This window comes from Strigops habroptila, chromosome 13, assembly GCF_004027225.2.
Source record: "Strigops habroptila isolate Jane chromosome 13, bStrHab1.2.pri, whole genome shotgun sequence".
Lineage (NCBI taxonomy): Eukaryota > Metazoa > Chordata > Aves > Psittaciformes > Psittacidae > Strigops > Strigops habroptila.
Window position 1 is genome coordinate 4,199,443 of NC_044289.2, and position 51,764 is coordinate 4,251,206.

The following is a 51,764-nucleotide window of genomic DNA, read 5'->3' on the forward strand; positions in this document are numbered from 1 at the left end:
GTCTTCCAGGGGAGCACATTGTCACCTGGTTGCTTCCGGTGCTGGACAATGGGGCCGACGGTCACGAACTAGAAAGGTAGGGAAGCCAAGCAGCTGGGATCACTTGCTAAGGAAGGAGGAATTGACAAAGCGATTGCAAGAGAGAAGCGAGCCCTCAGTCTTTGGAGGCGGCTCCTGGCAGCTGTGAAGGAAAGGTTTCCCTACAAAGACGATATTACGAATCGCTCAGCCAACTGGACCACGATAGAGAAAGGCATCCAGTCCCTGAGGGAATCAGCCCATTATAGAGATGATCTATCGTAGGCCGGATTCCAGGAACACATCCGTAGACCCAGATGAAGTCGAATGTACACGACCCATGTGGCGGAAACTTACACGGAGTGCGCCCATCATCATATGCCCACACATTGGCATCAATGACCTGGAATGACGGAGTATCACCAACAAGTGGATTTCCTGATTCGTCAACTCCGAGAGTTCGAAGACAATCTCACCCCTTCCATCATTTCAGCTGTGGAAAAACTGTCCCAGGAGTTCAAACAATTGAGAGACCGATTTATCCGATCTATCCAGCTCTCCACGCGTACCAACCCATGTCTCAGCTATCAACAGAAGGCGCCCTACTGCTCGAGAAAGAAAATATACGAGGTACACGCCACGGGCCACCCTATGGTTTTACCTGCGAGATCATGGAGAAGACATGAGAAAGTGGGATGGAAAAACCTACTTCAGCTCTGGAGCAACGGGTGCGTGAACTGAAGAGGAGAACAATGGTCAAGGATGAATCCTCCCAGGAAAGCTGCTGCTCCAGTCTCTGGCGAGCAGTTTCCCAGATGGAGCGAAAGAGCTGATTTTACCCCAGCCCCTGTGATAAGGAATACTAATCCCTTTCTACAAGAACAGAAGTGGAGAATTTTGTGATCACTATTAGAGGGCCCTGCCTCCAGCCAGGTGGAGGAGAGGGATAATCGGGTTTACTGGACTGTGTGGATCAGATGGCCCTGGCACATCAGTCCCACAGAAGTATAAGGCTCTAGTAGATACCGGTGCAACAGTGTACTCTGATGCCATCAAGGTATCAAGGGGTGAACCCATTTCTATTTCTGGAGTGACAGGAGGATCCCAAGCGTTAACTATGCTGGAAGCTGAAATCAGCCTGACTGGGAGGAAGTGGCAAAAGCACCCCAATTGTAACTGGTTCCAGGGCTCCATGCATCCTTGGCATAGACTAATCTCAGGAGAGGGTATTTCAAAGACCCAAAAGGGTATAGATGGGCTTTTGGTATCGCTGCCTTGGAGACAGAGGAATTAAGCAGCTGTCCACCTTACCCGGTCTCTCAGAGGATCCTTCTGTTGTGGGGTTGCTGAAGGTCGAAGAACAACAAGTGCCAATTGCGACCACAACAGTGCACCGGCGGCAATATCGCACCAACCGAGACTCCTTGATTCCCATCCATAAGCTGATCCGCAGACTGGAGAGCCAAGGAGTGATCAGCAGGACCCGCTCACCCTTTAATAGCCCCATATGGCCAGTGCAAAGTCTAATGGAGAGTGGAGATTAACCAGTAGACTATCGTGGCCTGAACGAAGTCACACACCATTGAGTGCTGCCGTACCGGACATGTTAGAACTTCAGTATGAACTGGAGTCAAGGCAGCCAAGTGGTATGCCACAATTGACATTGCCAATGCATTTTTCTCAATCCCTTGGCAGCAGAATGCAGGCCACAGTTTGCTTTCACTTGGAGGGGCGTCCAGTACACTTGGAACCGACTGCCCCAGGGGTGGAAACACAGCCCTACCATCTGCCAGGGATTGATCCAGACTGCACTGGAACAGGGGCAAGCTCCAGAACACCTGCAATACATTGATGACATCATCGTGTGGGGTGATACAGCGGAAGAAGTTTTTGAGAAAGGGAGGAAATAATCCAAATCCTGCTGAAGGCCGGTTTGCCATAAAACGGAATAAGGTCAAGGGACCTGCACAGGAGATTCAATTTTTGGGAATAAAATGGCAAGAATGGACGCCGCCAGATCCCCACAGACGTGATCAACAAGATAACAGCAATGTCTCCACCAACTAACAAGAAAGAAACACAAGCTTTCTTAGGTGTTGTGGGGTTCTGGAGAATGCACATCCCAATTACAGTCTGATTGTAAGCCCTCTCTACCACGTGACCCGGAAGAAGAATGATTTCAAATGGGGCCCTGAGCAACAACAAGCCTTTGAACAAATTAAACGAGAAATAGTTCATGCAGTAGCCCTTGGACCAGTCCGGGCCTGGCCAGATGTGAAAAATGTGCTCTATACCGCAGCTGGGGAGAATGGTCCTACCTGGAGCCTCTGGCAGAAAGCTCCAGGGGAGACTCGAGGTCGACCCCTTGGCTTTTGGAGTCGGGGATATAAAGGATCCGAGGCCAGCTACACTCCCACTGAAAAAGAGATACTGGCAGCCTATGAAGGGGTTCGAGCTGCCTCAGAAGTGATTGGAACTGAAGCGCAGCTCCTCCTGGCACCCCGGTTGCCTGTGCTGGGCTGGATGTTCAAAGGCAGGGTCTCCTCTACACATCATGCAACTGATGCTACATGGAGTAAGTGGGCCGCACTAATTACACAACGAGCTCGAATAGGAAATCCCAGTCATCCAGGAATTCTAGAAGTCATCATGGACTGGCCAGAGGGCAAAGATTTTGGGATGTCACCAGAAGAGGAGGTGACGCGTGCTGAAGAGGCCCCACCATAGAATGAACTGTCAGAGAGTGAAAAGCAATATGCCTTGTTTACTGATGGGTCCTGCTGTATTGTGGGAAAGCATCAGAGATGGAAGGCAGCTGTGTGGAGTCCCCTCTGACAAGTTGCAGAAACTGCTGAAGGAGAGGGTGAATCAAGTCAGTTTGCAGAGGTGAAAGCCATCCAGCTGGCCTTGGACATTGCTGAACAAGAAAAATGGCCAGTACTTTATCTCTTTACTGACTCATGGATGGTGGCAAATGCCCTGTGGGAGAGGTCGCAGCAATGGAAACAGAGCAACTGGCAACGCAGAAGTAAACCCATCTGGGCTGCTGCATTGTGGCAAGATATCACTGCCCGGGTGCAGAACCTGGTGGTGAAGGTACGCCACGTAGATGCTCATGTACCCAAGAGTCGGGCCACTGAGGAACACCAGAATAACCAGCAAGTGGATAAAGCTGCTAAGATTGAAGTGGCTCAGATGGACTTAGATTGGCAACAGAAGGGTGAATTATTTTTAGCCCGGTGGGCCCATGACACCTCAGGCCATCAAGGCAGAGATGCAACATATAGATGGGCTCGTGATCGAGGGGTGGGCTTTACAATGGACACTATTGCCCAGGTTATTCATGAATGTGAAACGTCCTGCACATAAGCAAGCCAGATGGTTAAAGCCTCTCTGGTATGGAGGACGATGGCTGAAGTACAAATATGGGGAGGCCTGGCAGATTGACTATATCACACTCCCACCGACCCGCCAAGGCAAGCGCTATGTGCTTACCATGGTGGAAGCAACCACCGGCTGGCTGGAAACATACGCTGTGTCCCATGCCACTGCCCGGAACACTATCCTGGGCCTTGAGAAACAATTTTTGTGGTTACATGGCACCCCAGAGAGAATTGAGTCAGACAATGGGACTCATTTCCGGAACAACCTCATAGACACTTGGGCCAAAGAGCATGGCATTGAGTGGGTATATCACATCCCCTACCATGCACCAGCCTCTGGGAAAATCGAACGGTACAGTGGGCTGTTCAAAACTACACTGAGAGCAATGGGTGGTGGGACTTTCAAGCACTGGGATACACATTTACCAAAAGCCACCTGGTTGGTCAACACTAGGGGATCTGCCAACAGGGCTGGCCCAGCCCAATCAGAACTTTTACGTACTGTAGAGGGGGATAAAGTTCCCGTGGTGCACATAAAGAATTTGTTGGGGAAGACAGTCTGGGTTATTCCTGCTTCAGGTAAAGGCAAACCCACTCGTGGGGTTGCTTTTGCTCAGGGACCTGGATATACTTGGTGGGTAATGCGGGAAGATGGGGAAGTCCGATGTGTACCTCAAGGGGATTTAATTTTGGGGGAAAACAGCCAATGAACTCAATTGTACGCTGTTGCCTGCTCTATAACACTTTTATAGCCCACCAGCTAGATATCTTCAGGTCACCAGCAATTGACCCTGACTTCCCTCCGATCATCACTCCAACAAAGAATGAATTTTGAGGAAACCAGACGAGCTCAGCAGTGACCAGACGAGTTTGGCGGTGTCATCAGCAGGCAACAACCCAACACTATGTACCGTCCCTCCTGCCCTGAAAGACTATTACAAGAGATGGAACTTGACATCATGGACTGGATGAGTTCAGCAATTTTACAGGATTGGTCCATGGACTAGGGAACGATATCTTTCTCTGTGTGTGGGTGTGGGTGTATATATATGTGTATATATGGGACAGGGGTGATGGTGTGCTGAGAGATGTGGGATCTGAGCATGACGTGAATGGTATGGAATAAGGGGTGGATACTGTCCTGGGTTCAGCTATAGCAGTCATTTTTCTCCTGCTTAGTAGCTGGTGCAGTGCTGTGTTTTTTAACTTTCAGCCTGGGAACAACGCTGATAACACCGATGTTTTAGTTGTTGCTAAGTAATGTTTATTCCAACCAAGGACTTTTCTCAGTCTCATGCTTTGCCAGGGAGGAGGGGAAGCGGGAGGAAGCAGAGACAGGACACCTGACCCAAACTAGCCAAAGGGGTATTCCATACCACAGCACGTCATGCCCAGTATATAAACCGGGAGGAGTTACCCGGAAGGCCCAGATCACTGCTCGGGTCGGGCTGGGTATCGGTCGGCGGGTGGTGAGCAATTGTATCCTCTCCCCTTGTTATTTCACTAATCGTTATTATCGTTGGTGGTAGCAGTAGTGGTTTTGTGTTATACCTTAGTTGCGGGACTGCTCTTATCTCAACCCGTGGGAGTTGCATTCTTCCCATTCTCCTCCCCATCCCTCCGGGAGCGGGGGGAGGAAGAAGGGGGGGGGGGGAGTGAGCGAGCGGCTGTGTGGTTCTGAGTTACCGCTGGGCCTCAAACCACGACAAGGACAATATTTCTTAAAGGAGAAACAGTTGCCCCATGCATGCATTTCCAATGAAATCTGAGTCTTTCAATCTTGAGTTAACTTCAGGTTGTTTAGCTACAAGTTTATTAAAGCCTGTGCTGAGAGGCCTCTCAGGCCGCATCATTTCATGGTCCTTGTGACCCTAACAGCCTTCATTCTCACACTTCCAATAATTTTTTTATTCCAGTTAAATTCAGAGAGATAAAATACATTCCCTTCAGCTGATTTCTACCTTCTTGCAAAAATGTGCCTGTGCCTTAAACACTCATTCTTCTCCTACATGCATACAAATGGAATGAGCATTTGACACTGAAAACAGAAGAATAATTCAAAAGAATAGATCTTGACATAAGACTCACCTCTTACATAGCCTGCTTGTCTTGGCTCATTATTCCAAAACAGAAAACACAGATGCAAACCCCATTGTAACTCCGTTGGCCAGGACTGAACTCACTTTCTTGGGGCACAGGGCATTTCCAGAGGTATCCCAAGGCATTTCTGCATTGGGAAATGCAGAAATGCATTTCCAAGATGAGAGGCCAGTCTGATCCTCCACTACTCGCACCCAAAGAAAAGTGAAAAAACACAAAGTGAGAAAACTGAGACACATCATTCCTCTTCTTTCCTCATTCAAAGAAATCTGACCTAAGTTTTGGAACAATTTATTTTGGAGCTGAAATGGCACATGCTTAAACTTTTCTGTGTGTGTAATGTGTAGCCACACTACCTTTAACATTTATTAACTAAAATAATTGAATTATGACTTGATTAATTATAAATTGATCAAGAGCATGCATTAACACATGGCATATGAAAGGCATTTGAAAGCGGGTGGAGGAAGAAGGCGCAGGAGAAAGAACACGTGCTGACACTGTTTTGGGGTTCAGGTTCCCAGACCGAGGGACCTTCCAGTCCTGCTGAGAGCAGGAGGATGGCAGCAGATCTCATCATTTTCACTGAAGTGAGCTGGGAATAGTATCCCCTGACTCAATCCTTGTATAGAATCGTAGAATGGTTTGGGTTGGAAAGGACCTTAAGCTCATCTAGTTCCAACCCCCCTGACATGGGCAGGGATGCCATACACTATGCCGTGTCGCCCAAGGCTCTGTCCAACCTGGCCTTGAACAGTGCCAGGGATGGGGCATTTACCACTTCTTTGGGCAACCTGTACCAGTGTGGGCAACCTGTTCCAGCTTTGGCAGACATAACTGGAGGCAAATGAATGCACATTTGCCAGGCTCTGTGCATTACGCAGCAGCTGGATGAAGAAATGGAGCTATGCCCTTCACGGTGCTGGGAGCTGAAATGAATGAGAAGAGGGAGACTGCCTTGGGCACAATCCTGCAGAGGATGGAAACAAGTCGAAATGAGAGAAACTAGTGCAAACAGGGGAAAACAGCCGGGAAAAGCAGCCAGGCAGAAGTGGGAAGCGCAGGAGCAGAGGTGGCTCCTCCAGCGCTGCCACTGCTTCCTCTGCCTACAGCCCCAGCAAAACCCTGCAACATTCGGGAGGGAGGATGGAGCCACACGTGGTAATATTTATTGTAACAGCAGTGTCACAGCAAAAGGCTGACAAGCTGCTCTCACCATCACAGAAACAATTAATTTAAAGCAAATTAAGATTTAAAGCAATTAAGAGAGTACTCAAATCACCGCAGCATCCTCTCCCCTTCTCATACTGTCAATTTCTTTATGATTTATCTGTTAAAATATATTTTATGATATACATAACAGATTTCTGTATAAGTTAACAGAAAAAATTCTTGTCAGCTTGATTTAAACGTTTTGGATAGAGCTTCCTATCTCAGTGACATCTTATGCCAAGCACTGTTCCTTCCGGTTGGCCGCACAAAACAGAGACTCATGTTACATCTCAGGTTTAAATCTTGCTGTAGCCATTCTTGAGTAACAAAACTCATTTGCAATCAGCTGTTTACACACCTGTCAATCAATCACAGTGCTCATGGTATCAAAAGATCATGTGTCTGGCTCAAATGCAATAGAACACAAGGCTGGAGTTGAATCACAGCTTGAAAGGTAAGCATGGGTTTTGCTAGCATCAACTAGTCAAACATGCAATTGTCTAATTAATACACACTTACAGCACTTCAAATCACACTTCTATCAACAGGGGTCAGAGGTGTGTATTATCAATATTTTCACAAGCCTGTATTACGTCTTCCCCTGATGTCACAGAAGAGATCTGTAAGGAGCTGGCCAGTTGGGCAGCTGTTCAAAGCACAGCAGGTAAAGTGTAAGGAATATGAGATTAGAGACTAGTTGGGAAAAGCAAATTTTTACCCAACCCAGAGGAACCACAGAAAAGACAATCACAGCACTCACCTGTCAAAAAAAAGCATTTGCCCACTGAGCATCATTTTCTTCTTTAAAAAATTCCTTGGAGTAAGTAAGTGCATTTACATCACACCAATGTTTAAATCTCTGTTTAATGACATCACAAACCATTTATCTGAATATTGAATATTATCAAAGCAATTTGATAGGCAAAACAATCCAGAAAATCCTGTACAATTCTGTTATAGAAAGATAATGTAGAATTAAATGGCTCACAAGCATCTTGGTTACCACCACAAAGTTTTAAAGGGCAGCATAACAAAGCCAACAATCTGCCAGCTGGAACTGGATCTAAACCACTAATGCTAGTTAGTGTAATGCTTTTTTAAGATGTGCTCTTATTAAGTTATAATAACTTTACATGCTTGATGTATAGTTTTTCCTCCCTCTGTTAGAGATATATAACCCTAACTACAATGATGCAAGCATAATGAATGAAACCCCCCAAACCAGACCAAAATATGCATTCTTCATTCTGTAAATCTTGGCAATTATTAAATATTCAAAAATATATGGATAGCAAATACTGGAATAGACAAGGAGCCACTGTTCATCAGTGGGTGTATGTAAGTTTTTTATCCTAATCAGTCATTACATACTAGTAGTGCTTATTACAAACCTCACACACATAGAACAAAGGTATCAAACGTAGCATAACAGATTAGCGCGGAGGGAAGAGTCTCACAGTTTGACAGTCTTGCTGTGTTAGATCTCAAGACCAGTCTCAGTCATGGAGTTTATATACAGTGATAAACAGCATTGGTGCTGATGTGATAATAGTAACAACTGCAGTAAATGCTATTAGCCCTCAAGGGATAACATGAGGAAGTTCACAAATACTAGTGATTTGATCTGAAGAATAAAAAAAGTTACATCAGGCATAGTCTGAACACACAAACACACACAAACTCACTAAATTTACCAGATCGAAGATTCAACTCTACATTCACAAACCTTCAAAGTTACAGCCACATTAATGAAACACCTTTGCAAGTAACGTTTTGTAAAGCAACATGGAAGGTGAAAAAGGAGCAACGAACTGAAGAACAAAAAGTGGCATTATACAGATGAAGAGTTCATGCCAAATCAACAAAGAGGTTTTTTGCTTGTACAAACCAGCATACACTTGTTAATTCCTGCCAAAATTATGCAGGTAACACCACCTTTTCATAGAAAAAAAGTGTGTAATTCTGAAGGTTTTTCCTATTTTTCTTCATGTGACTAATGTGCAGAAGTACCCTCATCTTTTACACAGATACCTATACTTTGATTTTTCTGAAATTAGTTTCTTTGTTTGCATCTGACCAAGCAGTGTGTAAAAAAGCTCTCCTAAAACACAAACATCAGCAAGTGCCCTTCTGCTTCACATGAGCAACAGTGTGAGTTCAGACACATGATGTGTGAGTGAGGAAAGCTCCTAGAGAAGACTGTCTTCACTGCAAAACATGCAGTGATGAGGTGGAAATGCAGGTTACCCGCCTCCTCTCACACAAAAGTAGTATTAAGTGTCTCAAATAATAGGCTGTAAAATTGATTTAATGTTACGTTGTGCTGTTCTCTTTGAAGATTTAACTAAAAGATCCCAGAAAGTCAGCAGGAAAGAGGCAGAGATCAGGAAATCTTCCAAGGTAGGTGGCTGTTCAGAAATCATTGTTGAATTCGAATGGTTTATCACTTCTATACTTCTCCTCAATGCATTCATTTGCAAGGCTTTTATGGGCATTCCCCAATTTAAATAATTTGCGTACAGTTTAAAGCTATAAATACTGTCAAAAGAGATGCAAAACATTAATGGTAGAAAGAAAACTATGTGGTCTTAGATTAATCAGAGGTTATTGTTTGGGCTTGAGGGGTCTTGTTGGTTTTCATTTTGCTTTTGTTTTTTACAGTCCTTTCTTACACAAAAGGTACTTTAAACTTGAGCTGGTTTAAGTATTTATAAAATTATTCAGGCATCTGCTGCTCAGGGGCACAAACTCACTATCTGCTGATTTTTACTTGCAGGTGCCAAAAACTTAACATACAGGCATACAAAGAAGTTGGTACTTGGTTGAATGTTAACTAGTAATTTTATCAGATCAGTAGATTCAACTTGATAGATCTCCTTCATGTGATGCTACCCATAGGTCTTGAATGTGAAGTATTACATGGACTGGACTCCTTTATTTTAAAGATTGTATAGAAAAGCAGGAAACAGCATTTTTATGTTATTATTAATATGTTATGATAGCCATTTACAGCCAAACCAGTCACTGCTGCAACCAGAAGCTTTTAGAGCTTCTTCTTTTCCATTTTAGTTGATATCTCATGTGGTTAACTTTCCTTAAAACACTTCCTAAATTCACAGGATGACCCAGGTTGAAAGGGGCCTCAGGGCATCATTTAGATCCACCTTCAGCTCAAAGCAGGGAATTTTTGTCATCAAACTTTGTCAAAGTATTTTAGCTTAAAAGCTCCTAAGGCACTTGGAGACCACAGAACACTTTACCTTAAAAATGAAACTCCTGAGAAAGTACCAGGTTGAAAAAGTGCATCGGGTGCCTGCAGCTGGAGAGCTCCAGCGTTTCTCCCAGGTCCCAGGTGCATGGTGATCAACCCAAAGTTTCCCACCTTTCCAAATCACAGACAGAAAAGCAGCACTCCTTGGGTAGGCTGAGAGATCTTTTTCAGCTCACTTACCTGTGTCTGCAGTTAAGGATTCCCATGCACAAATCTGATGCATGAAAGATTACCGAGCTCCAAAGGCAGCTTGAGAAACAAACCATGAGAGGTAGAGCACTGCCAAGTCACCTCCCCTCTCCCCAGCCTCACAGGAAACAATGTGGGTACCAGCTCCACAGATCGGCAGGGAGGTTTCACTCTCTTATTTGAAATCTTTGGGGATCCAAGAGTAATTCCTTACTTTGTTCTACTGATAATGTCATTGTCTTTGCATATTCTTGTGTCCCTTTCTTCACTGCTGCCACGTTCTTCTCTACAGATCATTTTCCAATATTCTGTCCAGTCATGTTTGTAGTTGCTTAAAGTATAGGGCTGATGAGGTTGACCATCTTGCTCAGTGGGTTGCTCTCAAGCCACTGCTTCCCATGATCCAGTCCCACCACCTTTCTATATTGCTACTAATACAGGTCTCACTGCTATCAACTGCCTACTCATCTCAAGCCAGGAGCTCCCATGGTTCACTTTGCTCCTATGCTTTATTCTGACCCATACTCATTTTACATTTACATGAATTTTCGTGTCTTTTCATCTAGAAAAGAGCTGGACCAAAGACGTCTCTGAATCCAAGGCCCGCACCAGCTGCTGACTGCGTGCCAAACTTCAAAACCTGCAAACCACACTTGACTTCGTGTTGTAATTACTGTGCTTTTTGCAAATGCCGAATTTTTCAGACAATCTGCAAATGTCTAATGTTAAACCCAAAGTGCTAAAGCCAAACTGGGAACACAATAGGGCTTCTGTCTTTCATTAGCTTCTCAAGTGTAGATTTCAAATTGCCTCATATGTATAGCAATTAAAGTAGAGAGCTTTGAAGCTGGCAGCTTGGATTTGCCCTTCTTAAAATTGAATGGATAATGTTGGAGTTTCTTTCCATTGGGTTAAGGCTGCCACAAGGACAGCATAGCACCAGCTTCCAGCACAGACAAATACCATGCTGAAAGTTCAGGTTTCAGGGTTAATTCCTGTTTCACACATTCAGCAAAAATCAGGTTTTTCTACCTGAAAAGACAGATCCAAAACAATAAGGCAATTTTTTAATCATCTTCAGTTGAGCATCAGTACATCCACCTCCAGGGTTTTACTTGTTCTACCATTAACCAGTATCTCCAAGGTGTATAATATACTTGTATATTCGAACCCTGACTGTATCTGTGCCTCATGACTTCCCCAGTGGTATCCATAGGAATTTTCTAATGCTCTGTGCAGGTCTAATTGAAACGAAATTTCTTTACTAATTTACTTCTAAGCACAGCTGAGGGCTACAAAAATCTTCAAGGTGGTGCAAGCCATATGAACTCTTTTTTCTTCTAATGATCAATCCAAAGCCCAGAGCTCAAAACAAAAGCCAGATGTTGACAGAAATATTTGTTCACAGGATCATAGGATATTTCAAGTTGGAAGGGACCCATAAGGATCACTGAGTCCAAGACCCTGCTCCTCATGGGATTACCTAAAACTAAACTGTATGACGAAGAGCACTGCGCAGGCGCTTCTCGAACTCTGACAGGCTTGGTGCTGTGACCACTGCACTGAGGAGCCTGTTCCAGGGACTGACCACCCTCCCAGCAAAGAGCCTTTTCCTGATGTCCAACCAGAACTTCCCCTGATGCAGCTTCATGCCATTTCTTTATGTCCTATTGCTGGTCACCAGAGAGAGATCGGCATCTCCTGCCTGTGAGGAAGGTGTAGACAGTGGTGAGGGCACCCCTCAGCTTTCTTTCTCCAAGTCAAGTGACCTCAGCCACTCCTCTTAAGTCTTGCCCTCAAGACCTTTCACCACTTTGGTCACCCTCCTCTGGACACACACACTCTAATAGTCCAATGTCCTCCTTCTATTGAGGTGCCCAAAACCGCGCACAGGTCTCGAGGTGGGACCGACACCAAGTGCGGTGTAGAGTGGGACAATCACTGCCCTTGACCAGCTTGCTGTGCTGTGCTTAATGCATCTCAGGACACAATTGGCCCTTTGGGCTTGCCAGGGCATACTGTTGACTAGTACTCAATTTGTGATCAACCTGAATTCCCAGATCTCTTTCCATGGGGCTGCTTTCCAGCCTCTTATCCCCCAGTGCGCATGTATAACCAGGATTGCCCTGTCCCAGGTACAAAATCAGGCACTTGCTCTCATTAAATGTTACAGAGTTGGTGGTCGGCCCAGCTCTCTAGCCTACCCAGATCTGTCTATAAGGCCTCTTTATACACTCTAGGGAGTCCACAGCTCCTCCTAGTTTACTATCATGGGCAAACTTAACGTACAGTCAATTCCTGTGTCCAGATCATTTATAGAAATATTAAAGAGCACTGGCCCTAAAATTGAGCCCTGGGGAACCCCACTGGTGAGTGGCTGCCAGCCTGATGAGACTCCATTTACTATAACTCTCTGAGTCCGACCTATAAGGCAATTGGTCACCCAATGTATTATGGACTTGTCTAGCTGCATGCTGGACATTTTACCCAGAAGGATACTGTGACAGTATAAAAAGGTTTGCTAAAATCCAAACCCACCACATTTACTGGCTTTCTTTGATCAGCTAGAAAAATGACCTTGTCACAAAAGGAAAGATGACTTTGTCATCTTAGCGACATGTATAGATGACAGATTAAGAAAGAGCCCAAACGATGACAGGATGTCTTTGTGTTCTTTATATTTTATAAAATACATCAGCTGTCATATATGATGCAAGCTTGAATTCTTTTAAATGTACATAAGTCAGGAAGCTCTAAGCCATTCGGTTATGATAAAAAGAGGATGAGAAGGAAGAATGATACGTGACAATGGGCTTAGGAAAAGGAATTTGGCCCCTTCTTTTACTAGCTAAAGACTTAGGTTCCCATCAAGTTGTTTCAAAATTTTCATAACTATAAGAAATTGTCCTTGGTTGATACTAAAATCATATCAATAATCATATAACTTCTTATGTGGAAACAATATAATCTTCCTACCAGATGTCCAGCTAGCCAGAAAAAATAAATTTTGCCAGGTTGGAAGGTAGCAAGAGGAGAAGGAAAGGGAAGAAAGGAGAGCCAGAAAACAACCAAATAGCTGTTCTCACACAGCAGCTCTCACTCCAGCTTTGCAGAATCACAGAATGGTTGAGGTTGGTAGGGACCAGCTGGTCTGACCCCTGCTCAAGCAGGGCTACCTAGAGCTGGTTGCCCAGGACCATGTCCATATGGCTTTTGAATATCTCCAAGGAGGGAGCTCCACAACCTCCCTGGGCAACCTGGACACTGTGCTCCAGGTGTGGCCTTACCGGTGCTGAACAGAGGGGAAGGATCATGTTGACCTGCCCGCAACAGAGCCTAACACAGCCCAGGACACCATGTGCCTTCTTTGCTGCAAGGACGCATTGCTGGCTCATATTCATCTTGGTGTTCACCAGAACATCCAGGCCCTTTCCTGCAGAGCTGCTTTCCAGCTCAGTGGCCCAAACACATATTCTTTGCCTGGGGTTGTTCCTCCCCTGGTGCAGAACTTTGCCCTTCTCCTTGTTGAACTGCATGAGGTTCCTGTCAGACCATTTTTCCAGGCTGTCAAGGTCCATCTGAATGGCAGCATGATCGTTGAGCATATCAGCCACTCTAAGTTCTGCATCACATGCAGACTTGCTAAGGGTATGTTCCACCTCATCATCCAGATCATCAATGAAGATGTTAGCCACAGCTTGCGGCTATCGGCTAAAGAAATGGAAAGTGCCAAGACCCACAATGAGGAGCTGGAGACACAGAAGCTGAACCAACAAAGTACAGGGTGGTGCACGTATGCAACGAAGAAAAAGGAAAGATCCTTTCATATGAGAATAAGGAGATGTGGTTTTTAACACATGAACATACTATTCAATATAGCATTTATATATAGTGCATTTCCACAAATTTGACTTCTTAAGCCTTTTTTTTAACTTGAATTTATTAGAAAGAGGTTATGCTTTCTTTGCCATTCATCTATTGCACCAAAGAATATATATAACCAAGTATTCTGAAATTGTTCTTAGCCTTAGGGATTTTACTTTCCTAGGTAAAGATCATGTTGTATTGATAGGACACAGAAATCAGTAAAACATGTACACCTAATACTTTCTTCCTATATTTAGCTTGAACAGATATTTCTATGAGGAGTTGCTTGTGAGAGTTCCCTAAGGGACCTATTTGAAATGCCATCAGCACACATGTAATAAAACAGAAGCATAACAAAGATGGAGTGTTTAATTTTCAGTTGTCATGTACCAAAATGTCTCCACTGAAAACCTACTGGAATTCAAACTCAGAGACAGACCCAGTAATGCTCCATGACAGAGTCATTTTTTCCCTAGAGAATAATGGGAATGTCACTCTAATTACAGCTTAGTAGAATTAAGCACAAATAAATCACTATTAGCTTTTCCAACTATTGGCCTATCTTGTGTGAATTTAAAACAGATACTGTATTTTCCCATCCAAAGTCCTGACTTGACTGTTTATTGTCACACTCAACGACCATAACATTTAAGTTTATATTGATGGATAACACATATGGTAGAAATAAAATGTTAACGACTATTCCAAACTAGCTCTAAAGATCTCATAGCTTTCCACACTAATTACTGAAACTGGGAGACCCCAAAAGGAAAGCAAACACTGCCCATATCAGACTCTGGGATGTTCTCACAGAAGGAAAGATTTTATGGAAGGTAGCACAGTTTTTTCCAAGTTCTGTAGATGAGTCAACAGTATTGTGATGCTGCTCTGGCTGAGGGTGATGAAAGATGCAGTAAAGTCCCTCTGAGACGCAGAGATAGTGCTAATCTCATGATGAAATGAATTATAAGAAAAACAGATGGAGATTTGAATAACCAAACTGAGGAATCAAGGAAGAACTTGTACATGCCATGCCCAAAGCTGACTCTGTGGGAGCTCTACTTTACAGTGCAAAAATAGTATCATCTTAGTCCTACAGCAAACATGCTTCTTGGCGTATTGTGGGACACACGATTTGTGAGATATTGCAGTCTTCAAGTCACCCACTGTATGGGTGTAGACACTAAATTATATCCAAGGCCAATTCAAAAAATCATTAAATCATAACATTTTTCATCAAAGCATTTCAAGTTGAATTAGACCATTCTGTGGCCAGAAGAGACTCTGACCACAGAGTCTCTTCTGGCCCAAATAGACCAATTCTACATTTTTTCACACCCAGCATCCTATTCAAATCAAAGAGACATTACTGAGTTGCAGAATCAGTGCTGAAAATCAAAATAATTACAAAGGGACTCTCCTAACAAATGCATGAGCACTTCACATTTTCTTCTGTCTACTGCTGAGCTGTGAACTGTTGCCCTTCTGGACAGCCCTCTCCACACAGCAATCTCCAGCATACAGAAGAAATGCATGGGATGGCCTGCCATAGAATCATAGAATAGTTAGGGTTGGAAAGGACCTTAAGATCATCTAGTTCCAACCCCCCTGCCATGGGCAGGGACACTGCATTGCAAAATCCCAATTGCCTGTAAGACCTGGAACAGGTTTGTCACAGACACCTAATTTCCAGAGCTGAAAGTGCACAGCAAACAGCTACTCATTTCCAAACAGAAACATGACCTTAGATTTTTGTAGTATATTTAATAGTTGAAATAATTGCTTCCTGTGTCAGATGCAAAACCACCCAAACCACTGCATGCTTTTCTAGGTGTGGGGATGAGACAAATTCCCATGTCACTTGTGATGGGCACCCCACCAAAGGCAGTAAGTGAAGTCCCCCAGCCTGCTAAGGGCTACTCTTAGCAAGTCACAATACAGTCATCATTCTGCAACTGGGGCACCACATGTGGGACCACACATGAGCCGTGCTGAATCTTGGCCCTCTGTGAGTGGTTCTTTCATCTCTTAAGATCTCCACTCTGAGCTGCTTCAGCTTTTATTTTGCCAGCATCCAGGCTCTTCTGAGTATTTTTCAATGGCATCATCAGCTCCTGTCAATTCAGGTATAGCACAAAGCATGGGAACACAAACAATAGACCTGCAACACACTTCCTCACTCTTAGTAGTTCCTTAAGCCTGTAAAATGGAATAAAAATGTTGTGGCTCCATTGTAACTAATATAGGTTAGTTACATAGCCAGCTACAGGACCTGTTGTAACATCCCAGTACTTGTAACATGCTTAATGCCATTCTTAAACACAACGAAAAAGACAGCAACCTGCTCCAGAAAGCTCCAGATTAGAGATCCTGAGATGTTCTGCTGATAACTTACCTAACATGCTTTAACAATGCTCCCAGTTTCTTCAGATCCAACTATATGTTGAGGATCCTGAAATCAGCAGGAGCTTGCAGCTCTCTTATTGATTAGCTATTTTCACTGACCACCAGTAAGAGAAGTTTAATACCTAAAGAGGATTTGGTGGAATTTTCTTCCCCATCCCCAGCAAATTACCTTTATCCGAAAGTCAAGACACTCAAATGTCAGTCAGGCACGCTGGGCTAATTTAGGTTTTTCTGGTCCTCCAGAATCAACACAGGTGTTTTCAGCTTCTCGCACACTTATATTTGAAGAAGCTAAGAAGAGGGATATGAAAATTTACCCCTTTCCCCCACACCCCCAGTATCTGGCTATCACAAAAGGACCAGTTCAGCAGCATCAGCATAAGAGCCCAGTGCTATCTTAGACACATCAGGAACACCCATGCAAGGCTGGCAGATGTGACATGGGACCTATACAAGACCATCCCTATCTGGAGCAGCAGCACAAGGCCAGAGACACACTCAGCTGCCTGAAAGACAGTTGACGAGAAACTGAACATGAGCCAGCTTTAGCATGCTCTCGCAGCCCAGAAACCAACCGTGTCCTGGGCTGCATCAAAAGGAGTGTGACCAGCAGGACGAAGTAGGTAATCCTGCCCCTCTGCTCTTATGAGACCCCACTTGCAGCACTGTGTGCAGTTCTGGTGTCCTCAACACAAGAAGGACATGGAGCTGCTGAATGAAGTCCAGAGGAGGCCGTGAGGATGATCAGGGGCTGGAGCACCTCCTTTATAAAGACAGGCTGAGAAAGCTGGGGCTGTTCAGCCTGGAGAAGAGAAGCTGTGTGGAGACCTCAAAGCAGCTTTCAGTATCCAGGAAGCCTACAAGGATGCTGGAGAGGGACTTTTCATCATGGACCGTAGTGATAGGACAAGAAGTGATGGGTTTAAACTTAAACAGGGGAAGTTCAGGTTAAATATAATGAAGAAGTTCTTGCCTGTGAGGGTGCTGAGGCGCTGGCACAGGTTGCCTAGACAAGCTGCAGCTGCCCCATCCCTGGCAGTGTTCAAGGTGAGGCTGGACAGAGTCTTGGGCAACATGATCTAGTGGAAGGAGTCTCTGCCCATGGCAGGAGGTTGGAACTGGATGAGCTTAAGATCCTTTCCAACCCAAGCCGTTCTATGATTCTATGATTCCAAGAGCAATCACTCACTCTTCAAATGCCCTTCTTAAATTTGTGGTTCCCACAGATTACTGTCTGAGGCAATACAAATATTTTATTGGCAAACCTCTGAGACGATATGCAGATGGCCAACACATTGCTAAGTCCCTCTCCCATCACTCCCAGAAGAAAAGGGAGGCTTTAGGCACTTCTGCAGTGAAATGAAAAAATATTACAATTGCTGCATGGCATATGCACATGTATTTCTATCCAGGAAATCCTTCAGGTGAAATCCTGACCTGAAATAGGGGAGCCCTTAAATGGCTGTAATACTGTCATAACACAGTTCACATGTGGCATTCATTTAATACATATAAAGGCAGGAAAAGACAAAAATATACTCTCTCTGGTGATCCAGTGCAGGTCCCTTTGAATCAGTGGAAATCTTCTATTGACTTTAACATACCTTAATAGCCACCTTCATTGCTCTCTCTCTACCACCATACCAGGTGGATTTAGCTAAGAACAGTGTTCTAGAGGTACCCATGCTATTTTTGGCAGTTTCCTCAACTGAAATGTCATTTGTGATCTCATATGGGCCTCCCTTCACTCTGCACAGCTGCCTCCAGTAGGTAAACAACAGTATTATACAACTTAAAACAGTAATAGCCATAAATCAACCACCAGAATTATACCGTCTCACTCTACCTTGTGTTCTATAACAAACAAGTGGCATTAAAAAAAAAAAAAACCCCAAACAAAACGCAAACAAATTCATTGAAGGCTGATGTTTTTCCACCTCTTGGTGAAAGACAGCAATTCTTTAAGTCTTCTAGAAAGCAAATGGGAACAGATGTATTTAAAGTAATTCAACAGCCAGGGGTCCCTCACTCTGAAAAGGCCTCAGAAATACCTGGCAGATCCAGACCACTTGAAGCTAGGAGGTTTTAGTATTTAAAAGACCACTTTGATATCAAGCTGTGATTCAATTCATAATAACTTCTCCATTTGGGAAGCGAATATTGCAATCACTACATGAGCATACCAGATGGTTTACTTCCCTATATTCTCTTCAACATGTTCAACATTTCTCCATCACTGCAGCTTTCTTTTAAGTGCAAGGGTTTAGTCAGAGATGCCAATCCTTATCTACCAAACAGCATCTTGGTGGCAGGTCAGACAATCTCACAGGCAAAAGCCTTCACTGCCAAAATGAGTCAGTTTTGGCAGAGTTATAAAAGTGTCTGGTTGTTAATAAAACACACACAGGAATCAAGTTTTGGAGGGGAGGAAAAACGGGACCACCAAACATTTGTTCTGAGTAGAAACCAAGTTAATAATGCAAAACAGATACCTACAATAAGCACTGGCTCAAAAAAACCCAAAGCCAAACAATCTGGGTGTCAGCCTGATTACTAACATTTAAGGTGCTTCCAACATTTGCAATATTGCAACTAAGATGCTGTTCAGTTTACTTCTAACATGTTGCTGTTCCATCAGGGAAAAGGAGCACATGTCTACAAATGTGGACCATTTAATATTCCCTTACGGAAATGATTTCCCAGTTGATGAAACCAAAACCAGACGGCTACAGAAAAGTAACAAGTTTCCTGAAAACTCTCTCTGGACTCTATAGATAGAACAAGAAGCAAAAACTTTGCTTTCTAAATATCCGAAGGAGTTTAATTTCTCTGCTACAAAATTTCAGGGAATTAGACAAGCAGAAAGGATGTCAGTTCCCATCCAGTTCAAAAGGATGCTGCAGAACCTTAAACCCTTTTTGGTTTCATCCTATTTACTTCTAAAAGCACTTTTCCACTTGACTTGGTTTTTCTTCTTGCAGTCTTTTGCTTGTTTTTGCTTTCCTAAGTTGACATGCAAACCACAAGCACTCACAAAGGGTTAGTGATTTTTAAAAAAGGAAAACATGCTTAATTGTAATTGATGCTTCTGATAGCTGTGCAAAGCTGCCCAAGTGGCAAACAATGCTACTGCAAAAACTACTGAAGCTTTACAGTGTACATTTACTACATTTATCTTAACAAAACAGATCCAAAGGCTAAAAACCACAATTGACTTCTGAGAAACTTCGTATCGTCTTCAAGAACAAGCTCAGTCATGAAACAGAGACATCACTGGAATAATTTACCCATCCTTTGTTCTTGGCTCACAGGGATCCGTATTTCCCAAGGCTATCTGTAGGCCTCCATCAATCTCCATTTCACAGAATCACGCCAAAAAAACCCCACACAACAGGACCTAGCAAGACTGCAAAGCAGATGAGTTGCTTTTTAAAAATCATGGAGACTAGTGTAATCTGCTTCAGATAAATGGAGAAAAATGTACAGCCTGTACTCTTATCACTTCTGACTCAACAGAGGAGGGAAAACAGTGGCAAGAGTTGCCATATATAAAAGAATAGTATTTTCACTGGTAACATTAACAGAAAATTAATCTGAAAGACATTTGAGGAAATACATGATTACTGTTTTTGACCAAATCAGAGACCTGTCTACAGACTAATCATCACTAATTTCATTTTACCATGAGGTTCAATCATTTTGCAAGGGCAGAGTGCCCAAGACTCATCACCATCCTGGGACAGCCCAAACACACTAAAGGCAGTGGGCCAGTGGAAACTATTGAAGGTGTTAAAAACCGAACTGAAATTGGACATAGCATTAAACAAGAACTTTTCCCAGTCTGGTAACCAGGTCTGGTTTAGCACTACTTTATTACTAAGGGTTTTTCCCCTGATCTAATTAAAAATCCCTGTTGAAATTAATAGCTAGGAATGGCTAAATTTGAGGAACAGTTATAAACTAGAGTGGATTTAGGCATTTCCCATTTCTCAGCCAGTGATTGCCAGTATTTAGGGGGCAAGGGGCCAGAAGGGGAGCTGTAAATCTGAGTCAATTCCTACTTTATGAAAAAGAGCACATTATCTGTCCGCATTTCTCTGACATACAGAACACACTTTCCCCAACTGGACCTCATTTCTGCCGTTAGAAATCTCACTTTTATTTTTGCCTTTCAAAATGACCCTCGAACAAGATTAGAGGAAGAGGCTAATGAACTTGAAGGCAGGGTGGGCTGCTCTGACTTACTACATTTGCTCAGCTGGGTTGGAGGCATGAGCCTGATGAACGCTGCCTGGTGGAGCAGCCTCCTCACAGAACCTTCCACAGAAAACACATGCAAGGTTACAGTTAAGTGCATCACCCATACACCAGAACTGAGTTTCACACATTGAGTACGAAACCTGCATTTCTTCCCACTTCACACTCTCATCCCACCTCGGTATTCACAATATGGTCCAATAACCCATCTGCCCCTCTCTGGGATTCTGTGTTTCAGCTCCAGAGAGCCTGTGGCTCCCATCTCGCTCTGCCTTTGTGACAGCTACTATGCAAAGTCACAAAAGTGAGAAAAGCTGTAGACTGTCACCCCAATTTCCAAACCAGACTGTTGACAGGTACTGCGCATAGCATTTCTTCTGCAGTCAGCACTAAACCACAAGCACACTGCAGGCAGTGGGAGGAACAGAAATTCTGCCAATGGTTTTATTAGGACCTGTGTTTGATCTAGTCCTCTTCAACCAATAAAACAGAAGATGTAGCAGGATATATTCCAAATATAAATAATGTATTTTATCAACTCAAACCATGTTTCACACCAATTCCTACACTGTTAACTTGCTGAAACTACTGTATTTTCAGCAGCAAATCAGACTTTTGCGAGTTTGACCAATGACCATGCTGTGCTAGGCAGTCACTAGACAGTTCTTTTCCTCCTCACAGTGATGCTTTAGCACCCTTGCCTAGAGCCTTTGCAATGCAGATGAACTGTTTCAGACCTGGTCAAGCTGCTAGATGGACACTTCCATCATGATTCATAGACAACGACCTTCTTTTATGTTTCTGTTTATCCTCATTACAGATTGCTTGCAGAATTCATCTGTTTAATGGGTAGAGAAATCTCTGCATGTGTGTATATATATATATACACACACATACATATGTTTGTTTTTTCTTGGAAAGATGTGAGGGTTTGTTGTTGCTGTAGCAGCTCTTAGGAAGTCTAGTAAACGTTCAGCTCAGGGGCAGCAGATCCTGAGTTTCAGAAAGTATTTCTAGTGAGAGATTCTATGCGTAAAACTGTGCCTGGAGAGCCCAATGCAAATTCTGGAGTTTGTGCTCTGCCCCTCTGGCATCTGCTAGAAGGGCAGTAGGTTTGTGCACAAGCAATGCAGGAGATTTATGGAGACCATCAGGGCCAACTTCTTGACACAAGCAACCAATGAGCCAACTAAGGGAGATGCTGCTGGATCTGTTACTCAAAAAGCCCCCAAACTGTTTAGAGATGGAAAGGTGGAGGCAGTTTTTGCTCCAGAGACTGTGAAATGTCAGGTCCTTGACTGCCCATGCAGTAAAGCAGCCAAACTTTATCTGGAGCTGTACCAACAAAAGCAGATTCAGTAGGTCAAGAGAAAGGATCTTTATCTTGTTTGGTACTTTAACAATACCTGCACCCAGTTTTCACTCCCCAGTATAATGGCAACATCGACATACCTGAAAGCATCCGAGTACAGAGGACCACCAAGATGATGAGGGAACTGAAGCACAGAGGCTAAACCCAGGTTTATTCAACCTGGAGAAAAGTGAAGTGGAATTTATTGTTGCCTTTGACTACCTAATGCAAGCATGTAATGAAGATGGAGCTAGATACTTCTCAGAGGGATAAAATGAGAAGCAATGAACATAGGCTGCAACATAAGAAACTCCAGTTAAATGTAGAGAAAAAATATTTTCATCTAGAATGTGGTCAAATATTGGGAGACAAGCCTAAGGAGGTTTGTGACTTCCGTCCCCAGAGACAACCAAAACTCACATGGGCAAGCTGATCTCCAACCTGATATAATTGGCCCTGGTACAAGGACAGGGATGAACCAGATATTTCCAGGTAGCCGTTCCAACTAAATTATTCTATGAATTCATGATCCAAGTCCAACAGCAGAATTACAACCCTGTATTTCAGAATAGCAGATATTCAGCTGAGAAACAGGTATAGGGAAGCCAAAGCCCAGGTATGGAAACTAATGAAGGACAACACCCAGTCCCTGTTTCTATTGCATTTGCTCTACAATGACATTTTCTGTCATCACTATGCTCTGTGACACAAGGTGACCACCACCTACATTTAGATATGTAGTACAACTGTGTGTAGCTCAGTGTATATATGCAAGTTTACAGGATAATCCTCACTACTGATTATGGAATCATTTATAGCAGCTTTGTGGGACCCAAATTAAAATTGGTACTTTTTAGAGGTCAATACAAAAAAAAGCAATGAAAAAATGTTGCATCCAGATTAACACCTTGTGTACTAATCCTCCTTTTTCTTCCTCCAGCAGTTCATACTCTACACCATCGGTTTTAATTGCTCACTGACATCACACCCGGTGCCTGGATGAATGAATCTCGGAGCACTTGAAGCATGCTTTATCATACCAAACCTTTCATCTTCTTACATCTATTAACAGAGGAAGCCTCCTGTATATTACTCACTGCTGAACTGTGTCACTAGAGGACTTTCATGACATATTGAGGTGTGTGGTGAGAGGGGGAAGAGTGTTTTTCCTGTAAGATTCAAGCCCTCAAATATTTAAGTAACCTGAGGAGCAGCTTTTCCCAGCTCACATATATGATGCAGGCTAGCCACAGCACTGGCTTTCGCCTGGAGGAAACCCCATGTAGATACATTAAATATTTTCAGTAGCTTAAGGATCACACAGATCCATGGCAAAACCCAAAGCATCTCACTATACAAGCCAAATCAGGCCACAGTCAGATCTTTAATAAAAGCACTTTTGAGTCAGTGACAAACAAGATACAGCAGACATGACAACTCAAAAGAAAAACAAAAATCAACTTGGGGGTAGAAGTGTGCTGCTGGTGTCTCCAGAGAATTGAACAAGGTCCCTAACCCTAACCATCCCCTCAGCGGCTTCTCAGCCATTCACAACACACTAGAAGGCTGCTAAAAAAAAAAAAGTAACTCTTGCCTCACCCCTCTTCAAGTTGGTATGGAAGAAGCATAGGTCATTGTTCTAACCAAAACTGATGGAGTAAATTAACCCAGAAAAAAAACCCCAAACCCTCCAGTTCTAATCTCCAAGTAGGAGGTTAAGCTGATTTGACAGGGGACCAAACAACCTACACTCCTCCCTACTTCCTCCAGATTCACAACATGCACTTCAGTTAGGGCACCTTTGTGAAGAGAACCCTGACACTGCCAGCCTCCTAATGTTAAGGATGCACCTAATTTGAGCAGGGCACATCAGAAAGCATCTCCCTGTAGAAACCATTCCGCATCTTACTGGTTGGCCAGTCTAGAGGTTGTCACATATTTGACAAGACTACACATTTTCATTTAGCAATCTTCTGTCCTGCTCCCCTTACTGGGATATTAAAAGCCAATAAAAGTTGTATAGGATCCTTTTCACAATAACATTAGCCAAGTAACCAATTCAATTCCAAGAGTCAGAGTGATCCTCTTGAACAAATAAGGCCCTGAAGCTCCCTTGGTAAGGGGAGAGGTTCTGCAGCACTGAGAGGATAATGGCAAAGGGCTTGTTTCAGAAGCCCAGCACACACGAGCTTTGGAAGGTTGTATCCCTGCTTTGGTCTTCGGGTAGTGCCACCTGCTCAGTATCTGTAGTGGTCTGGCTTGAATGGCCCATCTCTTGATAAGCCTAGGTATTTGGCCTGTTTGTCACTCAGCTTCGTCAGCTTCACACACAGTTTATCCAGATGAGCAGCAGCCACAGCTTCATCCAGCTGGAAAACAAAACATTGAGATGACAATATTAGCAGAACAAATTAGTTCAGGAAGTCATGGTCAATAGTGAGACAAGAACGTGAAAAATCAGTAACAGCCCCATGGAGGACTTCAAGTGACATAGATGAACAGTCGGACAGCTCTTTTCTGGCCAACGTACCTCACCTGCTTAAGCGCAGAGGTATCTGCTTTCAGCACAGAACTGCATTCAGATGGAAAAGGCACAAGCTTTTCGGGGAGTCAAGTTAAGCTTAAAGTGAGACAGAGACTCAATCAAGTCCATTTTTATCTCATTAACACAATCACATCCATCCAACAAGTAAAGAGCACAGATAATCTGTTCAGAGACAAGAATATCTAGTTTGGTAGAATGGTAAAGCCCCAGTCATGTTTCCAATATGAAGGCACCTCAACACACTAGGCTATCATCCTACAATTTTAGATAAGGACTTGGCAGGGGGTTGGTTGATCAAAAGCTCCCCATGACCCAGCTTCAGTGTGTGCTTGAGACCAGAACCCCCCAGTGTGCTGGGCTGCAACCCCAGAGCGTGAGCAGCAGGCCAGGGAGGGGATCCTGCCCCTCTGCTGCGCTCTGGGGAGACCCCCCCTGCAGTCCTGATCCAGCTCTGGGGCAACAGCACAAGAGGGATGTGGAGCTGCTGGAGCGAGGCCAGAGGAGGCCCCGGAGCTGCTGCGAGGGCTGGAGCAGCTCTGCTCTGGAGCCAGGCTGAGAGAGCTGGGCTGGGGCAGCCTGGAGAAGAGAAGGCTCCTGAAGGGGAGACCTTAGAGCAGCTCCCAGTGCATAAAGGGAGCAACAAGAAACCTGGAGGGGGGTATCTAAAAATACTTAAAAATAATTTCTGGGATTTCTGAGTACTTCATGTTCTATGGGATGTCCTAATATGGGGCTTCTGACAAGGGTCTGTAGGAACAGGACAAGAGGGAATGACTTTAACCTGACAGAGGGGAGACTGAGATTAGACATAAGGAAGTTGTTCTTCCCTGTGAGGGTGCTGAGGCGCTGGCACAGACTTTTCCCAGAGAAGCTGTGGCTGCCCCATCCCTGGCAGTGTTCAAGGCCAGGTTGGACACAGGGGCTTGGAGCAACCTGCTCTAGTGGAAGGTGTCCCTGCCCATGGCAGGGGGTTGGAACTGGGTGAGCTTTAAGGTCCCTTCAACCCAAACTATTCTATGATTCTGTAAGTTCTAATACTGGAAAAAAATGCATCACCTTTCCAGATATCCCCATCTTAGGAGTACATGTATTAAGTAATTCATTCCATAATCACTAATTCAGCAAGAATGCTAGTTATCTACTGGCACTGTCTTCCGTTAAGGAAAAAGCCAAGGTTGGCTGTAGGACATAGGCTCAGAAATGTTGATATACTTTACTCCACATGTGCAAGGCAGACATGCAAACTTAAAGGATGGAAAAAATGTGAAAAGTTACAAGACAGTTAAGTGTTACAGGAGATAGGTACATGAGAGTCCAAAAAACACTAGAATAGCAAACTACCTGCTATGTCAGCAGGGAATGTAAGAGCCATAAAGGATATTCAAAGATAGAAAGGACAGCCCTAAGAAGAGATCAAGTGCTGCTACAATCGAAGGATAAGTTTTACCACCACTTGTAATTCCTGCAAAGTAATCATTGCTAAGGAAACAGAGAAGGTAAGTCTAAATTCCAGCAGCACAGGAAAGACTAGCAGTATTTCCCCTATACTAGTTAAATACATGTGAAAGGTTGCAATATATTTGAAGGGCAATACATCTACAATACAATCAAGGGCAAGATCTTCAGCTTGTGTGAACCAGCATGTCCTAAATGATTCAATAAGTAGTCCTAGATTTTCCACTCAAAGGGAGTGTGGTAACAAGCAACTACCTTGAAATAATCCCATTGCAATAAACCAGATACATCTGTGCAGAGTACCATTATACAGTGTAATTCACTGCAGATCAACCTGCTCATAGTAAGTAATATGGTGTTCAAGAGAGGTTGGCAGTTCCAACACAGCCAAAGATGTACAAGACAAAATTAAAAACATAAGATCAAGTGGTTGAACAACATGGAAGTGAACCATGAAAGCTACTGAACAATACATTGGAGTCAGGAAAATCGCAAAAGAAAAAGCCAACTGGAAAGACTGTGTTTAGAATGGAAACAAGTCCTTAAACTTAGCAGATCCTGCCACACAAAAAGAGGGTTAAAAATTGAATGCATATCTGGTTGACTAGAGTGACATGTAATGATCTGGTAAGTGTATTTCCAGCAAGTTTAAGACAAACTACACCCAGTTGAAAAGGAGTTGAGTCTCTGACATTTCCCAGATCAGGTTCTCAAAGTGCAGCAGAGAGAAGTTGTTTCACAGCAGCTTCAGCTTGGGGCCTTCAAGATTTAGATGAAAAGCTACACAAATTTAGATGAAAGTAAGCTGACATTCTGTCCTGGTTTTGCCTGGGATAATTTCCTTCCTAGTAGCTGGTGCAGTGCTGTGTTTTGGCTTTACTCTGAGAACAATGCAAATAACACACCAATGTTTTAGTTGTTGCTAAGTAATACTTACCCCGATCAAGGACTTCTCAGTCTCATGCTCTGCCAGGGAGGAGGGGCACAAGAAGCCAGGAGGGAGCAGAGACAGAACACCTGACCTCAACTAGCCAAAGGGATAATTCCATACCACAGCTCATCATACCCAGTATAGACACTGGGGCAGTTGGCTGGGAGGAGCCTATTGCTGCTCAGGTTGGGCTGGGTATCTGTCAGCCACTGGTGAGCAACTGTATTGTGCATCACTTGTGTTTATTGTTTTCCTTTCCCCTTCTTAGTTTTATATTCTCTCCCCTTATTTACCTTATTAGTAGTATTATTATATTGTACTTCAGTTATTTAAACTATTCTTATCTCAACCTACATTCTTTCAATTCTCCTCCCCATCCAGGGGGTGAGCAAGCAGCTGTGTGGTGCTTAGTTGCTGGCTGTGTTAAACCACAACACACTCCAACCTTAAAACCAGATAGCTGAGTATGATGATGCACAGATTCAGCGCCAAGACCATGGGCAGAACAGTTCACCTGGGTTTCCAGGAACACACATGGCAGAAACATGTGCATGTCTGTAACAGCTTACCATCAAAGCAATATTCTTGCAGTCAAAAAAAAAGTGCAATATAGGATACTTAGTAATTCTTAAATTTTACATTTGGACCTCAAACCTACTATGCAGAACAAGGAAAGATACTAGCCAGAAAATTCTCAGGGAAAGCTCTTCTGCCCATCTTTAGTTGATTCTGACAAGGTAAATCTTCTATTCTTTGAAATTCTCTATGGAGAGCAGAGGGTAAAAAGAGCACATTGTCACAGTACGTGAACCTGAAGAGATCACTGCCATATGCTTCACTGACATGCAACTCCATTTCTATGTAACTGATCTGGGCATTATTTCTCATTTCCAGTTCAAGTACACTAAAAAATTGTTATTCAGGAAAAGTATGTAGCCACATTTTATTAGCACTGGACTATTATTTTCAAGACAACTGTGAACAAAACTTTTCCTTTGAAGCTGATGTGTCAGCTTGCTGATCAACTCCTATACTGTATTTCTGGCATGCTTTCATTAACATGATTTTGGAAGCTTAAGTCCTTCAGCAAGCACTCCATAAGTAAGCCCAAATATACACATCCACTTCCCAAATGAAAAGTATTTTCCACATTTAATCTCACACGTGGTTTCATTTCAAAGGCAGTGGAACTGAACTCCAGCATCTTTTTTAATGATGATCTCAAATTCTCAGGCTCTTTTGGAAAATTAAAACCAAGTTCATTTTCTAAAAGGAATTTGTGAGTTATGACATGTCCAGATTTTTCCAAGAACAAAGAATGCCAAGACAAGTTTAAAGGGAAACCTGAAGGAATCTGTCATTAATATTTTGTGATGGTAGTAGGACTGGGTTCTGATAAGCTCTGCTCAGGTGCAAATGGAATCCAGCAAAAGCGATTCCTAGTTTCATTCCAGCTTCAACTCTGCCCCACTAGACTTTGCTGCTGGATGGGCATGTGAAAGCTTGCTGTGAATACTGACATTCAGCAGGAGGAATAAGTTGGTTAGGAGAAGCTCCTTACTACCCTGAAACAGCACAGGGCTTCCCAGCACCTTTGGAAAGAGCCCCAGGTCAAGCCAAAAAGTGACTGGACATTCCTATGACAGGACAGACAAGCTGCAGTTCTGCACAACACATAAGCCACAAAAACCAGCCCTCTGCAGACTCAGCATGACCAAAGCCAAGCATCTGCCAAGCGACAAAAGCTCCTTGCAACAGCATTCAGTAGGAAAATGAACTCAATCAAAACCAAAACAAATGTATGTGATCACATCTGAAGTTGACTTCCTTACAAGCTTGCATCTTCCTGCTATTCTAACTCACCTTCTTTGGCAGGAAATGGACTCCAACAGCATATTTGTCACTATTGGTCCACAGCTCGATCTGTGCCAGCACCTGGTTGGTGAAGGAGTTGCTCATAACAAAGCTGGGGTGACCCATGGCACAGCCCAAGTTGACCAGTCGGCCCTCTGCTAGCAGTATAATGTGACGGCCATTCCTCAGTGTATAGCGATCCACCTGGGTGGGAAAAAGAAAGAGCAGTGCTAGGTCAGTGTAAAAAAGAGCATTTTAAATCATGCAAAGCTTTGTGGGCTTTCTTCCAGTTCAGCAGTAGGCTTGCAATACAGACTTGATTACAATTGAGACACCCATTCCTCAATTTCCCACCAATGTTTGTGACCTCACAGCTATTCTGGACTTTGCACATGAATTTTAGCATCTGCTTTTCATATTGAACCAGTTACCTAGTTCTTGGGGCCTTTCCACATGTGTTCTCAGATAGCTGTGGCAGGGAGCATGCTGCTAGCAGTAGAATGCAGCTCATATATGCCTAATTGTAACAACTGGTGTGGAAAGACAAGAGAGAAGAGGGAACACGTCAGAGGCAAACAGTCCAGAGCCTTTGCATCTCACACACGGGTAAGAGCCAGAGTCCTCAGCCTGCTGAAACTCCTCCCCTGTAACTCTTCCCACTCTCAAAAGGCCAATGCTTTACAGTATAACAAACAGCTATCCTAGCTTCTGCTGCACCCCCCTTTTGCTGTCAGGGGGCCAAAGACATGGTCCTCCACTCAGACTAATTTTCAAGCTATGCTGGGGACAACAGGACTCTGCACAGAGAATCGAGTCTCAGATGAGCTAAGGAGAAGGGTCTTCGGCTATATAAGAATCTCACACAGTTCATGAAGTAATGTCACTTAATATGTACCTCAATTGTCTGGGCCAGATTAGGCTCCTTCAATGTTAAAGTTAACTCTGCTTCTCATCTGCACCAGTCACTAGCTCTTTTCTCCCCTGTCTTCATCCCTGTACAAGGTTACAATATTAAAGCCCAGAATCAAGCATGAATATGGGCTATAAGTTACAAGAAAATTCAGTACTCATTGGTATTTATTGGTCATGTCACACCAACCACATGGGAGTAAAGCAAACCTTTGGAAAGACTTAAAAGACAGTCAACAACCAACCTGGACAAAGGTTAATGCTTCAGATCACTTATGCTGTCATAGAAGAGCAACTGTGAAATACTTAAAAGGGTTCCTCCCCACAGCTGTATTTATACTTTTAGTCTTATCAAAGTTATTTAATGCGAAGCAAAACACCTAGCACTCAACTTTAGTCTTAAAGCTTTGGCCTGTAAGTTAAAAGCCATGTGGGATGAAGCTTTACTTGTAACAGTACTGTCTTCTGAAAAGCCCATCTTTGTACAGGTCCTTAGCAGAGATGTAATAAGTAAACCAATAAAAACCATTTTACCGAACAGGTATTTTGCCTTCAGAGCAGGTCTCTGCCTCCAGCTGTCTTCCCTAGCAATGCTGCAATCACAGCACTGTTTCTGTTTCTTGGGTTCATAACACAAATTGTTTTTTCAGCAGATGCTGACAGCAACCACCCCAAACAGAAGTCCCAAATAACATTCTTAATTTCTCCTGTCCAAGGGCAGTACAGCAAAGTAGAGTTAGTAAGCATGCTCTCCACTGAGCAGTTGCAATATTTCTTGTGGATGGTTCCCCGCTGTGGGCCACCAGTGACAATGCTCAGTCCACCAAAAAAATACCATATGGATATTGTAGGATTATGAGAGGAAGAAATGAAACAAAGAAGGAAGCACCCATAAAGCAGAACACTAAAAACCCTGAGAACAGCTACAATATTATATTTAATATTTTATTTACAAGGTAGCAGTTGAGTAGCATTTCAGTTTTAAAGTCTGGGAGGTTTAGGTGTCAAAATGTTATATCCATATAATATCCATACAACTTGCACCTGGCCAGCTGCTGGCTTGGGCAGGGAATCACATACCTTCAGCAGCTCCTGACATGACTCAACCAATGCACAGGGTGACACAAAAAATACAAATTAATGTATTCCCACAGAAATAAATACCAAATAGTAGTGGTACCACCAGAGGCTTAAGTCAGTACTGTGGAAACACATCTCACTTACGGGCAGATAAACAGGCTGATTCATAAGCTCAAGAAATTGCTACAGAAGTAGAATTCAAGTTATCCAAGCATTAAGTTCATCTCCACACTTAGACAAATGCCTCCTCCCTTTCCCCATCAGCATTTAGCTGCTCTGGACCTTCTGGCTGCTTTGCACTTCCCTCCACACCACGATACACAAATAATTTATTTTCAGAGGCAAAGTTCATTGATCCCACCCTGACCTTTCCTTCCCCCCTAGAGCTGAGCTTGCGCTACACATCAGTCCCTAGTACCAGAGCACAGCTGCAGAGGGCTGCAGTGCAAACCCATATTCAAAACAACCTGCCAGCTTTTCAGCACTATTTCCTCCTCAACTGTACTTTGAAAGCAACAGATGAGTCAGAATGGCACAGTAAGATGTCTTCCTTTCCCAAGTATTAAACACTTCTTACACCAGCTCACTGCTTGTAAATGGAGACCATATGGTACTGAAAACTACCATGTGGGACACTTCCACAACTACTCTGTACCTCTAGCTGAAGTCTAGCAACCCTCAGCTCCAGTACTGATCCTCTGATCAAGAGACAGACGTCTTCACAGGAGGTTAGAGATTTTTGCTCTTGACCTATATTCCTCCCCCCGCTGCAGGATATAGAAAAAAGCCACAAGGTCTGAGTAAAAATTTAAGTATTTGGAGAGTTAGTACTTGGTATTATAAAACATAAGATACTTCACCCAGAACACTGATGTGAAAAACACGCGTTATTCGAAGGATAAGTGCAACATCTCACCCTTTTAACACAGGCCTGGCCTCCCGCTGAGGTCCCCAAAAGACTAGGGACGAGATAACCACAGAAGCATCCCTTTCATGAATCTGAGCAACAAAACTGAGAAACCAGCAATGGTGTAAGTAGCAAACTGGTAATTTCCTTCCCAGATTTCAGTGTAAGAGCAAGTCTATCAATTATTATAATGACTCTTCACTGCTGCCCTGAGAAAGGTTTCAAGACATGCAGATGAATTCACATGCAGGTGGAGAGGGACAGAAGCTGCAGGATACCTCCTGGGAGCTTGTTTTGAAACCTAAAGTTAACACATGTCCTGGAAGAGCTAAGCAATTGCAGCAAATTTCTACTTTTAATTTGTTTCAAGCATGGAATTTGGAACTCTAAAGTCTCATTTTGCCTCCCACTCCTGCCTCTCCCTCTTTAGGAAAAAGTATGCTTTTAGGACGTGTATTAGTCCATTCCTGCTCAGCTGCCAAGCCACCATGGCTATCAGGGACAGAGAATGAAAAAGAATTCTGAAGCTTTTCCACAGCAGAACTTGTTCACATAATACCTCCTCAGCAGGTACTTCCTCACCTTGTTGTGCAGGTCTGAAGTTTTTAGGGACAACAAATCTAAACAGACACAAAATGAAGCATAGGGATATACGTATGCTTCAGCATAGGTATCTATCACAGCACATACTATTAAGTACACCAGTAGGAGTCCAACTGGAGACTCAAACTAGTTAACAGTGCTTCAGATTCACTGGGTGAAGTCAGCAAAACCCAAGGATTAACCTGAATCAGACCAGCTTTTATTGGGGTTGGCAGTGTACACATTTGCAGGTCATCCTCACTTCAGCAAGGCTTCAAACACACAATGGCCATGGAAGATGAGGTTTACCTCTACGTAAATCCCCATCTCCAGTGGCAACCAGTAGATTGGTAAGGAAAAGTCCAAGAACAGGCCAAGGGTAAAATGCTATTTCCCTCAGTAAATTCTCTCAGCTTCACTATCTGTGCATCAAGCAGAGACAGAGGTGGTCCACCCAGGGTTGTGAGAGCTTCACCTTTTACGAGCTTTAGCCGATTCCTTTCAAACAGGTAAGTTTCCAACATTAAACCACATGGATGACCTTGACCCCAATTCCACCCTTTTGAAAAAGTAATATTCTGGTTTTAACCAGAAACTTGTTACAGCTTTCATACCTTGGACTAGACTGCATCTCACTGTACCCAATACATCTGTGACAGGCTGGCTCCTTCGATAGAGTATATAATGAAAAAGTGAGTACTACCTCTGCCAATAGTGACACAATTTTTCCACATGGACTTTAGGAGCCACATTGAATGGCCATGTGCAGGTAGTTTGTATGTTACCATACTAGCATTCAAGTTAGCCTTCAACAACATTTATTTTTTGAGCAGTCTCAGTTCTAGTTTTAAAACCTGAGCTAGTAGAAAGCAAGCAGCTAGCTACAGGTTCCTCTAGGACAAGAGCTGCTGGGTGAAATCGGCTCCACACTAAAGTCACGAGCAAGAACAGACATGAACATAGTGAGAACTTGAAGGTATAACTTTATATATTCAAGTTGAGCCCACGGAGAGCGTCCCAACAGCAAACACAATCCTGAAAAGACTCTCAACTGTTTAGTAAGGGTTTGATGTGGGTAGTCAATAAGCCACAGGGAAGTTATGAAAATTGGAAGAGCAGATTAAGATCTACTAAGCACATATGCTTGGGTTTTTAAAAAAGTAGAAAACCTGTCCCAGAATCCTGCTATCAGCAAGCATACTCCCTCCTTAAAAGTCAACTAGAAGTCCCATGCCAAGGCAGACAAAGCCTGGTTTGCTTTATGTGATATTCTCCCTCAAAGCTGGTGTTACAAACCAGTTTTGATTTAGTTTAGTTTCTCTGCTTTGACACATAGCTGAAAAGCTGAAATTTTAGATCCCCATTTCCTTATTGTTGTGGTTTAAGCCCAGCCAGTAACTCAGAACCACACAGCCGCTCGGCTCACTCCCCCCTTTCTTCCCTGCCCAGCTCCCAGAGGGATGAGGAGGAGAATTGAAAGAATGTAAATCCCATGGATTGAGATAAGAACAGTCCAGTAACTAAGGTATAATACAAAACCACTGCTGCTTCCACCAATGATAATAATAAGGGAAATAACAAGAGGAGAAAATATAAAACTAAAAGGGGAAAAGGAAAAGAAAACAATAAACACAAGTGATGCACAATACAATTGCTCACCACCCGCCGACTGATACCCAGCCCAACCCGAGCAGCAACCTGGGCCTTCTGCGTAACTCCCCCCAGTTTCTATACTGGGCACGACATGCTGTGGTATGAAATACCCCTTTGGCTAGTTTGGGTCAGGTGTCCTGTCTCTGCTTCCTCCCAGCTTCCTGTGCCCCTTCTCACTGGCAGAGCACGAGACTGAAGAGTCCTTGATCGGAGTAAGCATTACTTAGCAACAACTAAAAACAGCAGTGTGTTATCAGCGTTGTTCTCAGACTAAAGCCAAAAACACAGCATTGCACCAGCTACTAAGGAGGAGAAAAATGACTGTTACAGCTGAACCGAGGACACCTATGTAGCTACAGCCATACCTTGAAGTAAATACATGGTGGAACTGCAAGCTGAGGAAGCATAACACATCTGGCATTGTCTGCCCACACACAGACTTCTGGTCTACACAGGATTCTAAAATGAAGCCACTAAGTCTTTGAAGAGAAGCCTGAGTTGGGCAGAGCTCCAGACAGGCTTCCCTGAGGCTTCTATCTGACTGAAAAAACACCTTGAAAACAGAGGTGTGAATTCTTAAGAACCTTGACAGAATCCCAAAATTCCCCTGAGATTCACTCTAGTCCTGGCACACAGCACTAAGACCAAGATCATTCTGGTGCAGAGCAGTACATGAGCAAGCACCTTTGAGAAGAAATTCAGATCAGCCACCAAGCAACTTATGTGCTCTCTTCTTAAGTTTCATATGGTCTCTACAGTCTGTTCTAGTTTGCTTTCTGAAACTCAGTTATGGCATTGGTTTTAGCTCAGGGCTATCAAAGAAAGCACATTTCCATACCTCCTCATCATACCCCAAATGTCAAAGCTCACTTCCTATAACAAATCAACTTGATCCAATTAATTGTTTACACAGCCACCACTAAGTGGTAGGCTCCTGTTTGCCAGGGAAGTAGGAACACATGGAGAAAGATGCATCCACACGCTGTACACTTGGGCACTGGCTGGAACTAACTGTGTTAATACCAACACAAGAATATGTCCTGCAACTTGTTCCAGTTTAATCAGGGAAGAGCAGAATCTCCATTCTGATCATCCCAGAGCAACACTGGCTTCCAAGAAAGTTAGAAACACAAAGTACCTTCAGAGAAATACCTCCCTTTCTGGAAAGAGACACTGTGTAGCTATTGGTTTTCTAGCAGGAGAGCTTGCACAAGGGCTGTCTCACCTGAGGTTTAACATTCACCGCCTCTACTGCGTTTTCATTCAGCCATTTTGCATCAACTTCCACATCAAAATGGCCAATATTACACACTATGGCATCATCCTTCATCTGCTCAAAGTGCCTGCAAAAAAAAAAAAGTTACACTAAAAGTTAATGCACAAAAAAATTTTCTCCTTCAGCAAAAGAAGATGCTCTGGTCCATAGCTCTGTTCAAGGAGAAATGCTAAGTGCTCACTGATTGCATTTGACTCCTATAAGATGTGTGGGTCTGGTTATCTTGCAAGCATGCAAATTCTACTGGAAAAAAAAACTCTCCAGCTTCTAGGGAAGGAAACTTCCCAGGGACATAAGAGGTTATTGAGGAGAAAACATTTTCCCAGTATGGAAAGTAAAACTATTGTAATTGGTCAAAACTGAAACATGCTCACTCACAGATGGAATCACTTTCAACCTTTATCTACCTCCTCTCTTCACATTTAGCTGTCCTAACACAGAATTTAGGCTTCTGGAGAATAAGAGCATCAGAGCTATCTATCCCTCTATACCTTTTGTTTCCCCATCATCACATGCTGTAACACAGGAACAACTGCAACATGGCAACATCCAACTGAACTGAAAGACCGAAGCCCCAATTTCTCACAAAATAGATGCTAAATTCTGATGTCCTGCAATGACAGTGTGTGCTAACCCTCACCATACTGCTTTCAAGTTTTGATTGTATTTTAAACCAATCTAACTGTACAGGTACGCTTTCACTAAAGCAAGTGGATAGACCATACCTGCCCTGAACAATGTCAGTGCAGCCAGTGGTGGTAACAAAGATATTGCCTTCTTTGCAGGCCTCCTCCATGGTTGTAACTTCATAACCTGAAAAGAGAAAATGTTATTCCTCCATCCGGCACCAGCACTTATTAAAAAATGAGATACAATATTTCAAGTAGAAAAGTATGGAGAAAGAATGAGCAAGAAAAGTCTGTGCCAACACCTGACCTATGGAGGATGCAAAGTAGTAGGCATACTTGTCTTACTAAATACCAACATAACATGAAAATATCTATCCCTCACCCATTTCCAATCTGTAGATCTATACATTCAATGTCTTATGTCCACAGGTGTAGTATCTGGCACAGCACTCAGATTCAGGGGTCAAGTCTGCAAAGGGAAGTACACCCACAACACCTGCAGGTTCTAGCCAGGTATGAACAGAAATGGGATAAACTGGTACTAAGTAAAAGTACATGGTCACCCACACAAAGAGAAGGAGCACAGCTTCCAGAGCATGCCATGAGCACAGCTGAAAAGGCAGAGAGCATGGTATCTTAATGCATGCTGGAGGTCAGAGTGACACAACTTGAAGATAACGAACCCATTCTAAAGCAGGCTCACTGTGTTATGACATAGGGACCCTACCCCACTACAGCCTCTATAACATTGACTCCAAACACATCTTCAAGGCCTACACTAATAAATTCCTTCCCTAACTGCCAGGAAAGAATTCCTACAGTTAAACTGGAGTCATTTCTACCTCAACACGGACAGGGCTGAAACCCACTAAAACTTCCTTGGCCAACTATCAGCTGTTGCTCTACACCAACACACAGACACCCCTGTCAAAAGCATTAATTTCTACATCTCCTCCAGTTCTCACCTTCCATGGCTGCCTGCAGTGCGTTGATGGGATCAATTTCAGTGATGATGACTCTGGCTCCAAAGCTCCGCAGGGCCTGAGCGCAGCCTTTGCCCACATCACCATAACCTGCCACAACTGCCACTTTCCCAGCAATCATGACATCAGTAGCACGCTTGATGCCATCGATGAGGGACTCTCTGCAACCATAAAGGTTATCGAACTTGCTCTGAGGAAGAAAAAGGAGCAGTTTCAGAACTGATGAAAGTCAAGTAAAAATTCTTTAAAGAAACAAAATTGACTTATGTTTGTAGTACAAACCAGGATGCTGTGTACACAGGTAGGTCTGAGTTCCTTAACTAGACGTTAACCTTAACCAGATGTTCACAGTTCTCTGCTGCTGTTTATCAGACAATGAACTGAACCAAGTGCCACGGGTAGGCAAAAAAAATGCCAGCAGAATATCTGGACAACTTATTATCATCTTTGCAAGACACATGCACCTGCAGAAGCAGCAAGGTGCCCACATTAACCATGAGAAATTGGTTCCTGCAGTCCAGGAAGATCAAAATAGCATCTTCTCCCAGGAACAGTTACACTAACGCTGCCAGCCTGCTCAGATCTAGAAAAATCCAGGAAGGAGCCAATGACAACACTGGTCCCTGCAACCAAGGTCCCCTGGACTTCATCTCCTAATGCCCCATCACAGAACATCCTCCTACTGTTACATTAACACATGAGCTTAACAGCCAGACCTCCAAATCAAAGTTCCTATGCTAAGTCAAATGACAAATAATACTCCACTTGAACACAGTCCTAAACTTAGAAGCATGTTGCTGCACTGATTTTTGTAATGCCCCTTTTTCTCTTTGGGCCCTTTGTTCCGACCACGAGGATGGGCTATATAAACAGATGTGATTATCTGAAGAGCTACAGAAGCCAAGAAGTTAAAACCACCTGGCTACCAAAGTTGTGCTATACTTCCCAAGACGGGGTATATTCACCATTCACAACAAAAATTCTGGTCTCAAAGCCTGCCCTTATACTTCAGACCTAGAAGTTCCTGACTCAGTGCTTGTAAGTCTTTTAATGGCAAGTGTGCCTGTGATTTTTCCAGAAAACTCATGTCCTTCAAAATTCCAAGCTAGTGCCAGTTGGTAATGCTCTTTTCTAGTCCTCCAGCAGATTTTCTTTGCCGTATAAGCCTTCTTATAGAGGAAAACAGCATGGTCAGATTTGATTCCTCATCACCAAATCCCCCAATTACAATGAGAGTCTTCCAGGTGCCTGTGTATTCCCATGCAGACAAGTTAACAGAGTGCCAGATGCAGACATCTGTCCCACCCAAAAATACATTTGAGTGGCAGGAGGGAAGAACAGAACCGGATGCTGCCTACCTTCTCTCTCCAAATACTAGTATAGGAACCTGTCAACCAGCATAAATATCTAATTAGGAGAGCAGAATTTGTCAGCTCAGTTGCATGTCTTCCTGGAGATGTACAGCTGTGGTTAGTACCAATTTTTTACTAGATAAATAACAAACAGCACTTGAAAGTAAGCACTTGTTTGGCACTAGAATAAAGTGAGCTTAACCCAAATCCACGCAAGAGGCTTTTTTAGAAACATCTGAATTTCCAAATCTACTAAGGCGTATTAATAGTTATTGCACAGGAGGCACAAATCTAGGTGAAAAGGATGCAAAGAGAAAAAGCTTCCTCCATGATCAAGTGCATTCCAGCCCACTAGCTATGAAAAAAATGCCAGATGCCTCTTTGTGAGCAGAAAGGAGATACTCTTCAGGTAGCAAACTGCAGAGAAAGCAGGCCAAACAGGCAGTGAGAACTGCCATGCCCAACAGGATAATGTTAGTATGGTAACTTGAAATAGATTTAACAACTAGACTTTAAGCATGTACATGCATAAGGCCTTAAGCACACCTCTAATTCCCAGTGTAATTCATCTGCATCCAAAAAGCACCAGCACTTTGAACACCATTCCCCCTCATCCCCAAATTCACCAGGATTTGTCTCAGGAAGCAGTAATATATCTAAGAACAGAATAAATACCTCCTGTCCCATCCTTTGCAACTGCTGCTCAGAGATACCAGACCTTTTTCCAGCTGGTATCCACCACCTACCCGTGGGCTTTAAGCTACTCAAGAGTGAGGACATGTCCCTTGCCATAGTAACTGTACCCCACGAGCCATAATCTTTATAGGTGTTTCCACATTGAGATGTAGAAGAATGCATGTCCTTACGTATAAAAAAAGCCCTTCATGTTCTGAAAACATGGCACTTCCCATTAGAGACATCACAGGCTCACTTCAAGGATATGGTGAAAATCTGTTCAGTACCAGATCAAGAATAGCTCAGCAAGAGAAGGAGTACTTGCATGGATATGCTGACAGCCCCACACCAAACTGGGCAGACAGCAGAACATAGCAGAAGGGCTCTAGCTGCATTACCTTGGTGACAGAGTCGTTAACATTGATAGCTGGCACTTTCAGGGTCCCATTGGCCTGCATCTTGTACAGGTTGTGAACTCCAGTGGTTGTCTCTTCTGAAATACCTCTAATTCCTGTGGGGAGAGTAAAAGGATTCACTTTAGTTGGAGTTAACACCACTGCAAACCAACACATCCAGGCACTGGGAGCATACTCCAGAGGCCTAACAAACCCTTTGCAGGAAGCAGGGAAGAGATAAGAACCCTCATTTTGGTCTGCAAGCAGTAGTTTGAAATTCAAACCAGTTTCTTTTCCAGAAGGCAATTAAAAGAGCAGGACAAAATATTCTTTGGAAAAATGGAAGGGACTAGCTCAAGACCAGCTCCAGCTGAGTCGCTGGCTTTGCCCAGAGGACAATCAAAGCTGTCAGCCATGGGCAGAGACACCTTCCATTAGACCAGGTTGCTCCAAGCCGCATCCAACCTGGTCTTGAACACTTCAAACCAGAATTTGTACCAGTCTTAATGGAGTTTCAGAGCCAGAGCACCAGGTTGAAGCACTGGCACTCTGTGTCACAAGAAGGAAATGAGATGAACTACACTAGAAGGAAACAGAGCTCAATATTAGGCTGATTTATCCCCAGAGGTCTGTCATCCCACACCTCACCCCAAGCCTGCAGTACCTGCACTTCCCAGAGGATTACCTGAAGAGAGAACAAATTCAGGCTTCAGCACAGTTAGGACTTGCTTAGAGGGGACAGGACAGTTTAAAGAACATTGCCTCATGCACAGTTAAATACAGCATCTGTAGTTAAGTTACCCAAAAGCATCAAAATCCCAGTGCAACTGCTTTGATCAAGTACAATCATTCCCACACAAAGGAAATCTGGGGGAGGTCACAGCAGAAACCTCCAGTTCAAACCCTGCCCTCTCTCTCCGGGTCTATCTGACAACCAGGAGACACACTCACCCTTCAAAAGCTCTCTAGGCTGACTTTCCTAAGCTTACTGCAATTTTAAAGACAGTCTGCTAAGTGAACCTCACATCACACACACCAGCAAGTTCCCTTCTCTGAAGACCACCTGCCTGCTGCCCCCAGGTGACATTTATAGCTGGTCTAAACTGCTTTGCAACTGTGCTAAAGTCCTGCCTACACCACTCAATTTCAGTGCCAGAATGACTTCAGAGACTGTGAAGGGCCTACAGTAAGGAAAAGGTTGAATTAAATTGAAAAAGCCTTGCTAAGCAGTTTGCTCCATTGTATTTCTTACCTGGTCAATGAGCAAGTTTGCATCAATGGATCACACATGATCCAATCTTCTCCATCTTTTCTCAACAGCAGTCTTCACAGATGCCAGAGACCTCCCTTGCACAAGTTCAGATGACCTTCTCCTTTGTTCAGTTCTAGTTTTCCCCCTCCTACCTTTATCTTACTTTTAAGGGCATTTAATTTAGTGGAATAAGCCCATAGTAACAAGGCCATTCTGCCCTCTAACAGCAGGCATGATGAGAGAGAGGAAGCTTGCTGAGCATTTCCACACAGCTATTTAACACATCTCCTAGTAGAAGCAAGCTTGAATGAGCCCTATTTTCAACTGTTAGTTGCACACTAGGACTGAACTACTGTTTAAATCAGATGCTGCATGCCAAAATGCCTCCTCCGCTCACAATCCAGCCTTTCCACACACTGTGCGTGCTCTTCTAATGTTGCTCTTGTCCTACCTCTCACCCAAAGAGGCCAAATATCACCACAAGCCCTTAGGATATATTAGCCTCTATTATCATCAAGATAATAAAAACAGATGCTACACAGCTTCATTTAAGCAGTCTTTGCAGCAAAGGGCTAAGCACAGAGCTTCGTTAAATGAGATCAAGACTCTACACAGCGGCACCCTTCTGGAAGTTTTGCTGTTTCCAAGGAGCAATAGACTGGAAGGTAGAACAGATCAAGTTCTGTCACACTCCAGAGAGATCAGTCTTTAATTAGTTTACTAAATTAAAGGCAGATAGTGCACACATTCTGGCATGTATGGCATCCTGACTAGACTCTAAAAATATAGTAGAAGAGCCAGCCCCATGAATTTAGGAAGCAACCCCAGGCAGTAGGGATGTTTATCATCAATAGCAGACTAGAGACAGATGGCCAGGACAGGAGACACTTCAATAGCCACTACCCTGCTGCACCATATTATACCAGTCCCCTCTCGGACAAGAAGGAGCAAAGGGCTGCAGGGGACAAAACAGCAGACAGCAGGAGGGATGGAAGTGTGAAAGGAGCTCAGCACAAGGACCCTCAAGAACAGGGACATCAATTGAGGTGCTTCATGTGCATGGCAAGGAAACGACTCTGCAAAACAGAGTACGAATGGGGAAAATGCATGTTTTGACCTCTGACAATGCCAGGAATACAGGGAGGCATGATCAGTTGTGGTATGGCAGGAACACAAGAGGTCATGAACATCAGACAGAGGCAATCTAGGAAGGAGGAGGCCTTTGGCAGAAGAGAGGATCCCAGCATGGCTGAGCAGACACCAGTGAAAACCTCTCATTACAGTTCAACTAAGAGATGTTGACTGTTGGGTTTCTAGTGACACCAGGCTGAGGATGAAGGAGAAAGGGAGGCCTGTCACACAGAAGCAGCTTGCTCTCTTCCTGCTGCCCCTACGCACATGAGCACATGGATGGGGAGCAGCCCCAAACTTTTCCCCTCACACAGGCCTATCCATGAGCTGCCGCCTTCAGATTTCCCCCCATAGCTTCCTCTTAAAGCAGTGGAAGAATCAGCACTGATCCAGCAGGTTTCTACAGCAACCTCACCTCTGTGGACCTAGAATGAATATTAGTACACCCCACTGTATTAGAATAATCTCCATCCCATACTACCACCCAACTTCCTTCACATCCCAGATCAAACATGCCCTTTAACAACACCAGGTGTCTCCAGCTTGCAGCAGCACAGATGGACACAGAGAGCTCAGGAGAAGCAGTCATGCTTCATGTCTGGGAGGCACAGACCAGCTACTGCAGGTCATGCCAAATTCTATTCACATAAATCCTTTCACATAAACATGTGCCAGCAACACCACATTGATCTGGTTTTAGTTTCACTAACTTACACTGAAGAAAAGTTAAAGCAAGTGCCCCAACCCTGACTCCATCAGTATCTTGACTGACAAACTGGATGAGTCAATGCCGTGTAGTTTATAAGGCAGAAAATTGTTCCCTTTCCAAGAAAGGTTACAAGTTGCCATGACTTCATCCAGAGGTGCACTAAGATGATGATGAAGAAAAAGCATTAATGGTAAAAATATTAACTGCGAGCAGACATTGAACAATTCTAAAACACAGCCCATTTCCAGGAAGGCTGGAAGCCTTGGCAAGCCAGCTGTACCACTGGTACATGTCATGAGCACTGTGAAGGATGGCCAGGGCAGATCACTGCAGCTTATATACCAAAAAGCAGAGATGGAAGCAGCTCCTGCAGGTAAGATGTTTTGGTCTTGGCCTGTAAGCAGTTTTCATAGACTCATCGCCTGTTTGCACATGCCTGTCTCTACCCCACCCACAGAAAGAGACTGCCTAAACAGCCTCCCAAGCAGAACTGTGCCTGACAAAGCAAAATACCACTCACCTTTCAAGAGCTGTGGGTATTTGGTATGAACTAGATTGGTAAGATCTCCACCATCATCCAAAATCATGTTGAGGGGCTGCCCATCCTTGAAGTACAGGGTCTGCTCAATGCACCACAAATATTCCTCATCTGTCTCCCCTTTCCAGGCAAACACTACACAGGAACAAACACACACAATTAGCCAGTTTCTTACTCAGCATGTGGTAGAGCAGCCAAAGGAAGATTTCAGCAGCAGCTCTCCGTAGCAGACAGACAGATTATTATCTGTGCCTGCAGGCCAGAAGAGACATTTGCATTGAGAAAAAGGTCTCAGAATGAGCAGGAATGAAATCATATTGCTTTCTATTCCAGGGCACAAACTTGGTCAAATTTTGAGGCTTCACTGCTCTCCTTACCCTTCTTCCATGTTAAGGGGGAGAAGGCAAAGCACATCATACCAGGCATACCCACAACACCCCACTTGCTCCTCTAATGCAGCCTATGTTACTAGGAATTAGAAATAGCCACTGGATATATTTATATAGACAAATGAAAACACAACTACAGCATTTTCTAGCACAGCAGAAAAGAGGAACTAAACTTTAGCACCAAACTCTTCAGCAACTTTCAAACTCTACTCTCCAGCACAGCACCAAAATCCAAGCTGCCATGCCTTGTCTGCTTGTAATAGAACATATTTCTGCATCAGTACATCTACCACCAGCAACATGCTGCAACTACTAGCATGTTGTATCTAGCAGTATTTCTGCCTTTCCAGGCATTTCTACTGGATTCATACTATACTTCAGCCTTAGTGGTACTCAGCCATTCAAACATGTATTAGGCACATGATTTACATAGCCCAACATTTGGCTAAATTCTCATGTTTTCCACTGTTTACACAGAAAATCAACCTTGAGCTATGAAGAGCCAATCATGCAATCGCCCATTCTGCAGGGGCAAATCAGTATCTCATATTGTATCCAAAGGATCAGCAGCCCTCCAACGTCTTGTAAATTCAGCATGTGAGGTGCAGGATTAACAAAAAGAGCAAGTTTCACAAACCAAGGATACCAAGGGGAGAGGTCAAAAACTTAGACAAACACTCCACCTGTAAACTGCTCTTCAGTTGAGTTTTGGGTGTTGAGAGCAGTGAGAAAGTCAATATCCTAACATCAGATCTAGAGTCCCACTTGGTCCTTTGAAATCACATGCCAGAGACAGGCAGAGGAGGTGTTACCTGCAGCTAGTAATGAAGGGACCACTTTCTTCTGTTACCTTAGAATGGACCACAGCTGGGGAAGGACTTGTGGCACTATTTAATAATAACAGATGAAAGACACCTCCCAAAGCAAAGAACCAGGCTGCCAGAAATCAGATCTCACCTCTGCAAACATCCAGGCTCAGGCTATGCAGTTCCCAGAACACAGCTAGGAGGACTGCATGTCCTTAAGCTGAGTAACACAGCAGACAGCTTAATGTATCTACAAGTAAGGCCTCTTTATTGGAAGGTGACAGTTACAAAACAGCAGCATCCTGATAAAGTACTTCAGGGATATTAGGCAGCAACACAGCTGGCCTAGATCTAGCCCAAAAGTATCTTGAGTATTGACATTGTCACTGTAACATGTCACACTACAGTTAAGATCCCTTCCCCAACCCCTATTTAGCACCAAGCTTGCTGGAAAGCACCAACCACCACCATCTACACACACCTACACACCAATCCATTTAATTACCAAGCCCATTCAATCACCTTAATGACCAGGCTTAAAGCTGGTTACATCCAGGCAGGCTCCTTCATAGCCCAACACCAGCCACTGTTAGGAGTGCTACACAGTCTGATGCAATGCAGCTTGAATAAAATGTCCTGTTTGGTAACAATCACTGCTTTTGATGGGCTACTTCTATCCCAAAGCTTGTTCAGAAGAGCTTGTTCTGTAGTTTGATTTAGCTAGAACAGGCAGTACACCCCAACTTGGAGCCAAATTAGAACATTGCAAACTTACCAGGGATACCAGCTTTTGCAATAGCAGCTGCAGCATGGTCCTGCGTGGAGAAAATGTTGCAGCTTGACCATTGTACCTGGAAAACAACCGAAGCTTTGTTTGATGAACAAAGTTCTGAGATATCAGGCACTCTCTTCCAGACACAGCAGTTGAAAAGGGAGCAAGAGCAGAAAGGCATATTAGTGCAGGTTCCTGCCTTTCTTAGTAGCTCTGAAAAGTTAAGTGAAAACCAAGTATGTGACTAGGCCTGGGGAAATAATGTCACTTTAGGAGAGAATATAATGAAGCTTTAGCTGTGCTGCATATTCAGCCATCTCCTTATTCATGAGAGCTTCTGCCAGGCAGCCAGAGCATACATTCAGCTATAGATCTGCAGGAAGTGCACAGTAGGGTGGGTTTTAGAAAGTTTTGGTCAATGAAGTTCAGATTTTCAGAACAGCCACATAGCAAGTGTCCACCGAGCTATATGGACATGCAGGAACACACCTGCTGGCACTCAGAAGGGTCAGAAATGCAGCTGAAACTACACTTGATTAAACAGGCATTCTCCCAAGATTATGCTCACCCACCTCCCTCTCTGTGCTCCAGTCATAGAAGCTTTTCCAGCTGAGCTAAGCATTTTCCACACTAGGCTCAGGCACCTAGAAAAGCAACAGCATATTGCTGAGTTTCATTGAAAAGTATCTGCATACTTACTGCAGCTCCCCAGCAGGCACAAACCCCACCACATCCCAGAGCCACACACAAGTTCTCACTGCACAGCTGACTGGCAGGTTTTTGCATGTTTATTTGTAACAGAGCTTGAGGAGAGAGAGAGCAATAAGGCATAATCCTGCAGCCTGTTTCCAGATACTCATCCCACTTTATCAATAATTGACACTTCAAAGTAAGGGCTGCAGTAGGAAGTACCTCATCTGAGCCTACACAACAAACACTTGTCAGTGAAAACACAACTGGAAGGAGCACAGGAAAAATGGATTCATAACCATAAGCGCTGCACTTCCTCATCTGAGTTTTTCTAAGCTCCTTCCATATCAGTGCAGATGTCACGACATTCAAAGCATACAAAATACCTGTCTATTGGTTACACTTCAAATACTTGACACAAGACATAGGCCACTTCAACTGTATCCTCAGATCTCAGCATAGACACTAGAATAACTGGCATATCTGACAGGCTCAGAGCTAATATTTACATCACTGCTTATGAAGACAATGCATTTTTAGCACAATTTTAGAACTTAAACACTCTGAGGGAAAGAGTATTTATTCTATCTTTGCTAACCTAACCAAAAAAGAGATACCAAGATAACTATGCTACATGGCCATTCTGTAGGGCATGGTTTCATCAGAGTTTCACTCCTCCCTCTTGGGCACCAAAGTTCTGGCAGAACAGATGACCCAAGGCTGAATCTAAACTCAAGTCAAAGTCTAAACTAACATGCAAGCATTGGGACAAGGAAAGAGCTAACATGACAGCACACATCTTAAAAGCACAACCATGCTTATGCACTTATGCTTAGACGAACCAAATCTCTGCAGGTACTTCCCTGAATGACTTCGATGAATCCCACACAACACTGATCGGGAATTGTGCTCAGAATAAAACAGGTTGGCAACATTCAAGTAAGAACACAGCTTCTGCCCAGGCCAGCCATGCCAAGACACAGCAACCAACAGAGGCAGCAAGGAGCTTCCTGAATTTCAGTGGCTACTGGTTTCTTTTAAATCCTGTGGAGGGACAAGAGTTTCATACACAGCTGGAATAAAGCCAGGACTAGCTCCACAAAGCTCTCCTTCAGTACTGCATCATTTACAACTGTGGAACAGCTCTAAACAGGCTGAAGAACACCTGCACATCAGCATGTGCCTTGCCCAGGCTGACCTGGCATGCTGCCTAGACCTACCCCTCCACTTTTTGAGGAAATGCCTTAGCTGCTACAGAGAAAGGTTCCCTTTCCCCAGTGCCTTTTGATCAGCATGACACTGCTCAACTCATTCAGACATTCACAGGGAGGGATCCCATATAGGGCATCTCTGGGCAGCCTGAGTTCAGGCAGCTGAACTTCCAGAAGGAGCTTCAGATCACATACATACTTAACATAATCCATCGTCAAGTTTAAGTCAGCTCCCTGCTGCTCAGCATGTGAGCTATGTGAATTGTGCTCAGATGCCTGGCTCTCCTCATGCCCTGTACAATGAACATTCAGCAGGGATGTCTGGACTTCAGTCAGCAGGCCGGGCAGAGGACACAACACAGTAAATGGCTTACAGGTATCTCAGTCTTTCATATGGACCAGGGTAACTGGTCCAGAGTCAACACAACAAATTCAAAGTCAATGGAGTCCCCAGCCCTCGATCAGTGAGCCACGCTGCCTCCCTGTTGTTTTCCTGCACAGCTCAAGGGCCAGTATGAGCTCTTCAGAAGCTTCATTAGTTTTTTGCTGACTTTACCAGGGCACAGTGTGGCTCTTAATACAGGCTAATCTGTGCTGGAGGCTGTCACTGAAATTCAGCATTACCAGCAACAACAACAACATTTGCCCGAGCACAACACAACCGTGTGGAAGCAGCTTTCAGCATGTGCTGCTCGGGGTGCTGTACACAGAGCTGCTGCAGCCAGCAGCAAAGCCCAGAACAGCCACTCATGAAAATGTAGCTTGTCCAGAGGGAAGACATACCACAAACCAGAGGTGTATGCACAACAGTTGACAAGCTTTTTGCTTAAGGAGAGAGGACATAATCCATCTACCTGGAGACTGCAGCACAGTCTGTTCCAAAAAGTACGGCCATTTGCCAAAATCCCCTAAGGTACTTATATAAGCAGAAGCAGTGCCCCAGGCAGAGCATTATCTAAGAGCACACTAAAGGAGAAACTCAGAGGCTCTTTACCTCAGCTCCCAGCTTGATAAGGGTCTCTATGAGAACTGCTGTCTGCACAGTCATGTGAAGGCAACCAGCGATACGTGCACCTTTCAGTGGCTTCGATGCAGCATACATCTCCCGCATCTTCATCAGCCCCGGCATCTCATTCTCTGCAATCTCAATGGCCTTGCGACCCCAGTCTGCAAGGCTGATGTCAGCTGCAAGAGAAGGACAGCTGTCAGAGTTGAAATAGCCATGACTCTGGTATCTGTTCACACTCTTGTGGGTAGGCATTGGCTGCAACAGCTGAACCGAACAACCAGCAACAGCTGGCAGACAGACTTGGGGCAAACAGACCCTATTCCAGTTACTCCCTGCTTTTTCATTATGGTACACGGGCTTTCAAACAAGTTTAGAGCAAACTTAACAGCCCCTCTGGAAAAACTGTGCTCCTGTATAAGCATATTCATCAACTTGACCTAATGTGCAGACATCCCAAGGGCTGTTAATTTGGTAAGCCCCAGCCTTAAGTGCTCCTCCTTGCAGAGACTGCCCAAGGGACTGACACCTCCTAGAGATTTACTTCCACAGCATTAAGACATGCATGCAGGGGCTGCTGGTATGGCAATAGCTCCCCCACATTATAGCACAGATAGCATAGTCCCTGCCAAGCGCACCAGGAGCTGAGTCCAGCCCAGCTGCCCCTTTTAAGAGCTGTGCTGCAGGGTTCCTACCCCCTTGGACCCACAAAAATCATTTTCAAGGCACCATAACTACCTTAGTTTCAAGTCTACTTCTGCTTTGTAAAAAGGATCTGGAGCAGAAAAGTCCAGGAAAAAAATGAACAAAAGACTTCCAAGAGGCTAACTTGCAGTAGAAAATACTGTGCTCATCATGGATGTCTGACTCCAGCCTTGAAAATGCAAGGGTCAAACAGCTAGTGCCTAGATGCAGCACTCTGCAGCATCAGCCAGCACCCAGAGGCCCTCTTGCTCAGTTGGCTCTTTCAGACATGTCAGACACTTACCATTTCATTAAGAAACATGGTCAGATACTTTTCTTTCACCTACCTGGTGAACACAGGCCTTTGAAAGCACTTAAGAACACCGAGACCTCAGAGTCAGACTGCGTGTTTAATACGGACAAGCTAATTGCATTTTGCTCCTGAATGAAGCCTGGAGGCCACTGAAGCTATTGCCTCCGCTTCAGCCGACCGGTGCTCAGCGTTACACCAAGCGGGGATTGGAAAAACCCGAGGCAGAGGAAGGGCCATGGAAACAACTGTATCAGGAGGGGGATGTCTTGAATCTCACCCCTCTTAAGGGCTCCGTAAAGAAAAATAAATAAATAAGCCTGGCAGTATTTAATCCATAGCCTCCCGGGTAAATGAGTTATGAATCTCAGCCTTATAGGCTAATGTTCTTCTCCCTTAATTTAGCCTTCAAAGAGCACACAACTCTTCAGAAAAATTAGGGTTGTTTTTTTCCTCTCTGTGGAGTTTCAGGTCTACAAAAACACCCGCCAAAATCTTTCGGGAGGCGCGCAGCACAGGCCCAAGATTCAAACACACTTTCACCTCCGGAGCGAAAGCCCGTCCCAGCGGAGCGGGAGGCAGAGCAGAGGCCGTGGGCCCCGGGGCAGGAGAAAAGCGGAACCGCCGGTGGAAGCGCCGCTGCAGGAAGGGCCGGCAGCTCCAGACCGACGGTCACAGCCCCCCAGCCCCGCTCCTTCCCTGCGGGTGACCGGGAGCACACGCGGCCGCCTGCCCTGCGCGGCGGCACGGCCAGCGGGCTGCTGCCATCTTCCCCCTGCGGCCGCATCCAGCCGCGGCTTCCCGGCACGGGCCCGCACGGCGCCGCGGCAGCAGGTCCAGGCCCGGCCCGGCGCACTGCCCTTGCCCCGGCCGCGGGGCTCGCACTCACCCACTTTGTAGGGCAGCCTGTCCGACATGCTGGCGAGCTCCGGCAGCCGGCGAGGGAGGAGGTAACAGCCGCTCCGTGCGCGCCTTAAGTAGAGGCGGCGCCTCCGCCTGCGCGGGGCGGAGCGAGCCGGGCTGGGCCGCACCTGGGCCTGGCCGCTGCGAGCGTGAGGGAACCGGGCGGTGCAACCCCATGGGCCCGCCGCGGATCCGCCTTTCCTCGGCGAGGCGGGCCTCGGATCCCCCCTGGAGCCTGGGCCGTCCTCAAAAGCTGCCCCCCCCGCCCGGTACCACGGTGGGTTCCAGAGGTCCCCTTTGTCCTCGGGGCCGGACCGGGACCCGGACCCGGACCCGGACCCGGACCCGGACCCAGACCCAGGCCAAGGCATGTTCTGGTGCCTGGGGCGGTCCTGCCACCACCACCACGGGTGCTAAGGCGGGCTTTGGAGCTGAACAGGACCAGTGCGGGCATAGAATCATAGAAGCACAGAATACCAGGTTGGAAGGGATCTCAAGGATCGTGTGGTCCAACCTTTCTAGACAAGCATGACCTAGACTAGATGTCCCAGCACCCTGTCCAGCTGAATCTTAACAGTGTCCAGTGCTGGGGAATCCACCACTTCCCTGAGGAGATTATTCCAATGGCCCTGGACCCCACTATGAGGCCTGGCCATGGAGCCACAGTGGGCACTGACCAGGCAGCACCCCCCATGCCTCTCTACTGGGGGGTTCTCTGCATGACCCCATGAAATGGTCAGTGTAAGCAGTTACTCTGTGGTGTTGGACCCTTTGCTGCGGCAGGGCTGAGGGCAGCGTACAGCTCAGCCAGTGAGGGCCGTGAGGCCGGGCAGCGTGCTGGTGAGATGCCATGCGGACAAAGCTGAGGCATGTGAGCTGCTCTATTTGCCTGGACCTTGGACTTGGCTGCAGCCTGCTCCTCCTTCCAGCCTGCCGCCGGTTTGCCAGGTGCAGGGCAGGAATGGCACAGGCAGGCCTGCTGGCCCTTGCCCACTGCCGCAGCCAATGCTTGCTGTGCACGCAGGAGGCAGAGCCCTGCTTCAGCCTTGCCTGCGGGTCATGAACACATTTGCTATGATTCTAAAATCTGAAATACTATCGTGGTTTCCCCCCAGCCAGCAGCTAAGCCCCATGCAGCTGCTTGCTGACTCCTCCCACAGTGGAATGGGGGGCAGAATCAGAAGACTAAAAGTGAGAAAACACTTGCGTTGAGATAAAAACAGTTTAATAAGTAAAGCAAAAGCTGCACACACAAGCAGAGCAAAACGAGGAATTCATTCACCAATTCCGATGGGCAGGCAGGTGTTCAGCCATCTCCAGGAGAGCAGGGCTCCATCACGTGTAACAGTGGCTTGGGAAGACAAACACCACCACTCCGAACATCCCCCCTTTGTCCTTCTTCCCCCAGCTTCATATGCTGAGCCTGATGCTATATGGTGCGGAGTATCCCTTGGGTCAGTCAGGGTCAGTTATGCTGTCTCTGTCCACTCCCAGTTTCTTTGTGCACTCTCAGCCCAATTGCCAGTGGAGTAGTGTGAGGAGCAGAAAAGGCCTTGACTCTGTGTAAGCACACTAAAACATCTCTGTATGGTCAACACTGCTTCCAGCACAAATCCAAAACACAGCCCCATACCAGCTACTGTGAAGAAAATTATCCCTGCCAAAACCAGCACAAATACATTTTTCATATACTTCAGTCATAAACGGGGGCAAACTTTGAAACCAGCGTGTTATACACCTTTTACCTGTGAAAATATTTAAAAGTGAGGATTTCCTCATACTTATGCAGAAATTCTCCCTGATTATCTTGCAAAGTTTGAAATAGTTCTCAGTGCAGAGTTCGCCTGGAGACTCCAACTCACAGTACTCTCCAGAAATGAGGTCTGATATTTGTTAACCTGAGTGGCAGCTGATCTCAGTTCTACAGAGAACAGTCCACAGAGAAAAGCAGAAGTCCTGGTAGGAAATCTGTAGTCCTTCAGCCAGCACACATGCAAGTGGTAATGTTTGTGTTTGGTATTCAGAGTGTTGCAAGCACACTGGCAAACCTGACACCGTCCCAAACAGTTCTGTAACTCCCAAA

At 44.6% G+C, this 51,764-nt stretch overlaps 2 protein-coding genes across 2 annotated transcripts in view; one reads left to right on the plus strand and one right to left on the minus strand.

Annotated features, from left to right (window-relative positions):
- The window catches only part of ASIP (agouti signaling protein), a 14,944-nt gene extending 3,339 nt beyond the window's left edge, over positions 1–11,605 (plus strand). Inside the window, exons 2-3 of the mRNA XM_030502764.1 lie at positions 9,052–9,113; positions 10,740–11,605. Coding sequence (XP_030358624.1) covers positions 9,052–9,113; positions 10,740–10,916 — 239 coding nt within the window. The 3' untranslated portion in view covers positions 10,917–11,605. The remainder of the gene's footprint in view (positions 1–9,051; positions 9,114–10,739) is intronic.
- Positions 11,606–23,419: 11,814 nt separating this feature from the next.
- Positions 23,420–49,781, minus strand: AHCY (adenosylhomocysteinase). Its single transcript, XM_030503329.1, has 10 exons — positions 49,668–49,781; positions 47,773–47,963; positions 44,881–44,956; positions 42,893–43,045; positions 39,284–39,396; positions 36,841–37,048; positions 35,972–36,059; positions 35,196–35,313; positions 28,849–29,043; positions 23,420–24,423 (listed from the first exon to the last, which is right to left on the minus strand). Exons 1-10 carry the CDS (start codon positions 49,693–49,695, stop codon positions 24,292–24,294), a joined length of 1,302 nt encoding a protein of 433 aa, XP_030359189.1. The 5' UTR covers positions 49,696–49,781; the 3' UTR covers positions 23,420–24,291.
- Positions 49,782–51,764: the final 1,983 nt, after the last annotated feature.

Excerpts from the sequence above, each read along its gene's own strand:
- AHCY (XM_030503329.1), bottom strand. The coding sequence starts at position 49,695 with ATGTCGGACAGGCTGCCCTACAAAGTGG. Across the intron at positions 47,964-49,667 it reads CAGGCTGCCCTACAAAGTGG|CTGACATCAGCCTTGCAGAC; the intron begins GTGAGTGCGAGC and ends CTTCTCTTGCAG. Across the intron at positions 39,397-42,892 it reads ATACCCACAGCTCTTGAAAG|GAATTAGAGGTATTTCAGAA; the intron begins GTGAGTGGTATT and ends CTCTCCCCACAG.